This window comes from Botryllus schlosseri, chromosome 4 (assembly GCF_051294905.1).
Source record: "Botryllus schlosseri isolate E-star chromosome 4, Bs_hap1, whole genome shotgun sequence".
Lineage (NCBI taxonomy): Eukaryota > Metazoa > Chordata > Ascidiacea > Stolidobranchia > Styelidae > Botryllus > Botryllus schlosseri.
In genome coordinates this window covers 8,425,559-8,484,124 of record NC_137239.1, presented here as the reverse complement: position 1 = coordinate 8,484,124, position 58,566 = coordinate 8,425,559, and the positions used below count along the sequence as shown (strand labels likewise).

The 58,566-nt window shown below is 40.3% G+C and overlaps 2 protein-coding genes, 1 long non-coding RNA gene and 2 pseudogenes across 3 annotated transcripts; 4 read left to right on the top strand and 1 right to left on the bottom strand.

The window, feature by feature from the left end:
- Positions 1–16,167: 16,167 nt before the first annotated feature.
- LOC145438115 (uncharacterized) lies at positions 16,168–17,743 on the top strand. The gene is made up of 4 exons (XM_080315505.1): positions 16,168–16,204; positions 16,272–16,366; positions 16,432–16,564; positions 16,624–17,743. Exons 3-4 carry the CDS (start codon positions 16,509–16,511, stop codon positions 17,093–17,095), a joined length of 528 nt encoding a protein of 175 aa, XP_080171631.1. The 5' UTR covers positions 16,168–16,204; positions 16,272–16,366; positions 16,432–16,508; the 3' UTR covers positions 17,096–17,743.
- Positions 17,744–18,390: 647 nt separating this feature from the next.
- On the bottom strand, positions 18,391–18,454 carry LOC145438408 (U6 spliceosomal RNA; annotated as a pseudogene).
- Positions 18,455–34,757: 16,303 nt separating this feature from the next.
- On the top strand, positions 34,758–38,561 carry LOC145437940 (uncharacterized; annotated as a pseudogene).
- Positions 38,562–38,868: 307 nt separating this feature from the next.
- On the top strand, positions 38,869–41,865 carry LOC145436983 (transcription factor Adf-1-like). Its single transcript, XM_080314166.1, has 3 exons — positions 38,869–39,072; positions 40,255–40,512; positions 41,222–41,865. Exons 1-2 carry the CDS (start codon positions 38,928–38,930, stop codon positions 40,419–40,421), a joined length of 312 nt encoding a protein of 103 aa, XP_080170292.1. The 5' UTR covers positions 38,869–38,927; the 3' UTR covers positions 40,422–40,512; positions 41,222–41,865.
- A 1,454-nt stretch (positions 41,866–43,319) lies between these two features.
- LOC145436783 (uncharacterized) lies at positions 43,320–45,040 on the top strand. Its single transcript, XR_013914404.1, has 3 exons — positions 43,320–43,443; positions 43,653–43,759; positions 44,800–45,040. It is a non-coding gene; the product is annotated as an uncharacterized LOC145436783 (long non-coding RNA).
- The last annotated feature ends 13,526 nt before the right edge of the window (positions 45,041–58,566 follow it).

Below are 58,566 nucleotides of genomic sequence, written 5' to 3'. Positions count from 1 at the left end.
ATAGCGGCATACGATCTGAGGTTACTGACATCTCTTGCAGCCCATGTGCCACTATCGACTGTGTGTGGTGTGGGGCAGGCCTGATACGCAGTAGGCTGGTGCGCCTGCTATCATCGCTGATCTGAATTACCGCTTCTGCAGCAGTAGCTTTACCTACTCTCTCCCCAATACTGTTACATTCAGGTTGATTATCGTTCGTAATGTCATGCTGTTTTTGGGCTGACACGTAATAAATTCGAATTTGCGTGGCGGGCGGCCTAACTGGCTGCGAATATATAGACTCTGTGACCAAATACTATTTTATTCAAATCCAAATTTTTTGACGGCAATAACTCCGCTTCTACTGGTTGGAATTGAACCAAATTTGAAGAATATCGTTTTCATAGACAACGTAGTACTCTCATGGGGTGAACAGAAAAATTTGAAATTTTTCGTAATTTTTATATAATAAATAGAAACTTTCTTCTCCCGTAGGAATGCGGCTACTGGTTGGAATTGAAACAAATCTGGTTTGTAGGCTTAAGTTAGGTAACCTAACAATTTTATCAAGTAGCCAGTACGATTTGAGAAAAAGTCATTTTTGAAGACCCCTAATGAACAGGGGTGTACGAGTTTTAAGCAAACGTTAAAAGGGTGTACCACGTCGAAAAAGGTTGAAGAGCACTGATCTATAGTAATCTAGAGTCTGTTAGCCGTCAGTAACATCGGATGCAGCAACGAAGACATGGGTGCCGCCGAGTCGGCTTGTGACGACATAATGAATACTTGTCAATTGTCGATAACATCATAGTTGCACTAGAACCCATTTTACTCCGTGCCATTGCTGTGTACAGCATTAAAATTCTGATGTGGCGTTTTAACACTGGCACTTTACTCGTTAGCATTAAGCCATACAGCTCAATCCAATCTTTAAATGGCGATTATTATTCAACTGTAACTGTAGTAAGAGCAATATGGGCGGATATAACCACGTGATCAATAAAAATTCGATTTGTACCAAATGGCCAATGATTTGACGTTCGATATTGGTGCACTCGTTACCAATCCATCCGGTGTCGATCAAGTTTATCGGAATATAATATTTTCCCGTTGAAACGAATCGAATAATCGAATTAAACACTGTGCCCTGCACATTGCGCCATGCCCATAACGAATTAAACTATACAGTATGCACATTGCAAATTTACAAGTTTACGAAACATATGATTACAAATTGGTAATCGCGTATCAAATCAGTAATTTGTCTCCAACATAAAATACCAGGGGGTTTTGGGCTACTCTTCTGCCATCCCCTATTTACGCTCGAAAATCCTTACTGGAGTGAATGACGATGATACGCAGTAATGAATTCCAATTAGCATGCATAATTGCATACTCAATAACACTGTCCAATTCCATAGCCCGATTAAAGAACTATCACGAAAGAACGCGTATTTGCTCATCCGATTCATAGCAACGATGAGATGGAATTTTTCGGCTCGTGCTCGTCATATCGACATGTGAAACGAAATCACGTTTTTATCCGCTCTCCCATTTCGCGCAATACATAGTGATCATTATTTTCGAGCCGTATACAATTGGCCAACAAGGTTGTACTGATGATGAAATTTAGGGTATGCCGAAAACCCACAATATTCACAGGCATATTTTGCTCACCGAGATTCGGCACTAATGTATGAAAATTGAACATTGAACATACGAATGCTCTGCTGATGGTCAATCCCCAGGAACATGGTTAGTTGGAAAAGGTAGCGCCAAAGAGGAAAAGATTCTTAATTTCGCGAAGGCCTGTTGTTGAATTAGGTGAACTCAGCAGATATGGTTGTTGCATATATAATAGCATATTATGAAATACGTCGAAGCCGGAGCTACCCCTCAAATACCTGGCTCCAGCTCCGGCTCTGGCTCCGGCTTAATTTCATGTGGAGCTCCGGCTTAGGCTGCAGCTCCAGTAAAAATGCACGGCTTCGGGGCTGCTGCGCATACTTCATTGTACTTATCCGTGTCAATAAGGCCCTAAAAGTTTGCTGCAGCCCGGTGGGCTTTGCGTTGGAGGTAATTTTGCAGTGTTACAATTTCAATCTCCAACAGTTCAGCATTCAGACATGAGAGATTTCATTATACCCAGGCCGTGTTATTATTGGCATTTCAGGAGCCAGATGCCAAAACTGCCAAAAATAAAAATTTGAAAATGCCAAAAATAACACGGCCTGCCAATAGTGTATTTCTTTCATGTTGTTGTGTTAACAGGAACGCATTACAAGCGAGAAGAGCGTGTGTTAAGGGCAGGTTTCTTACTCTATGGGTCCGGCCCACCCATTAGGGGAGAAAGCATGGTGTCCTAAATGGCGTGGGCACAGCGAGATTGAACGGCTGACTGCATTTGGTTTACGTCATACTTTCCATTAGTCCAAAGGCAATTTTACGGCCATTTTTGACCGGCTTGCCGAGCGCTAAATTTGATAAAACGGTTATCAATGGAAAGCTGCCGCTGTACTGATTACTAAAACATAAATTGTATTCTGCTCATGGATCTGGAACCCCCAAATTCAAGCACGATTTTTGCATTGTGATCGAGTTGAACATTGTGACACAACAAACAGTCCGGCTATTTCTGAGCTACAGTCTCGTTTTGCCAGACAGTTGTTGCGTTAATATTCTTGAACAAGCCATCCTTCCCAGGACTCTTCCATGTGAGTTGGTAATATTAAAGCCATCTGACGTGACAAAAGTCCTCCTAAAATATATCGGTAGACTGCTGGAGATGGGATGGTCGCGCTACAAAATAGAATGCTGTGTTGAGAGACAACACAGGGAACTCCTGGAAAAGTATCGGGAAGGAAATTATTTCCGCGATGAGATCGATGGCACTAGCGCAGTGATCTATTTTCATGATGCTTGGAAGGCGGTTCTGCCTTCCGAAATTTTGAAGGTCTGAAAACCTTTTGTGGAGGACTGGCAACATTCTTTCCCTCAACGGCTACTGTTGAAGCCGATATTTCCCAGATTCGTTGGGCGAAAAATTAATTCAGGAGAAACTTAGCTGACCTGAGTTTGGAAGCGCTGTTACAGTGCAAACAATATGAGTCTATTCAAAAGCTGTAACAATCAGGTGTTGAGCGTGTTTGTTAGGGCTCTCATTCTTTTTGCTTATTGGCACCGATTCCGAATAGATATATACTGCACATTTTGTGGTTTCGTTTGAAATTATTAACCTATGTAATCGCTAGGTTTTCTCTTATTATTGTTTGTTGGTACTGATTATAAGTGGATGCTGCACATTTTTTGGTCTCTATTGATAAACTGACCCAAATAAAGCGTTTTTATGACTAATTCGAGTCTGAAAATATCTATTTAGAGGTCGATGCCAAAACTGCCAAAAATAAAAATTGAAAAATGCCAAAAATAAGCTATTTTTGGTAGTTTTGACATATGCCAAAAATAACACGGCCTGATTATACCGGACAGCACCAACGATTACAGAGAGTTAGAAACATGGTACTAAACTGCGTTGAGTGTAAGAAAAACGAGCTGTGTCAAAAGATGCAACACGTAATGGCCATACAGTTAATGAAAATCTGCTTATTCTTCACGGCTATCTGCTATCAAATACTAATGTTGTTTTCTACTTTGGTATTGTCCTGGACGTCGAGTTACCATAACGGAACCCCTCGCCATGTCAAGAAGACCATGGAAGGAATTCCGTCATGTAACCTGTACAGGCAGTGCGCCGTACCCTACGTCTTCGAAATCTAGTCATTCTATTTCATGTTCTTACATCACTAATTATAATTGAGGATATTTGATATCATCATTTTATGTGTTTATATATATGTAATGTCATTTGTAAGTTACATGTTAGTGCGATTCAAACACGAATAGCTAAGTCAATCAATTTATATGTTTAAAAGCTCACAGGTAATAATCTGATGAATATTGGAAAATGCTGCTATTCCATCTATTTTTTTATAACATGCTCGCGGGCTGTTCATGTGGTCCTCGCGGGCACCGCGTTGGTGACCCCTACTTTAGATGATGAAATGGTGGATTGGCGTGTTGGTATACCGACCATATTTGGAGAAGGATACGACAATTTTCTTCATATTGGAGATAGATGATGATGTATAATGCACATTGCACACTTCTCGGATTATAAGTATGAATATGTGTCCACTTTTCGGATTCCTAAAATACGGTAACCCTACAGTTAGGGCTGTTCGAATCAGCTTAATAAAATGCATGGGATACCATATTTGTACGTTTTCAATTGGATTTGCATACTTCGGTATTGCATAACGCAGCGATGTATGATGCAGCTGAGACTGAAGGGCAAGGTTAGGGTGGAAAGTATTTCCACTATATGGGATGGAGAGGAAAGTATTTCCACCTTATTAGAGGGTTGATTTGCATTCCATCACATACGGGAGAAAACGTGAACCACTTCATATGGAAGAAATTTCAAACTTTTAGATTTACAGTGTGTTCAGACGAGACAATACGATCCTAATGAGTGCTGATTTTCCATTCCTCGAATCCCGCCTGCTCAGCTAAAATCTGCTAATGTGGACTCGGAAAACGTTGCGTATCGGTCTTCTATTCAATCTAACAAATCAAGAACTTCAAATTGAGCAGGAACGTAGATGAAGGCTTTGATTGAAATTCGAAGATGCGTAAGCGAGCTTCGCAATAGTGCTTGCTCGTCCGTTGATCATGGAATGGTGAAAGATACAGCATTGTGCATTCCTTTACCGCCTTGTCCTGGGCGGCTTCGAGCTGCTGAAAAAAGGGTTTGCCTAATAACGTATACCGCAAACACGCAGATAGAAAACATTGTATTTACCGGGACGACCCTCAAAGGAGCCAGGGCTTGGTCGATTCCGCATTCCTCCACCTTGTCCAGGACGACTTTGACCTCCTGTAAAAGGGAATTAAATTAATTAGCCACGACACAAATGCGCAAATTTATAAATATGTCTTTATCGGGGCGAACCCCAAATGAGCCAGGGCCTTGTGGATTCTGCATTCCTCTATCGCCTTGTCCTGGGTAACTTTGAGCTCCTGGTAAAGTTAGTTTAATTAATAACGGACGACACAAATGTACAGATGAATAACACTGTATTTACCGGGACGGCTACCGAATGAGCCAGGTCCTTGTTGATTCTGCATTCCTCTGCCGCCTTGTCCTGGACCACTTTGACCTCCTGAAAAATGGGTTTAGTTGATTGCGGATTATTACATATCATGATTCTTTCGACCACACATGTGCGCTATTGTAATGTAAACATCAGCAAGATCTTAAATTCACCTTGTCCACCTTGCTGGCGATTACCTTGTCCGTAATTAGGGAATCGACGGAATGGACCTGGGCGTCGACTATCATTGTCATCATCGTCGTCGTCGTTGTATCCACGACCTGGTCCTGGCCGTCTCTGCGTCCCTGAAATTCAATTTCAAATATATTAGTCAGTCCGCTTTGTTTGGGTCTTCTAGAGCAGTGGTTCTCAACCGCCGGTCCGCGGACCCGTGCTGGTCTGCGACGTCTTTTCTGCCGGTCCGCCAGGTATATAAAAAATTTACGCCAAATTTCAAGATGCAAGATGTAAAGCTTGGCTAATTTCCTTTGATAAAATAAATGAAGCCTCAAATTTTAAAATGATTCACAACATAGTGTGATAACATTAGGCCTGGAAACATGTTCGATTTGACTTGAAGTTCAAGCCGTCTCCGGTGATGATATGCGAGCGACACGTACGAGCTGACTAGCTGAACCATGCAGTTCGCACAATCATTCGTTTCGATTCATTCATTTTGTGGATGATCAAGTGTTGCTGTTGACAGGTGTTTTCGTGCGTCGCATTGTATTCGTAGTACGTCTGGTGGCAGTGGATAATGAGCATGGTAGCATGACAAGGTGCTTGGTCTGACTCCGAAACGTCTCTTCATTCGATATTATCGAAAAGAGGAATATTATTCGATGGAACCAATCAGGTATTGAGGACGAGTTGTGTATTTGCTAATATTGTAATTAGGCTGTCAAGGGTCGAAGGAAGTCTTTAATTCGTTATAAGCTCCTAATTAATCAACTAATAAACAACAAATTACTCGGCAAAACGTTCGCACACCGCCCGGACTTCAACTTTCAATGCAATAGGCTTATTACTTCTCCGGATTTTTTGTGCACAACATTAGACGGGTAGTAGTCCAGTTGGACGCAATGGAGCAATCAATCTTGCTGCAAAAGCACAGCTCATTGATTTACAAAACGCCTCGTTGTTAAAACGTAGTTTTCACAAAAAATGGATGCGTTACGGCGGTCTCCTATCGAATCCTCTACCATGGGCGAAAAAGCTACCCGAATTTAATTGCCATGTGCATCTCAATGACAGGATTTCTTTGTTTTGGCTAGAATTAGAAGCTGTGCACGATAGAGACTGTTCGAAATCGTGGACTAGATGCAGGTCTGTTTGTCAAAAATACAGCCTCGTTTTACTCGTTGTTCAGTCGTATATGCTCCCATAAATAAGCATATAGCAATCTCACCCTTACGTATTTTTTTCAAAGAGAAATTTTTGTACAAGTGTGCCGCAAGTGTTTTCTAAATTTTCTGGTGTGCCAGTAACCGAAAAAGTTTTGGAACCAATGCTCTAGTATCATAATTGCAAGGAAACGACTGTATACTTCAAATTTTGGGCTGATATCAATTTTTGCAGGTCCACCAGTGCGCCAAATATTTCTTGAAATTTTACCGGACCGCGATGTTAATAAGGTTGAGAACCACTGTTCCAGACAGCGAACCATCGACAATGAAGGTATATGGAGGATATATAAAGTTGTCAGTGTTATGTATTGCATATTTCTCTCACCGGTTCCACCTCCTCTCCGATGCCCCATTCCGGAGTTTCGATAACCACCAGATCGACCTGGGCCGCTCATTTTACCGTCACCTTTGCCATCAGGTTTCTGCATTTTGCGTCCGTCAGACATAGCTGTAAACATAATGAGATATAAAGTAGTGTAACTCTGATTTGTAAAACGTGTGATAACTTACCGATCACAACCAATCCGCACAAAACAGCCAGACGGATGAGAATCATATTCGCTTGTGAAGGTTTGTGCCGCGTTGTAATCGTATTTTATTCGTCGTTGCTCCTTTCGTCACGCAAGCAAAAAACGAATATGCTACATTCATGGACTGTTCGCATTTATATAGCTTTGGCATGTATGAACACAACGTGAACCGGGTATAATTAGACTGAACTGAACATGACGATAAAGTGCACCAAAAATGCTAAAAAATGAAAGGAATTGCATATCTGTAACTTCAGTTGCCGATAGTATCGCAACTAGCCCATATTTAGAATCCGCCTGTAAGGACCTTTACTCGCATAACCCGGGGCAATAAGCTGTTGATTTGCGTTAGTAAGAGGACTGGTTGGTTTGCAAAAATAGTATCATTTTCCAAATTCATGCATTTTCCATGTTTTTATTAGGCGAGGCTACCTTTGGTTATCAGGAAAAGATGAATAATTACTACCTCGACGTAGACACTAATAGAAGGTAAAGTATTTCATCTTGAACGTTACCGTTGTGGTGATGAAACAGCGGACCAAAACATCTACTACTATTAGCCTGCTATTCAAAATTTGTCATGTATAGTAATGAAAGTGCCTCAAAATTTATCGTAATTCTCAACTATTATTGTTGTGCAATTGTACATATTATCATGTTCAGTTTCTTCTTTTTTTTCGAAAAAGATGATGTAATATAGCAAGTAGCTATTTTTGTGATCAACTGTAGTTAATTTAGGGTTGCCGTACGTCCGGAATTTTTCGGAGATGTCCGGGATTTCACTGTTCTAACTTGCGTCCGGGAGGAATTTCTACAATATGCATAAATGTCCGGAATTTTGAAGGCTTGACGTAAGCTCATAATTTTTTCGTAAATCAACATATAAACATTATTTTTAGGAATATTTATGCTACATGATATTTTTCTTCGCGCTGCGCGCGATTTACTATCACATTAATTGATTTTAATATGGGAACTACCACCAGGATTACCATATTTGGGAATCGGGAAATGAAGACACATTTTCAAAGTTAAAAAAAGGTCAACTTTTAACTAGCTCCCGAAATACCCGCCGGAGCGTCACTTCGGTGCTGATTTACGGCATCTCAGTGGAATTTCGGTCAAAATTCCTAAAAAAGACGACAAAATCTCAAAAAAAGGACATTTAGGCGTCCTCGGAGAATATTTTCAAAACCCCCCAAAAAAGGGACCTATGGCATATAGCAAACCCCACCTCCCAGAAGTTTAATCGATTACCCTATGGTCGGCCCAACATCATTGTTTATTTGGGCGGGACGGGACTGAAAAATGCGGTTTCGGTCACGGTGACACAACACACAGATACATACAACTCTTGAGCCGGATCCTGGTCACCACAGGTCTATAAGCAAAGCTTTGCTAGTGTGACGTCATATTGGCAGACGAAATGTCCATAACTCTTTTTGAAATCCACTAGTGGGCGCTAAAGAGTGTCCGGGATTTGGGTCACTGAAATATGGTAACCCTAAGTTAATTGTAACTGCTTACTTCTAAATTATTTGTCGATGTCACAATAACAGGAGCCAACAGAGAAAACTCCGGTAGCGTTTTAAGTTGCAAATAAATTAAAGTAATCGCGTATTTAATTATTATTCTCTTTATTCACAGTAAAACTGGTAGATACACACATAATCCGGGGAGCAACCTGCCCCCAAAGGAAAATGGCGAGATTGGAGTAAATTTTTAAAATTATTATTATTATTATTATTATATTCTATATTCACAGTAAAACTGGTAGATACACACATAATCCGGGGAGCAACCTGCCCCCAAAGGAAAATGGCGAGATTGGAGTAAATTTTTAAAATTTCAGTAATACATTCAAATTGTTATTCCTATGCAATACACGGAGAAGTCAGATTACAGAATTGCAGCAGATGAAGAATTGGCAAGGGTTACAGAGCAGAGGTAGAGATGATTGAAGATGAAGAATCGAAATTACAGAAATTATGCTGTGATTCACCAGCGTAATTTTAGTCCAGTGGTGCATTCAAGGCCTTCCGAAGAATGTGCACAGTGCCCAATAATGTGATCTTTTGGATCATGTCGAATCGAACGTTACCCGGAATTTGTTGGATATGTCTCATGAGTTTTTTGCTCACGACCCCTGTAGCACCAATGACTATCGGTACAATGTTTATTTTGCATCGCCACATTTTCTCACATTCCATTTTGAGGTCTGCGTATTTGGAGTATTTTTCTGATTCTTTTTGCAGTAGGTTGTGATCAGCTGGGACAGCCAGTTCAATGAATAAGCATTCTCTTTTCTTTTTTAGTTTGACGATTATATCCGGGCGGTTGCTCCTGATTTCGCGGTCAGTTATAACTGGTACATCCCACAGAATTTTTACTTGTTCGTTTTCTGTCACTGGTGCTGGGCTGTAATCGTACCAATTTTTTGTCGAAGTGGTGATGTTGAAATGTTTGCATAATTCAAGATGAATGTAGTGACCAATCCTATTGTGTCTCCATGTGTATTCGGTAGCTGCAAGTGCACCACAGCCGGACATGAGATGTGCTACAGTTTCATTTTGGTTGTGGCACATTCTGCATTTGCCGTCCGTGTTTTGCTTCAGAATTCTTTTGCGATAGTATTTTGTAGGAAGCGATTGGTCTTGTGCTGCGAAAATGAATCCTTCGCTTGCCGGTTTCAGGCCAGAGCTGGATAGCCAGGTCCATGAAAGCTCGTCTACATGGGGCTGTGAAGTTAACTTCTTGTGCTGTCCATGAAGAGGCATCGACTCCCATATCGTTTCTCTCATTTTCAGCGTTGCATTTTTGTATCGGACTCGTGCTGCTTTTGCTATTGTTGTGGGTTTAGCAACAGTGTTTTCTGCAGTGTACAGGTTAGCTGTTTCCAAGTTGACTTCTCTGGCGTACTTGTCGTGACGATAGCTCAGAGATTTTGTTTTGCGCTGTTTGTCTTCCTGTGCAATGAGTTTGCAGTAAATGTTATCGCTGTTGTTGATGTACTGTGACAAGCCGATGATTTCTGTTTTGAAGGTTTGTTCAATTTCTTGTAGTCCTCGACCACATTTTTTTCTGGGGATGTACAGTCTTTGTGTATCAGATTTTGGGTGATGCATGTGGTGCATTGTCATCAGTTTTCTCGTCTTTGTGTCCAATTTTTTAATTTCATCTTTACGCCAGTTCACCACACCAAAGCTATATCTCAAGACAGGCACTGCAAGACTGTTTATGGCATTGATTTTGTTTTTGGAATTGAGTTCAGTTTTGAGAATTGACTTGAGCCTGCTAATGTATTCTTTTTTTAGACTTGATTTCATTGCAGCATGTTTAATGTTGTCGCTTTCACAGATCCCTAGATATTTATAGTGATCTTCGGCATTCAATTCTGTTATGGTTTCGTCCATTTTGAAGTTCATGTCGCGAGTGCTGGTGGCTCTTCCGCGTCGTATGGTAAGTTTTGAGCATTTATCCAAGCCAAATTTCATTTTTATATCTTCCGAAAACTCATGAACAATTTTCATTTGGTTATTCAGGTCCGTGTCGGATTTCGCATACAGTTTCAGATCATCCATGAACAAAAGGTGATGAATCTTTTGACCTTCAGAGTTTGCTGCTTTTTTCATCACGTATCCTGTTTCATTTTTTCTCAGCAACTCACTGAGTGGAGCTAAGCTGAGGCAGAATAGAAGTGGTGAGAATGAGTCGCCTTGGAAGATACCATTGCATATCTGAATTGTACAGGTTTCTGTTTCGCCTTGGTCATGTTTGATCAACAGTTTGGTATGCCAATTTTTCATTGAATTTTCAATAAATCTGATGATGATCGGATTCATTTTGTACATACGCATTGTTTTCAGTATCCACGTGTGAGGGACTGAATCGAAAGCTTTTTTGTAATCTATCCATGCCATGCTGAGGTTAGTGTGTCTCCTCTTGCAGTTTTCAAGAATGGTTTTGTCAAGGAGCAGGTGGTCCTTAAAGCCAAGGGCGCCTTCCTTGCATCCTTTCTGCTCAGGCGGTAGAAGATTTTCTAGGTGTTTGTAGCTTCGTTTTGCCAGGATTTTGGTCAGTGTTTTGTACATGGTTGTCAGGCATGTTATATTGGCCTGTAGTTCTTGGGGTCCCTGGTGTTTTCATTTTTTGGAATAAGATAGGTGATCCCTTGTGTGAACCAGGCTGGGATCTCGTGCGAGCTGGTTGAGGATAAAAGCTCATTGTAGGTCACCGCTAGGTAATTATGTGTTGCAGTTAGTTTTTTTAGCCAAAAGTTTTTGATCTGGTCAGGACCAGCTGCTTTCCAGTTCAGTGAACTCTTTAGGGCCTCCTTGATTTCTTGTTTTGTGATTTCTGACCATTGTTGTTCTGGTGTTTGTAGATGGTCAGTGTGGAGGTCTTGTATCCAATTTGCATTTGAGTTGTGCAATTTTTTGGTTTCCCATAATTTCTTCCAAAATGATTCCACATCTGCAGTGGCTGGTATTTTGCTGCTGGTAATTTTTTGATTTGACTTTTGTTTCATCATTCGAAAAAATTGTCCAGGTTTGCGAGCAAATAACAAATTTTGGCGATATTGTGTTTCTCGTTTTTTATATCGTTTCAATCGTTGTGCTTTGGTGCATATTTTCATTTTTAATTCTTCTTGCAACATTGTCACTTTTTCTGTTGACTGCAGTTTGGTTTGGTGCTCCAGTTCTATTCTTTTTACTTTATTTTTTACTTTGCGGGAAACATTTCCTTTTTTTAGTTCTGAGAGTATCGCAACGTCACACCTTAGTTTTGCGATTTTGTTTTCAATTCTGCGTTGCCAAGCTGGCGTATGCCTTCCCCTTTTTTTGTTGACAGTTCTTGGTATTTTGCAGTGCCTTTCTGAGATAACTGCCGCAGTGCTGTAAATGAGGTTGTTGATTGTTGTCAAGGGACATTGTGGTCTTTCTCCTTGTTTGTCATTTAGAGTTGCAGGTAGTATGGTTTCTGTCAAAATTTTGTTCGCTACTGCAATATCAGTTTTCAGTTTCTTTGTAATTTGTAAGTCAGGTAACTGCACTCTGTCATTTACATTCAATGTGGATTTCATGCGGTCGATGATTTGATTTTTGATCTCCAATTCTAATTCCGTGTCTATGTCGCCATCGTTAGGTGTTGTTGATTCATTCGGGTGCCCGGTGGTATTTTGTAATTCTACTTCTGCGATGTTCGGGTCATCAAGTGATTGTTGTGGGTTCAGGTCATCTTGGCCGAATTGCAGTTCCATTGCCTCAGAGTTTTCTATGTTTTTGTTACACATTTCTCCCTCGATTTCTGCGAGTTCTTGTTCAGATAATTTTTTATTTTTTATTACACAACGTCTCATTGTTGCCAGGGTATTGGCAGTCATGGTTGGAGAGTTGTTCGTTCTCTCTTTCCATTTTTGAAAAGTTCCTTCGGTTACTCCTGCCGAGTTTTCAAATTTGGCTAAGAAGTAACATCTCATTATTTCTTTATACTCTTCTTTACTCCATCTGTGTCTCTTCTTTTTCTCTTTTGCAGCAGAGCTGTTTTGTGAGCCACAGTTCGGTGTTGCACAGGCGCCATGTTGAGAAATATCTTCTCTTTGGTGTTCCTGTGTGGTCGGAGTTGACGAGTCCTCTGGGGTCATCCGCTTGGTCCCACGGCGGGTACGTCCAGGTGCGATATATCCAGATCGTTTCGCAGGCATTAACAGCAGTGATGCGTCAGTTCAGAAGTTAGGTTAAGTTGAAGTAATTAATTAATTATTAATTAATTCTTATTTAATTATTGGCAGAATATTACCACAAACTTCCCAATAGAATCAATTGCGTAATGGCTGCACGTTCTTTCCTAGGACATGGTGAATCCAAGTATTATTTCTTCAAATATAGGCGAATATATCAAACAACAACCGGTAAGATGCGTACTCAGAAGTTATTTACAGACTGGTACCAAGCCAAAACATCAAATAAAATGTATTTTCGGCTTTTTTAGTGGCAACACCGGCGATGGGAGCGACGCTCCGAAAATATGCAGGACAAGCGATTACAATTGTGAATGGAGGTGAAATAGCGTGGACAAATACTACGCAGTTCGTATTTATAGAATACTATATATAGCACACTGCGAGGTACTATATCGATAGCAACATGCCGGTACCCTATCTGTTGAGTTTCGGGTGAGTTTACCGTCAGAATAATTTTTACAGTAAATGAAAAGTCAGTTTATATAGCAGATCCCAATGTAGTTGAAAGATTCATCCATGAATGATGAACATACACAAACTAAGGTTAATATAAGGTCAAACATCAGATGAGGTATGACGTGGTCTGTCGAGGTCTTGTCCAGCCACATATGCACATCCTGCACTCACGGTATGCATATCCAGTATGCACAGGTCGTGTGTGTATATCATGAGCCGATGTATATGCCGCAATAACAAAAATATACAACTTCATTTCCTTTCCTGGTCAACGTAAACACTGTTACCATTCGGGTAGGATTAAGTGTAATGCGTTAATCGTAATGCACATTTGCGTAAATCGTACGCGTGTACAGGGCGCATAAAGTATTTCTTTAGTTTCTTTCCTTTCTCTGCTGTTCTCTCGTTTGCTCGTCGCGTGAGGAGCCTCTTCTCTTTCGTTTTTTTACGCAGCCTTTTACGCCAGTGGTTCCCAACCTGTGGTACGCGTACCACTAGTGGTACGCGAAGGTCTTCCAGGTGGTACGCGAGTAGATTCTGTTTTTTTCGACCGAAGGGAGTTATTAGTTCAGGTGGGGTTGATTTTGAGTTATTTGAAGACATCGTCTCACGCTATTCCTAGCTGCTAATTTTCCATTATACGTGGGAATGCGAGCAAGGATTTTCATCCCTGATGACTATCAAGTCGAAGAAACGAAAAAGACTTGTTGCGCTATACATGACTTTCGATGCGCTGTGAGCAAACGTATGCCACGCATCGACCAGCTAGTGGTAAATAAACAAATGCAGCCATATCGCATTAAATATTTTGACTTTTGGTCTGTGTTGTTATTTCATTATGTTGTTCTTCTTGTGACTGGTGGTGGAAAGACAATTCCATGCATCCCATCAACCCTGGCTTATAATGCCTAGTTCAGGGGTGCCAATCTCCAATTGCATCGCGGGCTGGATCCAAGTCATGAAATCGCTCGCGGGCCGGACCAGTCAACGGAATCAAAAATGTTGCCTCGTGCCATTGCTTCTCGTTGGAATACTTTATTATCAAGCAGGGATGGTGTGAACCTCTGAAAAGCTCAGGTTCGAGTGAACGCGAACGTGAACATCATTACGTCATTTTGCTAATTCCGACCCTACATCTCAGTGAAATGATAGCCTATATTAATGTACACTACACGATACCTAGCGACAACTCGGGCCACATAATGCCACAATGCTGAAATACATATTTGGGACAATCAAATTATATATTAATCCCATCCGTCGCTTTGCCAACAATTTCCACAAGTACTTGCAAGGGAATATATGCTTGCGTCTTAACGGTCTAGGCCAGACCGGACAATGTATTCGACGTCTGAGTATTGCTACGTTGATATTGAGCACAGTGTGAAACGGATTTCTATACTTGCTACAGATATTACCCCACTAACAAGGTATACAGCAGTAGCCAACGCCCCAATCGCACGGATTTGGTTTTTATGATACAATTTTTTTGTTTGTAATATTTTATTTCGGCAAAATATCAACATAATGGAAAATGCACATATTTTTGTTGAATTTTTTTTACGGGCTGCCACGGCGAACCCAAATGTAGTCAAAATAAAATGCATGAAATTGACAGAAAATATGTATTGCGAGAATCAAATTGTAGAAGAAGAAAAAATCTGTACTCCTTGTATCCAAAAATGAGCGACATTGCATGAAAATTTCTGTATTTGTAACATACATTCAAATTCACAATCAATTCACAAAAGGTTTCTCCGTTTCTCTTCGGGTGGCCTTTCTTCCTCCGTTCCGTTCTTTCGATTCGTCGCTGTCGTTCGTCATTCTTTCGTCGTCCTTGTCTTCTTTCTTGTTTGTTCATCGTTCTCGTCCTCCTTTCGTCTCCGTTTGTCGTCATTCGCCCAAGTCCTTCTTCGCTTCATCGATATTGATGAGACCTTGTCTTTTTTCCTTATTGAAAAAATTCAGATGCGCTCCTCTTGCAAGAAGCACAACTCGTTTTTGAATAGTTGCTCTTCTTTTGAATTCACAAATTTTCTTATTCTTTTTATTAGCTTTTTAGTATTTTCTGTGTGAGGATTTTTTCTGTCGTTTTACTCGACAATATGGATTGATTGCATTTATCAAGGCCTAATTTAGTTTTAATTAGTTCCATTTTTATAATGCTTATTATAGTCCAATCATTTTTATCTTTTAGGTCCTCATTATACATGATGTTATCTAAAGTTAAATTTTGAGTTTGAATGAGTCTTCTAAAGTTTTGAAAATTTTTTTGTGTGAACGGACATGATAGAATTATGTGCTTTATATTATCTTGTCTGATATTACAAAATTTACAGTTCATATTCACTCTGTTCTGTATCCCTATGTCGAGTAGGCATAATCTCCTCTTGTCTTCACCAAAGAAGTACCCTCTCGTTGCAATTCTAATGTTGTTCACTCTTTCTTTGTTCTTAATCACGTTTCTACTTCCGTTACTTTCTTGTACTTTTTTCCAATTAACGGCTCGTCCATTTTATAAAGGGATTGTGGTCGGAGATTCATTTTGTTTTTTCAATTCTTGATAGGTCTTTTTGTGTGTAGCTTCTATCCATTGTTCTTCAGTCCAATTCATTGATTGGACTGTTGTTAATATGCTATTCCATTCTTCAGTGCATTTATGTCTATGCGGTAAGGAATTGGAGTATAGCCTCTTGTTTATGTCGAGAATTTTACTTCCCAATTCATATTTCGCTGACTCTCTTATCACTTTCCGCAATTGTAATGGCTCATTGAGTGAAGGAGACGCCGAACGTATATTAACGTTGTGGTCCAGACTTCACCATTATGATCAACAGCCTACTACATTTGCACCTATGTACAGAAAGGCTAAAATCCAGGTGGAAGATTCAAGTCTTCAAAATCTGATGCAACACCGGGTGTAGTAGCTACAAAAAAGTAAGTTATTTTGTAATCTTCAAGTTATACATATATATCCTAATATTTTTATATTTCTATTTTGTAGGTGCTTTTACGGTAGCAGCTCTGGACCTGCCCAGCGACCTGACTGCAATAGATACGTGGAGCAAACCGTATCAAAACTTTGCGATCTATTTCTCAGTATGAAATCCTGTGCTTACCGAAGTCGCAATCCAATTCGTCATTAACTGTCGTATGGATTCCAGGTAGTAAAGACCGTTGGTCACATGTGGGAACTGCATACAAGAATATCCGGAAGTGTGTACTGAACAATAGCACTATTATGACAAATACAAGCATACAATTGCCGGAACTTAATCAGAGGACAATTCTGAACTGGTATGAATAATTATTAGACTTATTATAAGTCCTTTTTGTGATTCAATATTCTTCTTTAGGTATAAAAATGACGAGACACGAATGGAAAGAGCTGTTCTGCGCCAGGGGATTCGCATTCATGATGCAGCAACAGCTACTGATGATTTACCACAGGGCCAAGGGAAACCTGCAGCGCTACCTACTCCAAAAGTCCAGCTCGAGAAGTTTGTACCAAATATGTCAGACAATACTTTTGGCACTGCTAAGATACGATCTGCTGCTGCGCCTCCAGCCTCATCGATTCCTCGCAGCACGCTATCTTACAGGAAGAGGCGTTCTGTCGAAGAAACTGCTGGCATGTGCTCTCGTAAAAAATATGCGCCGAGAACCGGACCACCTATATGCAGCAAATGTGGCAGTCCCAGGAATACTGATAGCCATAAACAATTTTACGGTAATCAGTTTTGTGCTGCAACGTCCAATGTCAGTCATGATGTTTGGCTGAATGAATTGAAAAAGAAAGGGTATGGCAGACGCGCGGCACGAAAATAATGCTTTCTATTACTTGATGCATCATGATTCCTTTGCAGTCAATGTTTTATTACAATAACAATAATATTTTCAACTGTGGGCTTCTGCTAATCATGTTGTGAATTTTACTTTGCATCTTCGTAACGATTTTTCTGTACTGCCAATTTCTTCATTTATACTGTGCTGATAGATGTCTGGACCTATTTGCTGTGCCTGGTGCTTTCAATATGATATATTTTAGTATTGTATTTGATGTTTCACTCTTGCGTTACAACTGTAACATCCAAGTTGACTAGCTTATAGTCATGTTTCAATTTCCTGTGTTTCAATTTCCTGAAAGTGCTTCATTTGTTATCGCATATATTGCAATAATTGACTCCGATTGGTGTGTCCATTCTAGTTTTTTAAATGTTTACTTTGTTATTGTTATTTTAGTTCCTCTACACTGCAGTACGCTGTTGCAGTTATTGCAATAATTGACCTCTGGCTCTGAGCATTTGAATCATGCACCATTTTATGCTTTGATATTAAGACTGTGAATGTGAAAGCTTCTGCCTTCAGTTCCGTTTCGTTCCTGTGATTGTTTTGGTAGTAATGTCTGTAAATTGCAATACTGATTTCTACAATTCGTTGTGACCATCATGGTGTTCTGATAAAACTTGAAGATAATTTTGCTTTCAAATTCTGCAGTGGATTCGCAGGGAGATGTCCTTTGCAGCAAGTAGAATAATGTGAGTATTTTGGTATAAGACAATATAGTGACATATTGCGAGTGATCCCAGAAATGGTTGATCTAGAATGCAATGAAAGAAGTAGGCAGCGACTGTGTGATCCAGAACAGAAAGAGGAGTATTTTTTTCGTATTTTTATCCACCCTCTCCCGCCGGCCCACGGCAGCATGACTTCGCCTTGTTCTCAATAGAGGTGACCAGTAATAAAGTAATTCCTTCTACTTCAAGTAGCAGAGTTTTCCAACTACCTCAAAGTGGTTCTATTTTATAATTGCCCGGGCAGGTAGGTAGAAATTGACAACGCTATTTCCGCTTCTATGTGCGTATTGTGTACTCATAAATCACGTACGCCGTTCAGATAGGTGGTGTAGCGACGTGAGCAGAAATATCTATGTGACTTGAAAGCCATCCAGACTCCGTCTTACCAGATCAGGAGGGCAATCTCATTGTTTTGATGCCCATGGTTGCACGCAAAGGTTTCATGGTCGCAATCTCAGGTTGCCATGGTTGCAAGCTCAGGTTGCCATGGTTGCAACAAGCTCAGTGACGCAAAATTCGGGACACCAACAGAGAAGAACCGCAGGTAGGGGCCATGCTAATCTTCTCTGTATCGTTCCAATTTTAGTATGTGTACCGCCGAAGCGAGTACAATCTAGAAATAAATATTTTTTTTTTTTTTTTTTTGCGGCTCTCCGGATACCCAGACCATCGCAGGCCCTCTCTACATCTGGTATAGGTGCCTGCTCCGGTCTGGGGGTTTTGAGGTTCTTCTTTTTTATTTTTTATTTTTTTTTCCTTTTCCTTTCTAACTGAGGGGTTTGAACAGTGCTTAGGCAAGTGTGACAGGTTCTTCTTTATTTTTCTCTTATTTATTTTTGTGTTTCCGCCTTTTCGGGCAGTAGTGCCTCATTACAATTTTTTTTTTTTTTTTTTTTTTTTAGGGGTAACCTGGAGGAACCGCAGTAAACCTCCACCCCGTTACGCTTGCGGCAGCCCATGTGGCACTACACCACCGGACTATTGCCACAAGCGCCTTAATAGGTCACTCTTGGGTCGAAAGGACCCAAGAGCTCCCAAAAGGTTGCTTCCTGTTTGCTTTTTTCTCCAATAAGTTTCGTCACTTGTTGGTGCAAACAGTTGTCACAAGCAGGCTTTGGCTGGGGGCGTCTGCGGAGGCTTGTCCCGCCGCCACCATACTTGTGACTGGGATACTGGCCAGTCAAGCTGACACAGATCCCGGTGCGGAGCATGAAGGCCTGACGGCCATACTTCTCCTAGGTGTACAAGTGATTGGAAGTATCGGTTGTACCACAAGGGTTCCGCATCAGCCAGGCCGATGCTTACCTTAATACAACCAAATACTCCTCGGCCTTTATGGCTAAGATCAAGCGTAGTGCCTCATTACAACCAAATACTCCAATCTCAACTCAGATACTCTATGTTGACATTGGGTGTGGGTCTTGTGTCCTCCTGATATTTCCATTCACAGGAGAAGGTTGGTTCTTCTGTGGCACGTCTTTTCCGAGTTTTTGATCTTCATTTTCCCCCCATTTTTTGGCCCTTTTTTTTCACTTCGCTATTATTTTCCTATTCTATCTAGTCTTTTCTCTATTTTTTTGACTAGTTGGGTCACCTGTTTGTTGTTATCTAGGCTTTCTAGTCGTTTTTTGATTTTTCGTAGGATTTTCATCTCCAATCCTTCGTTTTCTATTTTTTTATTGTCAATGTCGAGAGCGATCTTCAGGTTTAATATCGCCTTTTTCATGATCGATGCAATGATCCAGTTGATTTTTTTTCTTCCGGTATTGTACATTATTAAGTCGTTGTCTAGTTCGAGTCCTAGCGTTTTTTGGATTTTCCTTTTCAATTTTGCGATGTATTTGCATTCAGTGAATATATGTTTTGCGCAATCATTGCTCGAGTTACAAAATTTGCAGTTCAGAAGTAATTTCCTGCCATTTTTGTCTTCTGTTAAGTTCCGTATTCTTTTTTTCTGTCCAAATATATACCCGTCATGTGCTACTCGATAGTTTATGATCATTTCACTATTAGTTATCATGTTTTTCCCAAAACATTTGGTTTTGGTTATTTTTGTCATTTTTATTTTCTTTCCGTGTTGTGTTCGGAATTCTATCTCGTTTTCTTTGAGATTTTTTATTTCTTTATACAGTTCTTTGTGGGAACTCTCTTTCCACTCTTCTTCCTCCCATCCGATTTTTTTCGCCAAGTCTATACTTTCTGTCCATCTTTTCGGTGTAGGATATTTGTGTCTCTCGTTGTTGTTATAGAGACTGGGCCGTATAGCTTTTATTTTTGTTCCGACCTCATATATGGCATATTTATGCCATATTTCGGTTGGTTTTTCCAGATTTTTTAACGTTGCGATTTTTTCGAGTTCTATTGCTCTTATGCGTGACTCTATATCTGGGATTCTGAGTCCTCCTTTCTCTCTTTCGGCGATCAGCGTTTTTCGTGATATTGCCTCCATTTTATGGGGATGCCATAAGAATTTAAAATATATTTTTTCGAGTTCTTTTTGATCTTCTTTACTCGGTGGTATAACTCGGGCATTGTACAGAATTTTTGTTGTTGCCAGGGAGTTCAAGATGGCCTTTTTTCCCATCCAGGTCAGTTTTCTGTGCCTGTAGGCCATCAGGGTTCGTAGTATTTTTAGTCTGTTTTCGGTCCAGGTTTCATTGTATTGGTTTTTTCCGAAGTATTGGCCCAATATTTTAATCCGTTCTTTTTTTTGATTCTCGAATTTTCCTGTTCTAGCTCCTGTTCTCGAATTGATGTGCAATATTTCTGTTTTTTCTGGATTTAATTTTTGCCCGGTTGCCCGTTCATATTTTTGGAATTCTTCGAATACGGCATCGATGTCCTCCTCTCTCCCAAGGTAGCACGTGATATCATCGGCGTACTGTTGTATTTTTATACTTTCGCTGCCTATTTTGAAAGGTCTTATTTTTTCGTTTTTCGTTATTTTTCTGGCCAGGGGGTCACAGCTGATGGCATATAAACACATGCTCAGTGGACACCCCTGCCTTATCCCCCTTTTGATGTTGATGGGATCTGTTAGGGCGCCATTTACTAGAATTCTGCTTTTTGCGGAGTTGTATATGTTTTTTATCAGTTGGACGAAGGGTTTGGGGAGTCTGTAGTTTTCGAGTATACTGTAGAGATATTTGTGATTAATCGTGTCAAAAGCTTTTTCCTGGTCCAAGTTTACAATAAGTAGTTCTCGTTTTCTTTCCGTTGCGTGTTCAAATGTTGCCTGAGTATTTCTTAGTATGTCTGTTATATGTCGTCCGCGAATAGCGCATTTTTGTGTTCCAAGAATAAAATTTGGGAGTATGGGTTTCAATCTTGCCGCCAAGATGCTGGTTAGTATTTTATAATCTGTGTTTAATAAGGTTATTGGCCTCCAGTTTTTTAAAAGTTTTGGCTCTCCTTTTTTGTAGATTACGGTAGTTGTGCCCTCCATCCATGTTTGACACAAGCCTCCAAAGCAGTAGGCGTTATTAATCACCTCTAGTAGGTCTTTCTTGAGGATTGACCAGTAGGTTTGGTAAAATTCTTTGGAGAGCCCGTCAGACCCTGGGGTCTTTCCGCTTTCCATTTTATTTAGGATCGTTTTGATCTCAGTCTCGTCTATTTGCGTTTCGAGGTCTTTTCGTTCTTGTTCGGTTGCCTCTATGTCCGCAATTTCTGCAGCATATTCTTCTTGGAGGCGGGGATTCTCACTGGGAGATTTCCCCCATAGATTGTTGTAGAATCCATAAACCTCTTGGATGATTTCTTCTTTGGTTGTAAGTTCTTTGCCCCGTTGGTTTAGAACTGCTGCAATCATTTTGCTTTGCTTTCGCTGGGCTATTTTTGTGAAGAAATATCTCGTTGGTTTTTCATTCTCCTCTATGTCTCTCATTTTATAAAGCGTGCATCTATGTCTCAGTTTGTCAAGCGTGCATCTATGTCTCAGAGTTTGTCATTCTCGATCTTTTTTGAGTTCCTTTATCTGTTTTATGGCTTCGTCTGCCATAGTTACATTGTTTTGTATTCGGTTTATATTTCCTCTGAGGATGTTGATCTTTCTTCTTTCCTCTATGTTTGGTTAGTTCTTTCTTTAAATAATCCCACCATTGGTACACGTTTTCAAAGCTATGTTTCTTCTTCGCGCATTTTTTAAGGGTTATTTTTATTTTTTTGTACAAGGTTTCGTCAGAGTAGAGTCTGATGTCGTTTTTCCATAGTGGTTTTCCCCATGCGATGTTCAGTGGTTCGACTACCTGTGTTTTCTGCATGAATATATGGTCAGCTACGTTGTTGAGTTTGTATTCGCTTCTTTTCACCCGCGGGAGTAGGTTTTCCGAGGCGTAGGTTCTATCTACTCTTCGGGATTGATGCGCTTTCATTACTGTATATAGTTTTTTATTTGGGTTTCGCCAACGCCATATGTCTCTGATCTTATTCGTTTCTATGAAGGTCTTCCATATTTTAGCAGCAGGCGTAAGTTTGAAATTGTCGATGTTCTTAGAGTCTTTCTTATCTGTGACGACATTAAAGTCGCCACAGATAATCGCGCTCTCAGGGGTGTTATTTTCTATATGACATGTTAATTCTCGGTAGAAGTCAGTTTGGTATTTTCCGACATCGCTGGGTCCATACACATTGTATAGGGTAGCGATGTCGGTTGTTTCTTTATCGGTTAGTCGTAGTGTCTGTATCCTGTCCTGTCTTACTATCTGGTGTTTTATGTGGTATTTATTTTTTAAGTCCTTTCTGGCGAATATCCCAGTGCCTCTGTAGTAGTGTTTTTTGTTTTCGTCCATGTCCGTCCAATTTTGTCCTACAGTAATGTGATTTGGATAATAAAGTAAGTCATTCTGTTGTGCCCATTTTTCTATTTTCTCTGTGTCTGCTCTGTGCGTTTCTTGGATACAAATAATATTCCAATTCTTTTCGCATCTGAGTAAATTTTTCATTTTTACCCAATGTGTTCCCATTCCATTGGCATTTAGGGATATGATATTCATCGCCATTAGGATTAGACAGGACAGGGGCTGGCTACTTTTTCAGTTCGATGTCTGCTTTCAGTAATTTCCTTCTTGCAGAGCTTTCGTTTTGTGTCGTGGGGCTACGGTCGCTTTGTTGTCTTTTGTTTGGTGAGGGTGCGTTAAAGAATTCCTGTGCGGTGAAGTTTCATCTTTCCCAATTCCTTGTTATGGTTGCCGTTTGGCCTGTTCGGCTTTTTATTGTTTTCGACTTTTTTTGGGTTAGGGTTATTTCTGCGTCTTGTTGTTTCTCTTCGTCGCTTGTTATTATTTGCAGTTCCTCATCTGTTGTGTTATTTTGTTCATTTTCGCTGTTGAGTTCTGTTTCCTCTCCGGGTCTTATTGTTGTATCTAGTTCTGAGTTTTCTGGTGTAGGCGGGGTCTTGTCTGCTAGGTTAAAGAAGTCATGTGGTTCTTCTTGTAGATCTTCTTTTTCGTCCGCAGAGTTCTCGGCCTCAGAGTTCTCAATGATGTTTTGGCTATCTATAGGTGGTTGGCTCTGTGTTTGTTGTTGTTGTTCATTTTCAGGCTGTGTTTGTTCTTCCCCTGGGTTTGTGTTGGAGAGCTGCATTTCATCCTCTGGACTTCTGTTTTTTGGACATTGGTCTCTTTTATGGCCGTATTCTTTGCAGAGTAGGCAGGCCGTTTCATTTGGACAGTCTGCTGCGGTATACCCTGTTCTCAGACATCTGTAACATCTGTTTATCTCTTCGGCTGCAGGTAGGTAGATCTTGCAGGGCGCTCTGCCTAAATATAGGAAGGGTGGTATTTTCCCAGGCACGTATCTATCGATGGTTACCTGTCTGTATCCATTGTGTATTTGGGTTCCCCTGTGGTAGATGTGTTTGATTGTTCTTATTGTACCGCATCCAAGCCTGTTGATTGTTTGCTCTATTTCTTCGTTGTCTACTTCTGTCGGCACAGCCCTTATGTTGATTTGCACCGCTGGTAATTGTGGTTTATGAAGGTGCAATGTGCCGGTGGCTGTTGCTATGCCTTCTTCGGTAGCTTGAAGGAAGGTTTCTAACAGGCTTTCTACAGGGGATTCTGTATGGAAGGTAAGGTTGAAGGTTGATCTTCCTATTTGGAAGATGGATTCTATTGTATCCTTTCGTTCTTTCAAGAGTGGATGTTTGGTTATTGCGTCAATGATGTCTACCGCATTGCTTCCTAGAGGTGCAGCTATATCCAGGGATCGCGGCCTGTAGCCATATGTTATTCTGTTTCTGTTTTGGTTTAGTAGTGCACTTGCGTACGCCATCTGTGTATTGCCAAGTTGCTGTTGCTTGAGGGCTAGCCTACAGACTGCGTTCTTTTTAATTCGAAGCTGTACTGTCGCTTAATAGAGCGTTTTTGGAGGCGTTTTCTGCGCGCTTTGCTAAAGGCGACACTGCAGTTTCAGTACAGCAGGAAGATCGTACGATCACTGTCTAGACAGTGTCGTAGCGTGTTGTTAATTAAGGCTAGACAGTCTCTCGTCGCCCAAGGGAGAGGCGCGAGAGAGAAGAAAAGACTCGACAAGTCTTGACTCGAGAGAGAGAGTCAAGACTTGAAGAGAAAAGACTCCGACTAGAGTTGACTCACGAAGACGAGTCAAACTCTAGTGGAGGTAGGAACAGACTCCTTTAGACCTGACTCACGAAGACGAGTCAGGCCCAAGGAGGGAGGAGGTTTGAGTCTGAAGGAGACCCGAAGTAGAAGTAGAAATCCGTCGATGAAAAGGAGAAAATATGAAGGAGAAAAATAGCCTAAGTGAAAATTCTAGCCTAGGTACTGCAAAATTAACTAACGTTTACGGTAAGTATAAACTATCGCCACAGCGGCTCCGGTTCGTTCCTTGCTCCTGTAAATAGCCGTTATATACTTACGCGAACCTTAATACAACCAAATACTCCACAAAATTGTTATAATTGTTAGTTTACCACAAAATTTTTTTTTTTTTTTTTTTTTTTAATATAGAAATAAATGTAATCGCGACTCCGGTCACCTTACGACACATGCAGAACATATATGTAGAACAAAACCCACCATTTGCGGTGGTGGGGAAAAAAGTTTTTATTGGTGTGTCTTTTTCGTGTTTGGTCTCGTCGCTGCTGGATTGTTGAGTACGACTGAGTGAATAAACTTCCTATCTGAGCAAAGGCCTCTACAATATACTCTCCATAACAATGTCGCTGTCAAATCACATGGCTTCACTCGCTAAAACGGCAATTATAGAAGCCTGGTGCATAACTTATTTCATAGACTTTATCTAACCTATTTGACTATAATTGACACACCTTATTCTACAACATGACAACATAAATCATCTCAATATTACAGGACTTCTTTTCTTATTACCGAGATCTATTCTACAGGTAAAACAAATTAAAAACCGAGCTTTAGAGCAATGCATAAGTACCGGTACTGCATAGAGCGACGACTCGGGGCCTCATAATAGCTCAGTACTTAAGTATACATATTGACGTTTTAAACGTCGCCAAATGTATCAACTGAGGCAATCAAATGATATAATAATCCCATAAAATCGGTATCTTGCGTCGCTTTGCCATAAATTTCGACCTGATCGGACAATGTATATTCGGCGTCTGAGTATTGCCACACGGATATTGAGCAGAGTGTAAAATGGGTTTCTATACTTGCTACCGATATTACCCCATTAACAAGTTATACAGCAGTATAGCCAACATCTCAGTCGCACGGATCTGGTTTTTATGATACAGTATACATATTTAGTCAAGATTGACCCCGTACGCCTGCTAGATTTTTACATCAGAAGACGAAATCAATCTCATTGATTGGTTGAATTAGGATCATTCGCTGACAAAATACAGTGTATTTCACTCTTGATGTCATGTGATTGCGGGTCAAGCTCACAGCACAGAGACACTAAATATGCACAAACGGAAAGCTGGATATTTCGAGCAAACTTTTGTAACAATATTTTTTGAGATTGTCAAGGGCATGCTCGTTTAGTGTTGAATGTTTATGCTGCCAGCTCCATGCATAGCAAGTGGCCCGCAGTTGAAAGTCAATAAATTTGAACCAAAGATGTTATAATGAAGTGAAAATTGCAATATATGAAAAAGGTTCACAGTGCAGAACCTACCAAGGTTCTGTTGTGAACGCGAACCTCAAATTTTCCGAGGTTCACACACAGAACGCGAACGTGAACCTCACGTTCACATCATCCCTACTTGCCATACGTCCCTTTTTTCGGGTTTTTGAAAATGTCCTCCGAGGACGCCTAAATGTCCTTTCTTTTTTGAGATTTTGTCGTCTTTTTTAGAAATTTTGACCAAAATTCCACTGAGATGCCGTAAATCAGCACCGAAGTGACGCTCCGGCGGGTATTTCGGGAGCTAGTTAAAAGTTGACCTTTTATTCAAATTTTGAAAATGTGTCTTCCTTTCCCTATTCCCAAATATGGTAATCCTGGTGGTAGTCCCCATATTAAAATTAATTAATGTGATGGTAAATCGCGCGCAGCGCGAAGAAAAATATCATGTAGCATAAATATTCCTAAAAATAATGTTTATATGTTGATTTATGAAAAAAATTATGAGCTTACGTCAAGCCTTCAAAATTCCGGACTTCAGGCATATTATAGAAATTCCTCCCGGACGCAAGTTAGAACAATGAAATCCCGGACATCTCCGAAAAATTCCGGACGTATGGCAACCTTAAATTAACTACAGTTGATCACAAAAATAGCTACTTGCGATATTACATTATCTTTTTCGCAAAAAAAAGAAACTGAACATGATAATATGTACAATTGCACAACAATAATAGTTGAGAATTACGATAAATTTTAAGGGTCTTTCATTGTTATACATGACAAATTTTGAATAGCAGGCTAATAGTAGTAGATGTTTTGGTCCGCTGTTTCATTACCACAACGGTAACGTTCAAGATGAAATACTTTAACTTCTATTAGTGTCTACGTCGAGGTAGTAATCATTCATCTTTTCCTGATAACCAAAGGTAGCCTCGCCCAATAAAAACATGGAAAATGCATGAATTTGGAAAATGATACTATTTTTGCAAACCAATCAGTCCTCATACTAACGCAAATCAACAGCTTATTGCCCGGGTTATGTGAGTAAAGGTCCTTACAGGCGGATTCTAAATATGGGCTAGTTGCGATACTATCGGCAACTGAAGTTACAGATATACAATTCCTTTCATTTTTTAGCATTTTTGCAGCACTTTATCGTCATGTTCAGTTCAGTCTAATTATACCCGGTTCACGTTGTGTTCATACATGCCAAAGCTATATAAATGCGAACAGTCCATGAATGTAGCATATTCGTTTTTTGCTTGCGGGACGAAAGGAGCAACGACGAATAATACGATTACAACGCGGAACAAACCTTCACAAGCTAATATGATTCTCATCCGTTTGGCTGTTTTGTGCGGATTGGTTGTGATCGGTAAGTTATCACACGTTTTACAAATCAAAGTTACACTACTTTATATCTCATTATGTTTACAGCTATGTCTGACGGACGCAACACGCAGAAACCAGATGGCAAAGGTGACGGTAAAATGAGCGGCCCAGGTCGATCTGGTGGTTATCGAAACTCCGGAATGGGGCATCGGAGAGGTGGAACCGGTGAGAGAAATATGCAATACATAACACTGACAACTTTATATATCCTCCATATACCTTCATTGTCGATGGTTCGCTGTCTGGAACAGTGGTTCTCAACCTTATTAACCCCGCGGACCGGTAAAATTTCAAGAAATATTTGGCGCACTGGCGGACCTGCAAAAATTGAAATCAGCTCAAACTTTGAAGTATACAGTCGATTCCTTGCAATTATGATACTAGAGCATTGGTTCCAAAACATTTTCGGCTACTGGCACACCAGAAAATTTAGAAAACACTTGCGGCACACTTGTACAAGAATTTCTCTTTGAAAAAAATACGTAGTGGTGAGATTGCTATATGCTTATTTATGGGAGCATATACGACTGAACAACGAGTAAAACGAGGCTGCATTTATGACCAACAGACCTGCATCTAGTCCGCGATTTCAAACAGTCTCTATCGTGCACAGCTTTAAATTCTAGCCAAAACAAAGAAATCCTGTCATTGAGATGCACATGGCAATTAAATTCGGGTAGCTTTTTCGCCCATGGTAGAGGATTCGATAGGAGACCGCCGTAACACATCCATTTTTTGTGAAAACTACGTTTTAACAACGAGGCGTTTTGTAAATCAATGAGCTGTGCTTTTGCAGCAAAATTGATTGCTTCATTGCGTCCAACTGGACTACTACCCGTCTAATGTTGTGAACAAAAAATGAGGAGAAGTAATAAGCCTATTGCATTGAAGGCTAAAGTCCAGGCGGTGTGCCCACGTTTGGCCGAGTAATTTGTTGTTTATTAGTTGATTCATTAGGAGCTTATAACGAATTAAAGACTTCCTTCGACCCATAACAGCCTAATTATAATATTAGCAAATACACAACTCGTCCTCAATACCGTGATTGGTTCCATCGAATAATATTCCTCTCTTCGATAATATCGAATGAAGAGACGTTTCGGAGTCAGACCAAGCACCTTGTCATGCTATCTTGCTCATTATCCACTGCAACCAGACGTACTACGAATACAATGCGACGCACGGAAACACCTGTCCACAGCGACACTTGATCATCCACAAAATGAATGAATCGAAACGAATGATTGTGCGAACTGCGTGGTTCAGCTAGTCAGCTCGTACGTGTTGCTCGCATGTCATCACCGGAGACGGCTTGAACTTCAAGTCAAATCGAACATGTTTCCAGGCCTAATGTTACCACACTATGTTGTGAATCATTTTAAAATTTGAGGCTTCATTTATTTTATCAAAGGACATTTGCCAAGCTTTACATCTTGCATCTTGAAATTTGGCGTAAATTTTTATATACCTGGCGGACCGGCAGAAAAGACGTCGCAGACAAGCACGGGTCCGCGGACCGGCGGTTGAGAACCACTGCTCTAGAAGACCCAGACAAAGCGGACTGACTAATATATTTTAAATTGCATTTCAGGGACGCAGAGACGGCCAGGACCAGGTCGTGGATACAACGACGACGACGATGATCCAGGTCCATTCCGTCGATTCCCTAATTATGGACAAGGTAATCGTCAGCATGGTGGACAAGGTGAATTTCAGATCTTGCTGATGTTTACATTACAATAGCGCATATGTGTGGTCGAATGAATCATGATATGTAATAATCCGCAATCAACTAAACCCACTTTTCAGGAGGTCAAAGTGGTCCAGGACAAGGCGGCAGAGGAATGCAGAATCGACAAGGACCTGGCTTATTCGGTAGACGTCCCGGTAAGTACAGTGTTATTCATCTGTACATTTGTGTCGTCCGTTATTAATTAAAATAACTTTACCAGTAGCTCAAAGTCACCCAGGACAAGGCGATAGAGGAATGCAGAATCGACAAGGCCCTGGCTCATTTGGGGTTCGCCCCAGTAAAGACATTTTTATAAATTTGCGCATTTGTGTCGTGACTAATTAATTTAATTCCCTTTTACAGGAGGTCAAAGTCGCCCTTGACAAGGCAGAGGAATGCGGAATCGACCAAGCCCTGGCTCCTTTGAGGGTCGTCCCGGTAAATACAATGTTTTCTATCTGCATGTTTGCGTCGCACGTTATTAAACAAACTCTTTTTTCAGCAGCTCGAAGCCGCCCAGGACAAGGCGGTAAAGGAATGCACAATGCTGTATCTTTCACCATTCCATGATCAACGGACGAGCAAGCACTATTGCGAAGCTCGCTTACGCATCTTAGAATTTCAATCAAAGCCTTCATCTACGTTCCTGTTCAATTTGAAGCTCTTGATTTGTTAGATGGAATAGAGGACCGATACGCAACGTTTTCCGAGTCCACATTAGCAGATTTTAGCTGAGCAGGCGGGATTCGAGGAATGGAAAATCAGTACTCATTAGGATCGTATTGTCTCGTCTAAACACACTGTAAATCTAGAAGTTGGAAATTTCCTCCATATGAAGTGGTTCACGTTTTCTCCCGTATGTGATCGAATGCAAATCAAATCTCTAATATGGTGGAAATACTTTCCTCTCTATCCCATATAGTGGAAATACTTTCCACCCTAACCTTCCCCTTCAGTCTCAGCTGCATCATACATCGCTGCGTTATGCAATATCGAAGAATGCAAATCCATTGAAAACATACAAATATGGTATTCAATGCATTATATTAAGCTGATTACCATATTTTAGGAATCCGAAAAGTGGACACTTTCTCAAAATTTTCAAACTTATAATCCGAGATGTGTGCAATGTGCATTATACATCATCTATCTACGAACAAATTACCTCTCCAATATGAAGAAAATTGTCGTATCCTTCTCCAAATATGGTCGGCATACCAACACGCCAACCCACCATTCCATCATCTATAAAGTAGGGGCCACCAACGCGGTGCCCGCGGGTCCCAGAGAGCCCGCGAGGACCACAGCCCGCGAGCATGTTATAAAAAAATAGATCGAATAGCAGCATTTACTAATATTCATAAGATTATTACCTGTGAGCTTTCAAACATATAGAATGATTGACTTAGCTATTCGTGTTTGAATCGCACTAACATGTAACTTACAAATGACATTACATTTATATAAACACATAAAATGATGATATCAAATATCCTCAATTATAATTAGTGATGTAACAACATGAAATAGAATGACTAGATTTCGAAGACGTAGGGTACGGCGCACTGCCTGTACAGGTTACATGACGGAATTCCTTCCATGGTCTTCTTGACATGGCGAGGGGTTCCGTTATGGTAACTCGACGTCCAGGACAATGCCAAAGTAGAAAACAACATTAGTATTTGATAGCAGATAGCCGTGAAGAATAAGCAGATTTTCATCAACTGTATGGCGATTACGTGTTGCACCTTTTGACACAGCTCGTTTTTCTTACACTCAACGCAATTTAGTACCATGTTTCTAACTCTCTGTAATCGTTGCTGCTGTCCGGTATAATGAAATCTCTCATGTCTGAATGCTGAACTGTTGGAGATTGAAATTGTAACACTACAAAATTACTTCCAACGCAAAGCCCACCGGGCTGCAGCAAACTTTTGGGCCTTGTTGACACGGATAAGTACAATGAAGTATGCGCAGCAGCCATGAAGGTTACAAGCAGGGCTTTTGAGCCGGAGCCCGGAGCAGGAGGTCCGAAGCCGTGCATTTTTACCTGAGCTGCAGCCTATGCCGGAACTCTACATAAAATTAAGCCGGAACCAGAGCTGGAGCCAGGTATTTGAGGGGTAGCTCCGGCTTCGACGTATTTCATAAGATGCTATTATATATGCAACAACCATATCTTCTGAGTTCACCTAATTCAACAACAGGCCTTCGCGAAATTAAGAATCCTTTCCTCTTTGGTGCTACCTTTTCCGACTAACCATGTTCCTGGGGATTGAACAGCAGAGCATTCGTATGTTCAATGTTCAATTTTCATACATTAGTGCCGAACCTCGGTGTGCAAAATATGCCTGTGAATATTGTGGGTTTGCGGCATACCCGCAATTTCATCATCAGCACAACCTTGTTGGCCAATTGTATACGGTTCGAAAATAATGATCACTATGTATTGCGTGAAATGGGAGAGAGGATAAAAACGTGATTTCGTTTCACATGTCGATATGACGAGCACGAGCTGAAAAATTCCGTCTCATCGTTGCTATGAATCGGATGAGCAAATACGCGTTCTTTCGTGATAGTTCTTTAATCGGGCTATGAAATTGGACAGTGTTATTGAGTATGCGATTATGCATGCTAATTGGAATTCATTACTGCGCATCATCGTCATTCACTCCAGTAAGGACTTTCGAGCGTAAATAGGGGATGGCAGAAGAGTAGCCCAAAACCCCCTGGTATTTTATGTTGGAGACAAATTACTGATTTGATACGCGATTACCAATTTGTAATCATATGTTTCGTAAACTTGTAAATGTGCAATGTGCATAATGCATAGTTTAATTCGTTATGGGCATGGCGCAATATGCATGGCACAGTGTTTAATTCGATTATTCGATTCGTTTCAATGGGAAAATATTATATTCCGATATACTTGATCGACACCGGATGGACTTGTAACGTGTGCACCAATATCGAACGTCAAACCATTGGCCATTTGGTACAAATCGAATTTTTATTGATCACGTGGTTATATCCGCCGATATTGCTCTTACTACAGTTACAGTTGAATATTAATCGCACATTTAAAGATTGAATTGAGCTGTATGGCTTAATGTTAACGAGTACAGTGCCAGTGTTAAAACGCCACATCAGAATTTTATTGCTGTACACAGCAATGGCACGGAGTAAAATGCGTTCTAGTGCAACTATGATGTTATCGACAATTGGCAAGTATTCATTATGTCGTCACAAGCCGACTCGGTGGCATCCATGTCTTCGTTGCTGCATCCGATGTTACTGACGGCTAACAGACTCTAGATTACTATAGATAACTAACCCACGGGTAAATTACTAATTTATATAGAACAGAGGTGGCTAAATTTTTCGGCTAAAGGGCCACGTGAAATTGACGAACGAGTGCGCTGCGCACTAGCCGCGCAAGGCGCGTAAAATTTTCGAAGTTAATATTATTATTACTTGGGTATATTGCGGGTCGACTGTATACCACCCGCTGGGATCAGTTTGCAAGGAAGGACATATCGATATCGAAGATTTCCGCTAATATACGACAATCATTTCGTGCCTACATTTCATCGTCGCCGATCTTTCTGCGAGCGCAAACGCGAATATACTTTTTCTCGTAATTGTTAATATAGTTAGACTCAATCGGCTGAATCAGGCGTTTTTTTCATTTTCAGGTGGCGGTAGGCTATAGAGAAAGAAATCGTGTGACAATTAAACACGCGATGCGTGATGAAAAATTTTACTACTTTTATAGTTTATTGTATTGTACGACAATTTACTAAAAATGTGACTGCTGGACCCTGTATCTGCCAATGCGTCGGAACTGATATTTTAGTCATCAACATTCCAAGTGTCGCGGCCATACTAATTATATTTGTGATTGGCTTTGCAAGTTCACAATATGAGCAATTCAATTTCGATAATTATAACATAACAGAATATCGATAATAGAACGGGAAATTAGCTCGCGGGCTACTCCAAACCTTCTCGCGGGCCGCATATGGCCCGCAGGCCGCGGTTTGCCCACCCCTGATATAGACAGACACCTTCGATAGTTTCCACTGAGTTGAGTTTCATGGAATAATGTTCCAAAAAGTAGTTATTCACGCCAGCAAAAACGACAATGCCGGACCTCTATATGAAGTTTACATGGATAATATATTATTTACATGAAAATATTATTCAAATATCAGTGCATGGTCGTGGTGCTGTGTCATTTCTGACTCAATAGGTCCCCAGAATCTAGAGAAACCGGAATCGTGATTTAGTAAGAATACAACAAATTCAAAAGTTCGCGTTTACAGTTGAATTTCTTGTATTCCTCACAACGCATACACACGGCTAACGCCAGATTGCAACTTGAGCAAATTGAGCATGGAAATAAGTGAACTTGTATCGTCGTTACCGCCACTGTTTTAGCATTGGTTCATAAGAGTATTCAACCAGCCAATCATCATCGTCAATTCCATTGGTCGCGAATTAAGGTGTTGCTACTTGATAGAAGAAAGCGCCTATGATCGGTGATACAGTTGTAATTGAAATTGTAATTGTGATGTCATTCTAATATACTATTATGAATATATGCTAGGTAATAATGTGTGCAGGTGAAAAGCAAAGCGTGCGGCCCGCGAGCATTTGGAATTTTTGAATCCGACCCGCGACGTAATTTGAGTTCGACTCATCTGTTCTACACAGTAGGGTATTTAATCTCATACGGCCATTCCGTTGATGTGCTAACTGAAGCATTAGCAGTTTGAAGCGAAACTGCTTCATGATTTCTCTTATTTAAAAAAGTTACAAATTTATTTCCAATCATCTTGCAAATTTAGAGGGCTCGCGAACCCCGAAAATGCTTCGCGGACCCCCAGTTGAGAACCACTGGCCTAGAGTTTCCTTTTATCATTGCATTGTTACGTCATACTTTGCCAATTGGTTTTCGTTTGAATCTCATTCTATATGCTTATTGTTGTGCCGATAACTCTAGTGGTATATACATCACAGGAGAAATTCATTCTGCGGTGAGGTTTCAATACGGATTCGCGGACCCCAGGAATTTAAAAGTTCTCAATCCCTTACATAGCTGGAATTTTCTTTGTTATTGCTTTTCAAAACGGGATAGTTTCTCAATAATGCCACGCATGCTTCTCGATACTGACTCACTGATACTACTTTTGCTTGGTATAACAATCGTGAGAGTGAATACACACGCTTCTTAGCCTCCGAGCACTCTTTGGTCTATTATGTGGGTATGCGAGGTCTTCTAGAGAAATTGGGAACAGTGTATACTCCCAGTGAATGGCCCCTCTTTATTGATGCATCAAAGTCAAGCCTAAAAGCTGTTTTGCTGCACAACACAAATCAATTTGCTTCTATCCCGGTAGCTCATTCAACTAGCATGAAGGAGTCTTACGAAAATATGAAACATTTGCTTTCGAAGTTGCAATATAGCACTCGCACATGAAAAGTTTGTGTTGATTTCAAAGTACTAAATATGCTACTGGGTCAACAATGTGGATTTACAAAGTACCCTTGTTTTATGTGTGAATGGGACAGCCGAGACAGAAGAAATCATTGGATTAAACGTGAGTGGCCGTTGAGGGAATATCTTAGACACGATTATAAAAATGTTTTACAGCCTGCTCTCATCGACAGATCTAATGTTTTACTTCCCCCATTGCATATAAAACTGGGTCTCATGAAACAGTTTGTAAAAGCCCTCAACAAAGAAGATGCATGCTTTGAATACATTCGAGAAAAATTTCCTCACTTGAGTGCCGAGAAGGTTAAAGAGGCTGTATTTGTTGGACCTCAAATCAGAACACTCACCAAAGACCCTCAATTTCTTATTACCATGACGGATGTGACAAGAAAAGCATGGCTCTCCTTCACAGAAGTTGTATCTTAATTTCTGGTAAATACTAAAGATCCGGATTACCGTAAAATATTGTGGCAAACATGTTGGTTTCTTATCAAGCACTTGGATGTCTGATGAGTTTGAAAGTCCATTTTCTACACGCACATTTGGAAAAGTTTCCTCAAAACTTGGGTGACATGAGTGAGGAGCATGGTGAACGTTTTTATCAGGACATCAAGACTATGGAGACCCGGTATCAAGGGCGATTGGATGTGACGATGATGGCAGACTATTGTTGATGCCTGAAACGCGACTGCGAGAATAACGAGGCTGCAAGAAAAGAAAAAAGAAAAAAGTTTATGCCAAACACCAGTAAGGAATAAGAAATAAATTTGTTTCAAACAAAATTTTACTGAGTAAATGAATATAATTACGATCGTTTGGGGTCTAGGGTATAGGTTGAGAGCGTAAAGTTTATTCTAACAAATTCAATCGAGTAAAATAAGCGCCTTGTCGGCTGTGTTCGTTTCACGTACGGACATCTTGACCTGAAATAGGGCTGAATACAACCGTTTTAGAGTAAAATTTTCATTCATTTTTTGCAAAAAAAGTGTGACGTGATGGGTGAATTTTAACTGCAATTTCGGAATCAGCATAGTCAAATTAGGTAAACTCAATTTTTTGTTGAAAAAAAAGGAAAAAAAAGTTGAAAAATGTCGATCAATGTTATTGTTACGTGAGGTACAGTCGAATATCACCGTGCAAAATTGAACGCATTATTCGAATATGATTTCGTTGACAATTAGTACTGGTTGTGTTGCTTCGCAATGCTCAGTGTCACGCTGTAGTAACTTACAATCATTCTTGTTTCTAAGCCAGGCTCAATTCACTTAAACTTCTATGTTCAAAACGCTATTAGTTTGAAGCTTATTATTTGAAATCTATCCATAAAATGTGTATGCAACTGAATAAGGTATCAGAAAGGTGGATGTCAAGCGGTTCGAGCGACAAATTGGGTACCGTATCGTCTTCGGGTTGTAGCTTTCTCAACCCCCCTCCCCCCTAGGTTAGAGAAATTATGGTCTGGAGTTATTGCTAATATTTTCACGTATTTCTAGAGTCCATGCGCCGACTGCAAAGATCTCACATGAGATTCAACCGCATGCGAACACTCACTCGCCAGTTCGCGAAATGAGTTTCCGATAGAAGACGAGTGAGGCATGGAGGAAAGAATAATACTGATGATGAGGATGAAGCAGGCAAGAAAATACGGATGGGGTAATTTCTTTGCAAAATCAAATCCATGCTTGACGATAAAGGTTTTAAAAAAACAGTGGTGAGACAACAGTAGCATTTCCGTGATGGAATTTACCGTGACTGTTCCTGACACAGTGTCGCAGAGTCAATGTCGAATCTGTGCATAGTATTAGCCATAACCGGAAACAGATAATTATAGTAACAATAATATAGAACGCTCTCAGACAACTTGTCATCAGCACTTTCTATATTTTATTTTCATCTATATTACGGCCACCATATTTTTGTGGATCCTGTTCCAGACACTCTCTAGCGCCTGTTAGCGGATTTCACAATGAGGTGTGAACACATTGGCAGTTAATATGACGTCACACTAGCAAAGTTTCACCTATCGACTGTAGACAGGAGTGCAGTGGAACATAGGTTTTGAATTGGACCATCTCTAATGTGAGCTCTGGTGATTTCTTGGGTCAGCAACAGATTTCTTCACGGGCCGGATGAAATCGTCTGGTGGACCTTATCCGGTGCGCCGGTTGTGTGTTTGACAAACCTGCTTTATCGTTAGGTCGGTGCGATTGTCTGGTTGTGAATTGTAACAAGATCAGAAACAACCATTTTTCAGCCCCCTTTCGCCCAAAAAGCACTAATCTTGGGCCCACCATAGGGTAATCGATGCAACTTCTTGCGGGCTAATTATATGCATTTCCTTGTTAAACTTTGTGAATGAATTCTGTCAATATTATTGGTTCTTCTATATATCACTATAAAATACACCAGTAGATTGCACGTCCGGTGGTTTCCAACCTTTTATGGCCTCGAGCTCATTTCAAATTTGAAAATGTTCCGTGGTCCGGCTCAAAAAAGAATTAGTAGATTAATAAAAAAGTCACCTTGCCCGGACTTTTTCACGGCCTATTTTGGAAGCTGATTACGTCCAACATCTTTTCTATCCCCAGAATAAAGGCAAATGACCCCAAGGTTTAGGACAACTGTCTTTGACTAAACTAAAGCATCCAAACGGCCTTAACCAACTGAATGAATAGATCGTTATCATATAATTGCGAGTACAATTACACTTATTTCAGTAAATGATGGTTATTTTTTATTTATTTTTCATTGCATTGTTTGTGAAGGCGGTGCGTGGTCACTATATTAATATCCATATACGTCGTATTAAATCGCTCGCAGCGCGAATAAAAAATTCAAATAGCATAAATCTGCTTAAAGCAGATATCATTAATGTTGATGCCAAAAAAAAAATCAAATAGCATAAATCTGCTTGAAGCAGATATCATTAATGTTGATTTACGACATTATTTTAAGCCTACTTCAAGCCTTCAAAATTCCGGACATTTGGGCATATCTTACAATTTCCTCCCGGACGAAGTTTTTTCGGACATGTCCGGGAAATTGCGGACGTATGGCAACCCTACTCTATATGTCAGATGATTGATATAGTCATATATATTCAGATTATATTCGCTTAATCACCGTTTGTTCCAACAGATAACGAATATAAAAACGACACCAAATCTTGCGACGGTAAAAAGATGATGGAAGAAGGTGAGCAGCCTATTTGTTTTTCCTTGGGATTTTGAAATGCATGATTAAGAACTAATATAGGCTATTATTGCTGCTATATCTAGTACACGGGTTCTCAGCCCTTTCTTGGCCGTGGCCCATTTTCCGGTTTGAAAATGTTCTGTGGCCCACCTCTAATCTTAAAGTCATATTCCTGTTCAATGCGTGGTAATCGACGGCGCCGATATGCCTATTTCTCTAAAATATTCCCATTTTTTCCTAATTTACTGATGAAATAAAAAACAAACATATCGTGGCATGAAGTCGCGCCGGGCGCGACGAAAATTTTGAAGTTGAATGAATATCTTCTAACAAACGACCAACGAATTAATCTTTCTGGGCCCCTTCTAGTTCCCCAATTGGGGGTTAGGGTGCGGCAATTACGGCTCAGGTAGATCATATGCTAAAACTTCTGAGTATTTTATGATCGTCCGCTTCTCCATTTGCTTCGCGAAACACAATGATCGAATTCTCGCATACACTGTGTGATTGGGATTTTAGTTCCACTATTGAGGGGAATAGTAGCCTTTTGAAGACCCCTAGTGCACATATCAGATGACTTAAGGGATCGCCAGACAGGACGCCTATTGCCGAAAACCTAGCCTATAGCCGGAAACCTAGCCGATAGCCGAAAACCTATGCGATACAGACAGGTCGCGTACGAAGAAGCGTTCTCTCGTTTTTCGCGAGCCTGGCCGAAAGCCTACCGGCGCGAATCGAGTTAAAATATTTTTAACTTTATCGGCTATCGGCGCCGACGGCTGGTCGTTCATCGTGTGCTTCAGTCGTATTTGGCTTGCTGGGTGATGTTTTGTTGAGTGTTGTGAATCGCAGGGAGAAGAGATGCTGTGGCAGTGGCGTTGTTGTTTGAAATAACAGTACTAATTTACTTCAATTGTAGTGGAGTACAGTGCCAATATTGTTTACCGCACTGTATACCGGTACTTGTTGAGAACAATATGAGATGGTCGGTAATCATGGCACCAGATATGTTGGTATATTGAATCATTGATAAATATACAGATAGATAGATAGATATAGATAGATAGATAGATCGGTAGATATAATATGTTGGGGCTCAGTTCTTGTGATGGAAAGGGCCCTATTGTTTTTATATTTTCTCATATTTTCTTGTATGCAGTGACAGGCCTATTTATATGCTGTGCATTTGATATGAATTTTAATGAGGATCTGATCGAGAGCGTCCGGGACTACCCAGTGCTCTATGACTCTACACATACGAAATTTTTGGATAAAATACGAAAAGATAATATTTGGATAAAGATCAGCGAAAAACTCGCTAAATACGATACAACAGGTAAGCATGACGAGTTTATGGTTATGAGTGTATGGTATGGTATAGCCCCAGTGGTTCTCAACCGGGGGTCTGCGAAGCAATTTAAGGGGGTCTGCGAGACGCGAGACCTATAAATTTTTTAAATGATTGATAAACGAATTTCAAATTTTTTAAATTAGGGAAATCACGACGCAGTTTTGCTCCCCAACTACTAAATCCTCATGACTCACATCATCAGAATAATCGCCGGGCATGAAATATCGTACTGTGTAAATTCATTTTAATTGCCAAATTGCCAATAACCTACTGATACAATCATTTTGCTGTTTAGAGACATTTTGTTGGAGTTTGTGGAAAAATAAAAATACTGGTAAGGAGATAGTTAATTGTTTGCAAAACCTTTTCAATTTAAAGATGTCAGTCGAACATAAAAATTCCTCAAGTATTTTCCCTAATTTGTCCCAATGTCTTACTTTTTAGAGGTAAGTGCATGACTGCACCGCTAATATTGCACTCCACCCCAGCTCCAGTAATGTTGTTTTATAATATGAAATACTGTGACAGTTATGCCCTTACAAACATGAATTCACGCAACTTACACATACCATGAAAATATAGTATTTGTCATTTTTCTGCCCAACCTCAAATCTGTTTGCTTTGTTAATATGGTAGGACTGTAGAATGACATTGTGGGAACAACATAGTTAAAGGAATCTGTCCATCAGAAAATTGTTCTGTGAAAAAATTGCACGTCTCATCTTGGCCTCCTCAGTCCTCACCCCTACCATTTGTGTAAACAATGCATAACGGAGGATGCAGTGGTATCACCCCGGGAAGTCTAGACTGATCCTATTGTCTATGCAATGTCCTATTTGTCGACCTACACACACTGCTCTTGTTATGCATGTGCAATAGGGGTGTCAAAAAAACAAACTTTTTTTATTCATATTTCGAGACTTAGTTGTCAAATCGTGAGTTTACCTAAAAAAAGTACGTTGCACACCAAATTTTACTCAATTCCAACCAGAGAAACCGAGGTCAGTCGAATTGACATTTCAGCTATTTTGGAAATAATAGTATTTACGGTGACCAATTTCGTCACACCGACATGACCAAAAATTGTCCGGTAGGGAGTTGTAAATAAATGTATTATGTCACAGTATAATGATTGATGTTTTTTATTAATTTTCACATTGTTTACAGCGACAAACTGCAAAAAACGTTGGAAACAACTCCGAGACAGGTTCAGCAAATATGTTGGCGAGTTGAAGAAAGCCAAAAGCAGTGGCTCTGCCGCAAGCACTATCAAGGAGTTTACTCATTATCAGTCCATGTCTTTTCTGCTTGATCATTTGAAGCATAAACCGTAAGTCCTAACATCATGCGGATCAGCCAACAAGCTCACATACCGAAGTTGTCTCTAGAAAGAGGAAGAAATATGCTGATAAACAAGAATTCCAGGTGAGTTGTATGTGATGAAGGCTTATAGACAAAACGCCTGATTTAGCCGATTGAGTCGAAATATATTCACAATTATGAGAGAAAGTCTTTTCGCGTCTGCGCTCGCAGAAAGATCGTTGACGATGAAATTAGGCACAAAATAATATGATTGTCGTATATTAGCGGAAATCTTCGATATCGAGATGTCCAGATGCCGAATAGACCTGTCCTTGCAAACTGAGCCCAGTGGGCGGTATACAGTCGACCCGCAATATACCCAAGTATTAATAATATTAACTTTGAAAATTTTACACGCCTGGCGCGGCTAGTTGGCAGCGCACTCGTTCGTCAATTTCATGTGGCCCTTTAGCCGAAAAGGCTGGCCACCCCTGGTCTATATAGATTAGGTTAGTTATCTATAGTAATCTAGAGTCTGTCAGCCGTCAGTAACATTGGTTGCAGCAACAAAGATGAAAATAATCTTGATTTCGCGAAGGCCTGCTGTTGAATTATGTGAACTCAGTAGATATGGTTGTTGCATAATAGCATCTTATGAAATACGTCGGAGCCGGAGCTACCCCTCAAATAACTAGCTCCAGCTCCGGCTGAATTTTATGTAGAGCCCCGGCTCCAGCTCCGGTAAAAATGCATGGCACCGGCTCCAGAGCCCTGCTTATAGTACAAGTAAAGTTATTGAAAGTGGTGATATTCCTATATTTTCCATATGCAGGCCGCAATATCCGACTTCATGAGCCAAAACGTTAAATCAATGAATGACTTTACTGCTCATCTTGCAAACCGTCCAAGAAACGAATATGCCCACTTTGGCAGCATGGTTGCAAAGATGCTGGAGAAATTGCCACCAGTCAAAGCTATTTCTACAATGAGCTGTATTATGCAATTCATGGGTGAGCAGATGTCTTCACTCGAGACACAAGTTATTGATGCACAGGATGCAGAATGATGTATGTTGTATGACGACTGGATATGTGCAACTAGAACTATAACTACTCGCTTTTGAAAATACGAAACTAGAACGATTCAATTTTCAAAATCTGCAATTAGAACTAGGACTTACTCAGTTTTCGAAATCCGTAACTTAGTCACCACGTCAATTAACTAAATTGGTAGATTGCACAAGTCTGGCTGTATGTTTTTGACATTGTTGTTTACCTCTGTGTTGATACATGCTAAATTCTCTTCACTGCATTTTTTGCTTTTGACATTTTTCATGTCTTTCGCTGTGGTTCTACCTTTCTTATGCGGTAACTTGCCCCTAGTTCTCGTTCTTGATCTGTGATATTCTGTACTTAGTTGTATATTCTGTACTTAGTTGTATGTGTTTCGTTATACCCTAATGTCAAACTATGTTCGCACAAGCAATTTCCATATCTTCTTCAGTAAAAACTGTTTCAATATGAATGCATTAACTTGCCCCTATAGTACTCGTTCTTGATCTGTGATATACTATACTTCGTTATACACTGCTTAACACTATGTTCACACAAGCAATTTTCATATTTTCTTTAATAAAAACTGTTCCAGTAATGTGAATGAAAGAATATTAATGTTTTGGAACAGTGGTTAACAATCAAATGTACATCGGATAGTGTCATTTCGTCTAGCAATATATTCAAAAGCAGATTTGGGGTCCCAGAATATCCAAAGCAGATTTGTGGTCCACCAGAGTCGATGAGCTCACAGCCTCACACGCGATTTACCACTGCTTCTTGCCATGCAACTCTGCCAATATTGCTCATAAAGTAATTGGTAAATTTCTCCCTCACCTCCTTTGCTTCGTTGCTGTACATATTGGACCCCAGTCTCCCAGTTCGAGACGTGGTCCCGGTTTGAGAAGTGGTTGTAGGGCCTCCAAAATCACTGGAAGTGGCTGGTGCGATGCCAAGGTTTGAGAGTGTGCACGAGGATCTTAGCTGCAAGAAGTTGTGCAAACAACATGCAGCTTTCGTAATGTCAGTGGCAAGTTTGGGCTCGGCAGTAATGGTGCCCCGGAACACTCTCCACCGCGCTGCCATCACGCCAAATGCGTTTTCAATGACACGCCGTGCCCGTGATAATCGGTAATTGAAAATAGATTTGTGCGATGGCAATTGTTTGCCGGGATAGGGTCTCATCAGATTCCTGCGGAATGGAAATGCCGCATCTCCAACTATGACGTAGGGAACACGTACATCTGTCCCAGGTACTGAGGTAGGCAGCCATCATCAGGCACATTTAGTTGACCATTCATGAACTTACTTCCGAAGGTCGAATTCGAAAATACCCCACCATCACTATGTCTCCCCGAATCACCTATGTCTACCAGAGTGAAGCAAAGCTGTGAGTCACATGCAGTGAGAAGCACAATACTATAATTTCCCTTGTAGTTATAAAATTCTGATCCCGACTTGGCACTCGGCAGGGGCCTCAATGGTAATATGTTTTCCATCAATGGCACCAAGGCCCATTGGAAAATCCCACTTCTCTTGGAATCCCTTTGATATTCTTGCTGCCAATAACGACTCAATGTCACCGTCCTCCAACTCCACGTCCATTTCCAATGCTCCTTCCGCGTCCATTTCCAGTCAGTCAACAATGTTTTGATCGCAACCATATTTTGTTCGGCCCGCGAAAACGCGGTCCGATACACACCAATGAAGCGGAAAGCCGAAAGCCAGCCGAAAGCCTGTCGATAGCCGAAAACCGATGCGCTTCGGCTATAGGTTAGGTTTTCGGCAATAGGCGTCCTGTCTGGCGATCCCTTTAGGAGTTTAGAATCCAATCCAAATTGTCAACTAAACGTTTATACCTCATGGTTATTTTTTTCAATTTTAGGATGCCACTATACAAGATCATGTCAGGGCATTTCAACCAAGTCGACATCGCATTGAACCGTAAAACCGTATGCTGCGAAACAATGATGGATCGTTATCAAACAGCACATATTGCAAGGTAATCATTAGCATCCAGCTAATTTGCTAATTTCCATGTATAAGGCAAGTCAAGGTTTTCTAATCAGACCTGTATCTGCGGTCGCTTTGGATCCATTCTGAAAGTCAATATTGCCCAACTAGGAAACGTTTCGTGTTTTGGATTATACCAAGTAGTCAAATTTAAATCAAGTCCATGCATCTCTTTCTCTGATTTTCTTCATATTTTAGGATGCTGCTTAAAGACTGCATGCTGCAAGAGCAAAATTATATCACAGGAACTAACCGAGTTTAGGAGTATGCTGCGAAAACTGAAAGACTCGTTATCAAGCCAGCAGGTATTACAACTTTGTTAACGACACCTGATGTCAACTTTCGTAGTCGCATATATGAGGTAAACCAAAGCAGAGATGGTCAAAGTTACTAGCGTTGCTACTCAAGTCGATGTAGAAATACCGCCGTCAATTTATACTCGATTACAAGTAGATGCAACAGTTCCCAATACAAGTCAAAACTACGTCAAGTGGAAGTAGAATACGGAATGTCGGAAAAATAGTCAAGTATGGTAAGCAGTTTTTCGGAAGTTTCTACTTTGAAAATTGCTATATGAATCTTCGCGACTAATATAAAATTACTAATGCCATGTGACCCTACTAATAGGAAGAATCTTCAACTTTCTTCTCCTGTAGCAATGCGGCTACTGGTTGGAATCGAACCAAATTTGGTGTGCAGGCTTGAATTAGGTAACCTAACAATTTTATCAAGTAGCCAGTAGAATTTGAAAGAAAAAGTCATTTTCGAACACCCATACTGTACAGTGTACAGACATTTGCTATTCTCATGCTCATAAGATGAACTATGATTTGATAATAACGCAGTTTGATTCAACTTTTCGCGATTTCAGTAATTCTAATTCTAATCTAATTTGAAAAAAACTGTCAGCAAGAATTATAATTTTAATCTAATTTCCAACTGTGTAGCTATAATTTTAATTCTACTCTAATTCGAAAAAAAAACTTGTAGTTGTAATTTAATTCCAATCCAATTTGGAAAAAGGGAACGTTTTCTAGTTGTCCAAGTCTGCCTGTTACATGCGGTTTTCATGAAAACTATCCATAAATTTCCATCTTGTCGATGCCTAATTGGCCACACATAAAGTGATCGTGTGTGAACATGTTTCCTATAGCGGTAAGTTCACCCTATCGGACCACAGTCTGTGCTGCAATTCCTTAGCAAGTGTAACATCTGATTTTTTTGGTAAGTACTTTTTGAAAATATTTATACTTTGTAATGGCTTCTATTTTTGTGCTCTTTCATTAAGTTATGCATGTTTGCATGTGCCTGTTAATTGGGTTGTGAATATGCATTTTGATTTCAGGATGATGCCACAAGTTCTTGCTGAAGATAGTGACTCAGCCTTCGCCGTACAAGAGTGTTTTGCGGAAACCTGGAGGAGACGACTTCCCAATATTACATGGGCAATGTTCTTCGAGCAGTATTTTCAGTGAATTTTTTTCTCCGTCGCTGGGATCTCTGTTTATGTTATTTCACGAAATATGTTTCCATTTTATGTTATTATGGTTCAATTGATATCGAATATATGCAATCAAGAAAGTTTATTTGCAATAGCGTGCAATTTGGAAGAAGATGCAGGATTTCAAGTAGGGTGTATATACTGAAATTACGCCCCAATCAATTATAATGGCTAGGGTGAAATATCCGATATACACCGCAAGGAATGGGGTGGATTCTGGTCATACACACCGGCAGGGTTACGTAAGTTCTGTTTTCGTGTACCACCTTTTGGGGTGTGTATAACCACTCTTTTCGCTAAGAGTGATACAATGTATACGTACAATGTCACGTACTGAACCCACTGAAGTTGCGCTGTCGGAATATTCAATCAAGTGATACTATCAACTCATGTGACTCTTACATTATGTACATTGATTTCCAGGCATGACATTTTAAGCAGACTCTAAATATTATTGCGCTCCGCTGAATCCACAATCCATTACTATTCGTTGTGGTGGTGCAGTATACCTACACCAGAAGTTGCTAATAATTTGCAATTATGGCCATTTTTGACTTACAATAATACGACCTGCCGAAGTACAGTAAATCTATACATCAATTACACTTCATTCCGATTTTATTGCACACCCTTTTCAACGGCATACGACATTATGACCCTGCCGGAACATTTGGTTCGTTCAGCATTACCTTCCAGGTATTATATGCGCGAAATTATTTTAGTTGCTGTTAGCCATAGCCAGTGGAAAAAGCCGCCGTTTCTGCCTCCCATTTTCGACTTGAAATGCTGACTCCATACGTAGGCCTACCACTACGTCTCATCAATCAACTAATACGAATATATTTTTTAGCGATTAACACAACAAATATTACTAAACTTAAATTATTTCTAAAATTTTCAAAATAGCTCTGTGGCCCACCTCAAATGCTCTTGTGGCTCACCAGTGGGCCATGGCCCACCCTTTGAGAACCCCTGATCTAGTAGGAGTATTGCACCATAGATCTGACCTCACTTTAGGATGTATGAAAAGGCGAATGGGTGGAAAAGGAAAGAAGTCTAATGGTACCAAAGAGGATGACGATAGCAAGAACGGGATGAGAGGTAACGGCCTAATTTTCAAAGTCTTTACGACTATTTGATTTACCTATTATTCACTGACATGTTAAACTCGTTCAAACTAACGATTAATAGTTGCATGCATGATATAACAGTTCAATAAGCACATACCTGGTGTCACGTAACCATTCATCCATCCGTGCATGCGTATATTCATCCTTCTAAATATCTACCTCTTAGAAAAGAGGTCCTCATGAACGAATATTTGTTCTTTTTTATACCTTTCCCACTACACCTGCACTTGCGCCCATACGATGAGTTAAATTAGAGGAATTGTTCTTAACCGTTTTCTCCTCAATACCTTTTCAAAAATTGCCTAGCTCCTCCCCATATTTTAATAAGGACTGCAGTAAAAAAAAACAATGAGTAAGAAATCGAAGTCCTGTTTGTGTTTTCGGGTTGGGACTTCACTATTGGAAATATTTCGCGCTTGAATCGCGCGCGGCGCCACTCAACTAATTAACGATATAATAATTGTATGCGCTATATTCGGGATCGAATCAAGGCTGTTACAATAATCATCAGGTACGGTCTCATATACCATCTAGTTCAAGCCCGATGTATATACATCACGAATTCACATCTGCGATTGGCAATATGGGGAGGTTAATATTATTGCGTTTTATTTTATTGCTTTGTGTGACTAGTAAATCAAGTGAGAATGTGGTAGAGGTTTTTGCTCGTTCACATTGAATTTAGTACTGCACCTTATTATTAACTTTAACATGAATGAATTCCAAACAAAGCTCATTTGAGACTGTGGATATCATCCTTTATGATGCGATGAAGAAATAATCTGCCGATTTCATTTTGTAACTCTTAGGTACACGTATATTTATTTAATCACTTTATTGGAAAAGCTTCAGAGAAACTTTAACGTACAAAGGGATCTTACTCCCAAAGGTGGTACCCGATTTCGACACGCTGTGGGCACCTGGTTGCAATACCAAGTTCGGAATATTTTTCTGAAAATAACCCGAGTTAGCGTGACGGGAGTGTTTTACCGAGGAATTGGCAATCTAAAAGAAAGCACGCGCAATTCATTGTACAGGAATCATATTAAACCACCGCGTCCATGAAAACACGCTGCAAACATCGCCGGCATATATCCACGCGCAGAGCAACGAAAAGTGTCGAGATTTCACAGATTTTTTTCTACTATTACTTTGCAACTGCCACGTCATTTTTCTTCACCCCCTCTCATACCGCCTTCTGAACCCAGCACTCCCCATATCGCATCATGAGCGTTTCCGCTCCCTTCAATATCCAAATCGCCTCCTGGTGGCGCTATACCCCTAGTTAATAACCACTGGATTAGGTAGGATTGGCATATACGTCCGGAATTTCCCGGGATTTCACTGTTCAAACTGCGTCCGGGAGGAAATTCAAATATATGCCCAAATGGGTGGAATTTTGAAGGCTAAATTTTTTTCGTAAGTCAACGTAAACGATATTATTTTGAACCAACCGTGATCAAAAATAAATAAAAGTAACCATCCTTTACTGAAATAACACTAATTGTGATCTCAATTATAAAATAAGGGTATATTCCGGCCCACGTGGGGATTTTGAGCGATCCGCAGAAAGTTTCGAATCTGAAAGTAGTGACAAATTTTATGCGTCACAGAATGAATCTCAGCTTGCCAGCCCGAGGAAGATGGTCATGACACTACTTGTTTTGTTCGGGTCTGCCATCTATATACATTTGAGATTAAACATTTTAACCATGAACATTAAAAAACAAGGCTGGGTTCCAATAGAACTAATGTTCACGTACAGTCTTTACTAAGGGTTTCTACATCCGATATGCACCCAGAGTTCGAAGCACTTGTTGACAGCTTTGATCGAACACAGATGCATGATTGACCTCAACAGCTATATTCAAATACATTAGGTAAATAATTTAATTAAATACTTTTTTGGTTCCTATGATTTGAACTTAAAGTTTATATTAAATACGATTTATTCCCTGCATAGATGGATAAATACGCGATTAATGTATCGATTCTTTAATCCGGCCCGCCAAGTAGCCTACTTCATTTTCCCATATCAGGCTCGCCGACCGGCGAAGTTGCCCGCTCCTGACATAGATGAAATGACCTAACATTATAGCAGGAATGAGTTGCACACGAAATTAGAATACAGTACAGCAATCACCAGAGTTTACGATACAGATGGTCCAATTCCGAACCTATTTTCCACTCTTGTACTATTTAACTATACAGTCGTTAGGCAAAGCTTTGATATTGTGACGTTATAGAGACACAAAATATTTTATGCCTAATTTTGAAACCCGCTAGTAGGCGCTACAGAGTTGCCGGAATTTGAGCCATCAAAAGATGGTAACCCTACATTATTTAGAGCAGTGGTTCCCAACCTTTTCCCACCCACGTACCATTTTGAGGTTTTATGCAGTGCTCGCGTACCACCTATACAAGTTACGCGCACCGAAGTCAGTCAAAATTTTTCCCACCATTTATGTCGTCACAAGCACGTATTTGACCTATGCGAGGTGTAATAACAAATTCTATTAAACTAGGCATTATCAGTCAGGGCTGATGGGATGCATGGAATTGTTTTTTCGCCACCAGTCACAAGAAAAACAACATAATGAATTACCAACAAACAACATAAGTCAATTTATTTAATGCCACATGAGATTTGCGAACCATTGCGCGGGCCATTTGAATGTTGATGACCTTTTTTAGCCACCCGATAGGATCGACCGGATTACGTAATGATGAAAACAAGACTTATATTACTACGCATCAAAATCGGTAACAAAAAGTCAGTGGGCATAGTGCACTAATGAAGTCAGCGCGAGAAGCGCGAACATTTTTCTAAGTTAGTGAATGAGTTCGGCCAATACTAATGTCACTTGCATATATTGCGGGTCATCTCTGTATACCAGTGGGCTCTCTTTGCAAGCACAGGAATATTCGGACATATTAATATCAACGATTTCGGTGAACATGCGTCTATCATTTTGTGCCAAATTTTCATCGCCGATCATCTTCATCTTCATCGTCATCTCTGCAGGTGCATACGCGAAGTCGGATGTTGGACGGTACGTTCTCTCATAATTGTCAATATAGTCAATTAACTAAATAGTATATTCATATGAATATACTATTTATTTGTATATTGAAGTTCTGTACCTCCAAGAAGCTCTTCAAATAGTCAATTAAGTGAATTAATTTAATCAAGTTTTTGGTTGGCCTTGGAAGTTCACAGTAAATTACCTGAGTAATTTATTATTTGATATTAGAACTAATTTTGAGAATTATCTCGCGGGCCACTGGTTTGCCACCCCTGCACTAGCTGCTCGATACGTGGCATACGTTTGCTCACAGCGCATCGAAAGTCATGCATGGGCGCAACAAGTCGGTTTCGTGTCTTCGACTTGATAGTCATCAGGGATGAAAATCCTTGCTCGCACTCCCACGTAAAAGGGAAAATTAACAGCTGGGTAATAGCGTCAGAAGCTAGCGTTGAATACGAGGAGGTGATGCTACAAAAAAAACAACTCAAAATCAACCCCACCTGAACTAATAACTCCTTTCAGTTGAAAAAAAACAGAATCTACTCGCGTACCACCTGGAAGACCTTCGCGTACCACAGGTTGGGAACCACTGATTTAGAGCAACTTCATAACTGACAAACGTCATCCTACGAACTAAATGAAACGGGTAAAGTTTGCATCAATAAGTTGCTACTTTGTTGAAACATTCATCATCTCGAGTTTGTTGAGCAAATCACATAGGAAGTAGGCGCTATATGAGCGTACGGAATTTACGAACCACAAGATATATCACAAATAAAAAATACGAATACGAGATGATAGAAACTGACATACTAGGGGATGTAAATCATCATGATATAAAAAGGAAGCGTTGCATGTATCCATCAAGGCTGTGTATTCAGATATAGTTTAGCAGTAGACTGGATAAACTCGTTGTATCAAACGCCACTAAATGCATCAATGGTCTTAAAGTACATGTAACCTTTACATATATAATCTAATATCTTCTAGGCGCTGGACGTGGAGGTGGAGGTGGAATGGAAGGAAAGGGAGGTAAATCGATTGGCACCTCCGATGACGACGATGACAAACGACCAATGAAAGGATCTGGCGGTAAGGAGTAATGACTCATTCATTCATCTAAGACAGTGGTTCCCAACCTTTTTCCACCCACGTACCATTTCGAGGTTTTATGCAGTGCTCGCGTACCACCTACAAGTTACGCGCGACGAAGGCGGTCAAAAATGTTTCCACCATTTATTACGTCACAAGCAGTGACTTATGCAAGATGTAACAACAAATTCTATTAAACTAGGCATTATCAGTCAGGGCTAATGGGATGCATGGAATTGTTTTTTCGCCACCAGTCATAAGAATAACAGCATAATGAATTAACAACAAACAACAAAAGTCGATTTATTCAATGCAAGGGCTGCATTTGGTTATTTTCCACTAGCCAAGGGGCGGCCAACCTTTTCGACCAAAGGACCACATAAGATTTGCGAACCTTGCCCGGGCCACTTGAATGTTGATGACCTTTTTTTAGTCACCCGATAAGAGCGAACCGGATTAGGTAATGATGAAAATAAGACTTATATTACTACGCCTCAAAATCGATAACACTTATGTCATGAAAAGTCACTGTGCATAGTGCACTCATGAAGTAACCGCGCGAAGCGCGAAAACTTTTCAAAGTTAGTGAATAAGTTACGCCAATACTAATGTCACTTGAATATACTGTGGGTCACTTTTGTATACCACTGGGCTGACTTGGCAAACACAGGATTATTCGGACTTATTAATATCGACGATTTCGGTGAACATGCGTCTATCATTTTGTGCAAAAGTTTCATCGCCGATTATCTTCATCTCTGCGCGTGCAGACACGAAGTCGGATGTTTTACGGCACGTTCTCTCATAATTGCCAATATAGACAATTAGGTAAGTTGGGAGCATTTTTATATTCAGGAAGGGCTACAAAAATCAACAAATTTAGTGACAATAAATCGCTCGAAGTGCTAAGAATAATATCAAGTCAAATAAATCTACCACGAAATATTTTATAATACTTTATGATCATATAGGAAGATCTACTATAAATGTTGCTGGCCCCTGGCTACGCCAATGCGTCGGAACTGGTATATAAGTCATCAACATCCCAAATTTCGGGGTCGGACTTATCAAGTTTTTGATTGGCCTTGGAAGTTCACAGTAAATTACATGAGTAATTTATTATTTGATATTATAACTAATTTCGAGAATTATCTCGCGGGTCACTCATAATCTTCTCGCGGGCCACGGGTTGGCCGCCCCTGCGCTAGCTGGTCGATGCGTGGCATACGTTTGTTCACAGCGCATTGAAAGTCATGCATGGGCGCAACAAGTCGGTTTCGTTTCTTCGACTTGATGGTCATCAGGGATGGAAATCCTCGCTGGCACTCCCACGTAAGGGAAAATAACAGCTGAGGAATAACGCGAGAAGCTTGCGTTGAATACGAGGAGGCGATGCTACAAAATAACTCAAAATAAACCCCACCTGCACTAATAACTCCCTTCGGTCGAAAAAGACAGAATCTACTCGCGTACCACCTGGAAGACCTTCGCGTACCACCAGTGGTACGCGTACCTCAGGTTGGGAACCACTGATCTAAGACCTTCTTAGGCCTACCTTGAAATGTTTTTGTTGAAATATTTAAGTTCTGTTCACTTTGCGATGACCTCATATTCCATATCCAGAATAATTCTCCATTTCGATGAGATGTACATATTTACATTTGGTTGATCACCTTTGATAGATCGTCCCGGAAGAGGACCAGGCAGCAAAGGAGGAATGCCTGGAAAGGGAAAGAAACATAACGGCACGAGCGGTGATGATGAAGATGATAACAAGCCATCAAAAAGAGGCCCAGGTTATAATATTTGCGTCGAAGCTTCATTTAGTGATGTATTACAGTATCTGTGTATTCTGTTAGGGACAAGAGGTGGCAATAATGATGGTGATGACGAAAGAAAAGGTCCTCGTCGTGGAAGCCAAGGCCGACCCTTCAGACGAAGAGGTAAATTAGGATTGTATTCCCAGAAAATAACGCTTTAAGACTACTTTTCTGAGACAGGATTCCAACCAACCCGTGGCAGACGACTAAACAAAATCGCTCTCCGTACAAAACGTGGCCGCCTTCTCAGACAGGCACTTAAAATGATGCTTGAGGGGAAATCGGATGATGACGAGGATGATGAGGAATCCAAGTCTTTGGAAGCAATGATCCAAAGCATTCATGACATACTAGAAGAGAACAGTGAGATTTAGCGTCAGAAATTTAGGCTACGAAAACTTCGTTTACTTACCCTTTCAATATATTTGTATAGATGATGATGATGACGACGATGAGACTATTGAAGATTCTGGAGATGATGAAACGGGGGAGGAGGATATCGCAGGTACGTATTATTCTAATTTTATTAACAATTGGAAGCTGTGCACTTCCTCCCTAATCCCCACAGTAACCAGTTACCATTAACTTCCACACTGTAAAAAATCTGGTAGATTTACTGGGAAATCTGTAAATTTTGCAACGAATTACCGATAGCTGCCAATAACTGTGCGTAGCTTGTAATTTTACATTTTGATATGTAATATTACCTCAATTTAGCTCCAAAGTCAAGTTACCAGAATTTCTTCGCCAAATTACTGACATTTACTCGTTACTGAAGTTTACCAGGTTATTGGCAAAATTGATTAGCTTGAAAATCTCTGCAGCCAATGTATACTTGGAACTGAATGTTACTGATATCATTCTCGTGGTGATTTGACCTGATTCAACCTCGTTCGCGAGACTGGGGTCTGTCATACGGAAATTGTTGGCCCTATAGTACCAATTTCAGTATAATACATAGTAGGGTAAAAGAAACAACTGACAATCGTAGATAGCCACTATATTATATTATAAGGCTATGGCTATACCGCCGGTCTCGCTGGTTACATTCCTTGTCACGGATAGGACTGATGAGTTAGAATATCAGTTTAGGATGTATAATATTGTTCGGGAAACTAGAAATATCAGCACCGCATGCTAAGTTGACCATTTGTTAATGGCGAACAAGGCGACATTAGGTTACCTCTACGCGTTACTGCTTTTTCTGAGATTCGTAGTAAACAACCAACGCACAACTGTGACATCACAAGCAGCGTCTGGTTAAGTAAGTACGGTAAGTAGTGACAACACATGGAATAAATATCAATTTATACGAAATTAGATGGGAAAGAAAGGGACTAGATGTAATGATAAATGTTTCTGTATGAAAAAACCGACCTCAATCAAACATTTTAACGCAGTGGCCAGTAAATATTATTGGTGGCATGTCAGCGGATGAATACCGTACACCTTTTTGTTTTTGTGGTATTCATGGTGTTTGTCGACTACTATGGTCATTTACACCAGGCCGATATTATTCATTATTTCCCGTAACTGCCGACTTAAAGCACGGCCCACCTCTAGGCTTTTTGTAAGACACCGCTTACGCGGATGACTTGGCGAGGAGGAGCCTAGGTAAACCTCCAACACTTAAAGAACGGAATTCTGAAGTCGACATCCGTCGGACTCGACCCCGCACCCATTGGTGTTGCAGCCGCGGATTATACTACTGCGCTATCTCGCCACTACACCGTACACCTTATTTCGAAATCGTTGCAGTGTCGTATCGTCGTCTGGCCATTATAGAGATTTGAGCAAAGGGTGGAGCGAAGCTTGTTGTGCTTGAAGAGAGTGGACACGATCGCTGAAGATTCATAGGAATGCTGATTGGGATACGCATCGTAAAAGGTACAGTACTACATAGTATTCGTTACCGTGAATATCTACGACTGTGCACACCACCGGGATGACTTTGATTTCATCATTGAAATATTTCAGTCGCCGCATTCTCTGTTCTATTTTGGATGTTAGTCGACCTGCTGGCCTGTGACACCACATACTCTGCCGCTGAGTAGTTGAAACTGTTAGCATGTTTATGTCATTATTGGGCCATAGCATAGAGATGTTTCCATCCACTGCAGGATTTGTTTGACACACATGCCACCTCAAATGAGTAACCTTTTGCTTCACTACATAAGATCAGTGGTTCTCAACCTGAGGAACGCGAGAAATTGACTAAGGGTGGAGCCCAATTCTTCTCCTCAACTAAGTAATGCTTAAATGCGTATCTCCACTCAACTAAGTATCGATCGATACTCAGCGTTGAGTGCGCGCCAATTCTCGCTACTCAGTTAAGTATTGATTCCCGTGCGGCATTTTCCGAAAGTGCGTTGCCAGATTTTTTTAGCCTTGACCCAGACACGCGTGGACGATTTTGTCATGACAACGATACGCTTTCCACGTTATTTCGTCACAAAACCTACTACTTACACGTCGATCTCACTGATTTACCTCCTCCAGACCCTTTCAAGATGGCCCAATAGAAATAATAGTAATTCTTGAAGACACCCAGAACATTCCTTTGTCCCACAGAAGTATATTTGCAAGATGCTACAAACCCATTAGAAATTTATAAAGGTATGTTTCACAGCAGGCGACAACGTCAGTGCAGGCTTCAAAGAACAAAAGAATAAATCAATGTCGCGTGAATAAATTGAAAATTGACATTTTTTAGGGTTTCTTTCCAATTGAAACTCCTCTATGCACGATTTACTTAGCTCATCTACGATTAAACTTCGCCATATCCACCCTATACATTTTCTCCCTGATATATTTCTTGTTTCCAAAAGCTTATTGCTGGTTGCTGCTCTGTTGCCGAGAGTCTCGTCTGAATATTGAAAGGCCTGAAGGTATAGTGACTCCATCCCAACACTGATATCACCAAGAACTCTATCAGTTCAGGTTCAAGATAAGATGCTGCATCTACTTAATTGTGGGAGGAGCATTCGTAAAGTACCGGCAGGGTGAAATTCAATAGCTAGCAGCGGCACAAAACTTGTCGGTTTCGCTTGACGGTCGCCATTTATGTATCTATAAATTTCAAAAGGCAGTTGACATGACTTTTTTATAATAGAATTATATGAAACAAAATCCATCCATGCAAGCGCCATCTCACTCATTCACTCAACGGAACTAGACGCTAGCGCATTTGAGAGAGTAGAAGTTACCATTCCGGTATACTGAGACGCCGTACGACAATAAGTCGAAAGGGTACAGAAGAGAATTACAAATACAATTATATACACAAAATCCACCCAAGCGCCACTGATTTCATTTGTACAGCAGAACCTCACATCATGAAATAGCGGCGATATACAATATACCGGTACTCCGGTATTTTGCGGGCGTTGGCAGCTGGCTGATGAAAATTGACACTTAAGTCTGGTGGTGGGCTGACTTATATTTGAGTGCCAATTCGAACGCATTTGAGTGTGAGTATACTTTTTGGCGTGAGTTGAGTAACAAAATCGTTGCTGAGTAGAGAATCGCTACTCAGCAGAGAAATTGGGCTCCGCCCTAAGTCTGTATGAATTCTGACTAACCATGTTTTTCGCAACCATTTTGAGAAGACGATTGTTGAAGATGAAACTTATTTCGTATTCAAGAAAGCTCGCGATATTCAAACTCCAGCAGTCGCGCTCAACTACATTTAAGCAAATTTTTGATATTCTTGGAAGATTTAGAGGAATTTCCGCGTGTAAGTCATTCATTACTTCATAGCTTTGGCAGTAGCCTAAAGCTCGTTGCGCTGGGTAGCTGTTGCTAATAGCTGGCAAACTGCACTGCGTAAGACAGACTTAGATGCTCGGTTTCGCCCTCAATTAAGCTACCCAAATCAACACAATTTGATTCAATTCCAAAACTGATCAAATTGAGCATGGCAGTACAGAACGACGCCATGTTCTCTGTAGTCACTACCACATTAGGATTAGTCTCAGTGCGACCTACCTTGAATCAAATTGATATCCTGTCCAATGTTTTTTTGCTATTTCCAAACAAATTTAGGGACACTTGTCAAAAATGTTAAAGACTGGAATACGGATTCAAACTGGGCCTAAGACATACCATATGTATACTATTAGATCAGGGATGGGCAATCTGCTGCCGTAGATTGTAATTTGTGCGGCCGTCAACACCTAATTCAATTAGTATGTGTTAGCATCCGGCGACATGCAAATTGAAATTAGTAATTCACTCCCAAATTTTTAGCGATTTTAATTATTCTTGAAATTTTCTTCGCGCTCCACGCAATTCAAAATAAATTAATTTTTCGATTCTAATACAGTAGCGCCCTTCTAAATCTGAGCAGGAATCAGAATCGTCTGCTCCTCACGAAAGAAATTTTTGTATGGTACATTTGCGCGATTTCAATATATTTCCACTACCGATACGATGGACAACCCTGGTCAAGAAATAACAGCATGCAATAAAGTGCATGTCTAATAATAATTGGCCCACACAAAGATGCATTATCATTCATATCTTGCCCGCTGCATTTGATAAAGTAAGTCATGAATCTCTGCTATATCATGTTAAAGGCGGAGCCGTCACCACACAATGTACCAGTACCGGTACTTCAAAATTTGTAATATTTTTGTTACCCTATTTGTCTTAGTAGTCTTTATAATGTCATGTCTAGGTTAGGAACTTTGCTTAGTATAGCGACTTACGCATGAATTCTTTTTAGTGGAACTGCAAGATACCAACTAGACAGAAGGAATGAGGACGGGAAAAAGAAACTTAATTGGAAGTTTGGCCGATGGTGGGAGAGACCACTCGTGTTACTGCATGTCTCCAAAAGAAGAATTAGACCTCCAGCAGCAATACTTTTCCATCGATAATCTTCTCATCGTGAATCATGAATGAATGTACACTGTACAGTTTGTTCCTATGCAGAGTTGGATCAATTGTAATTTGTAATTGTAATTAAATGTAATTAATTACATTTTTCAATGTAATTGTAATGCAATTGAAATTGAAGCATTTTTATTTTGTGTAATTGTAATTGTAATTGTAATTTGACAAAAATTTTGCTCAATTACAATTTCAATTACATTAAATTGCTATTGAGACCTGACAAGCACAACATAAAACAATTGACCTATAATGCATTCTCTTTAAATGTCGACAAGGAATTTGGCGGATCCATTCGCGGAAGCCCTTGACTGCGCCCTTGCGGGCGAACTTTTATTTTTATTTTTACCGCTATGCTGGCCTCGGCTGCCATTGTATACAATTTTTAGATTACTAACCAACGGATGGATTCGCAACACGTGACTCACGATTGAATACGCCGAGAAGCGAACTGCTGAGCCGGCTAAAAGCATCAGAATTGATATTCCCATAGCTGGCGATCCAAGCGGCGAAATTTGATATGTATGGTCCTAATCGAAAGCTAGTGTCGCACTGATTCCGCAATAAAAGTATATTTCCAGGCAATGGTACCATCCCAAAATAGTCGTGAAAGTCTGGGAATCGGCATTGTTCTGAACAATCGCTGGGCGTGATTGGTAATTGTTGTGGTCATGCTGCTGCAGCGCTCCCACTTTTCAGAACAGTCGGCCTTAAACGGCTATTTTGGAGCAGTTACATTTCCCTGACGAGATTTTATTTTGTGTTTTCGGAATTAGTACATCAATAGCTTACGATAAAGACCAGATGCATCAAATTTGGACGGATGGATCGCCAGCTCTAGGACTACAAAGTTTGCTGCTTTTAGCCGGCTCTGCAGTATGTTTGTCGGTGCATTCATCCGTGACTCACATCTTGCGCATCTATCAGTGGGTCGGCAAACTACAATACGATTTCAGATCACGATGCTGCATCGTTATTTCGTCTGGCTATAACTAACCAGACCACTGGATATTATATAACGTCGTATCTGACAAAGCACGGTTTTGTTTTCACTCCTCTTCCTAATTCCTACGTCCCTCGATAAAAATAATATTATATCTTTAATTATTTACTATAGACGCAAATCCAACACGTGCATATATTATAATACTTTTTCAACGACATACTGCACCCTATCCTTAATCCTAACCCATAGGAAATTACGTAAATAACATTGTACATTTCCAATTACGTGAGCCATAATTACCGAGCATTCAAAACACGCTTATATTACGCCACAATGACATCTCACATAGCATACTATGTACGCACATAAACGCATTTATTACAACACAATCTGAACTAGACTTGAATTGTAGTTAAATACGACGCTACGGTTGTCAAGGAGCACGGTTGAATTTACGATTATTAAATTACATGTTCAACAGCAGCAATTGTAATTGTAATGTAATTGAAGCATGCAAGGAGTAATTGTAATTGTAATTTGATATTTTTAGCATGGAGTAATTGTAATTGTAATGTAATTGAAACATTCATGAAAGTAATTGTAATTGAACTGAAATAATGTAATTGATCCAACTCTGTTCCTATGTCGTTTTGGGGGTGTGAAGCAGCTTTTGCGATATTTTAGCATCGAGTTGCTTTGCG

What these genes read in the sequence shown, in the direction of transcription:
- LOC145438115 (XM_080315505.1), top strand. Translation starts at nt 16,509, where the DNA reads ATGACAAATACAAGCATACAATTGCCGGAACTTAATCAGAGGACAATT. An exon ending in CAGAGGACAATTCTGAACTG is followed by an intron (nt 16,565 to 16,623) that starts GTATGAATAATT and finishes ATTCTTCTTTAG; the next exon opens with GTATAAAAATGACGAGACAC.
- LOC145436983 (XM_080314166.1), top strand. Translation starts at nt 38,928, where the DNA reads ATGAATTTTAATGAGGATCTGATCGAGAGCGTCCGGGACTACCCAGTG. An exon ending in CGCTAAATACGATACAACAG is followed by an intron (nt 39,073 to 40,254) that starts GTAAGCATGACG and finishes CATTGTTTACAG; the next exon opens with CGACAAACTGCAAAAAACGT.